The sequence below is a fragment of the Poecilia reticulata genome, linkage group LG19 (assembly GCF_000633615.1).
Source record: "Poecilia reticulata strain Guanapo linkage group LG19, Guppy_female_1.0+MT, whole genome shotgun sequence".
Classification (NCBI taxonomy): Eukaryota; Metazoa; Chordata; class Actinopteri; order Cyprinodontiformes; family Poeciliidae; genus Poecilia; species Poecilia reticulata.
This window is the reverse complement of record NC_024349.1, coordinates 13,740,704-13,812,792: the sequence shown is the minus strand read 5'-3', so window position 1 is coordinate 13,812,792 and position 72,089 is coordinate 13,740,704. Positions and strand designations below refer to the sequence as shown.

The window sequence follows — 72,089 nt, the reverse complement described above, 5'->3', positions numbered from 1 at the left end:
TTGTACCTTAACATTAGCAACTATCTCATAAGGCGTAATGCTTTGACAATAATAATACAAGGTGCAAAATAAATGTATACAAAGTCCTCAAGATATAGCAGATTTTGAGCTGGTTTATGAAGAATAATAAATATTCACAGTTATCATTGTTACATACTGAAAGATTCCTCACTCTAACCAGAATCCTTCCCAGTAATAATGATTATAAAGATTACATTAAAATATCCCTAATAAAAATATTATCAGAGGACTTGAACCGCCAGCTACATGTGTCGTTTTTAAAATTGTCTCATTGGATGCTTTTCAAGTCACCACTAATGTCACCAACTGTTTGCATTAACCTCCTGCACAATGCTTAGGAGGAAGTTGAGGTCGATGGCAGCATTCCTTTGAGCAATTTTTTTCTTCTGGGAATTCATTTAGAAGAAAAGACGTTGCAGACGTTATTTTTATCAGCATTGCTTTCATTCATTCACTCTATAGTTTCAGTTTCCTTCACTGTTTATCCAAAGGTTTCATTCAAACGGTTATGCAGGTAGCTTGGATTTCTTGGATTTCCAGTTAGGCCTGTTAAGTTTGAGATCAAAACAAGTTCAAGGTAAGAAAGAGCTGACAATTAAGACTAAAATACATACAATTTATTAAAAATTATTTAGTTTTATGAAATCATGCTATTATATGGTCTAAAGTGACTAATACATTCCCTAATGCCATTGAAATGATCTACATGTAAAAGTTTTGTAAACTTGACTGTATTACATTTATTTAATCTACATTAAAAAAGGATGTAAAATTATAAAATTATGAAGTTGTCGAAGTCTCTCTTCAATAGCTTAGCTGTATCAGGAAGCTTCCATCCATAGAGTATTTTTAAACACAAATGTAACTTTACAATAACATTTACAATCAGAATTTTTAAATCCGAAATCCCAGTTTGAAGTATTCACACAAAGTCAAAAATGCCACAAGTCATCAATGCTGGGAAAGCAGAGCAAAAAGCGTGAAGCAAATCTAATTTCCTACCTTTAATCAAATGCTCGTCCTGCTGCAGAGTGGTGTTTATGTCTGCCTGTTGCTGTCACTGCTGACCATTCGGGGCTTTGGGTTTGTTTTCTGCGAGTTCTTTGTTTCTTTGCTGTATATGTACATTAAAACCACTGGGCCTGTATGAGCACTTAGATGTGAGCTGGTTGTACTTTTCCACTCATCCCACACCTCAGTGGTACTTGTGATACATTGCGAATGTGTGCTCAAACCAAATTAGTAATTAGACTGTAATAAAACAAAAGCAGAAAAACGCCAGTGGGCTCCATCAAATATATACGGAGAGTAAACCTACAGGACTAAAAATAAAACTACAAATATTATTTAAAAAAGCAGAGTGCTGAGATTTTTTAAAGCTTTGAGGGGAAATGACCATTTTTTGTCTGCACAATCTCACCTAATGAATCTATGATTCAGATCTTATGAAAATTGGCTACATTACATTTTTGGCTATAACTTTCATGACGAGTTTTAAAAAGTGCACATTATTGGTAAGCAAAAAGTTACAAAGACCTTTGAATAATACTGCACTTAATTCACTTAAGAACTATGAACAATAATGTTTTGCTTATGTCAGAGGCAGAACTGAGGTTGTACAATGATGCCATGCTACCTATCGTTTGTCATTTTCATTTTCTGAAAAGTAAACTCAAGCTGGAAAAGATTGTTTCACTGCTACATATGTGATACATGCTTTATAAGACTTCTGGGAAATGTCAACCAACTATTGAAAAGCGTCAGATCAAAAGACAGGCAGATTGCATTACTTGCGGTTTGTCAGGATTTGAAGAGGTCTGTTAAGCAAAACGCCCATTCTGGAATGTACTAGAAAAACCTGTTTTTACAATTACTTATGAGTTACGTTATCACTCCAATGACAACTTCCCAAACGTCATCTTGTTTGATCAGTCCGGTCGGTGCCTGCACAGGTTTATAGTTTTGTTTTACTTCTGAGTTTTTTTTACGAGCATTTCAGTGTCTAGTAGATGGCCCTTTTTTTTTTTTTGACTAACCTTACGGTTAAGCAGCAGTCTTCACTTCTTCATCATTATGCAAACATTGCAACTTGAGACTTACTCTGACAGCTTTGTGTGTAATTCACAGTGACAGCAGCAGTTGTCTTTCCATTCCCATCTTCTTCATGGATCCCAAGCTCTTCACAGCATCCAGTCAGGCGGAATATGCTGAACTCAAATGGAAAAAGATCATCAACTTATCAATCCACTGTTAAACATTTATATGCTTTTGTTTTATTGCATATAGAGTCATTAGCCTTCCATTTTTCTATCAACTCTGAGTACTTAATCTTGTTGCCTTTATGTTTTTTAGTTAGTTTTTTTTTTTTCATTTAAAAGTTAAATTGTTTAATATAGATCATTTACACACGGTAATAGTCAAACAGTTTAAAAAAATACTGTTAATATAATACACATGGTATTTGTGATATTGATGATAATGTTGCACAAACTACTGCATAAATAGAGGTTATTGCACTGTCTAGAACTTGACAAAGGCATGTCAAGTGTCTCTGCCTTGGGAAGATGCACAAACGAATAAAATAGCCCACAAATCTGCTAATAGATTTTCTGGTTATTTTCCATAAGTTGTAAGGTGATCTGCACCTTTCCTGARCCAGATGCCAATGCAGACACACACTCTGGTGGTGATTTAAGCTCCTCTGAACTTGTACAGGCCAGCTGACATTTGACCTTGTGATTCTACACCCATCTCAAGCTCTCAGATAGAGTTTGTAGCTTTGACAAACAGGGTTTTTTTTCCATTTTGTTGCAGGAGGTTTCTCAGTTTGCTTCTTTGGATCTTTCAGACTCTTCCTTATAAAAAGCCTGAAGAAATTTGCAGATGAAAATGTCTCCTACAGGGAACAGATTCGTCTTTTTTGACCGTCTTGCTCTAAAATGTGTGAATATGTCAAGAATTATTTATGACAAGGAATTTTTTGGATGAAGTCTGAGTTTCCTTTGGCATTTTGGATTCGTTTCAAAACGTTCTGCACAGTCATGGAAAGAGAAGCATGGCCCAGACAATTCCAGGAAGACTGCAGCATGCAGCCTCGCTAGCCACACACACGGAAACGCCTTTACTGAAGGATAAAATATATATTTTCAGGAGCTATCTGAAGTATCAAGTAGCTGCACAGTTGTCCAGCCCTTCCTGTAACAGTAGTGCAAACTCTCCCAGCCCAAGTGGAATCTTTGGATGACACCGAAAACGGGCCATCGGAGTCTAAAAACGGACGTCGGTCCTCCAGAAGTCATTGTCTGTTGTCCGTCACACCCTTTTTCCCTTTCGCACACAGCTGTTTTTACACGAGCGAGATGACAGCTGGCTGCGGGGAACGTGCACAATACCAAGCTCATGATTGTGTGGAACCACAAAGAACTGTGGGAAATTCCAGGCGGGAGTTTTCTGAAGTGATGATGAGCGGTTGATGAACACTCGGTATCTGTCAGTTATTAAAACAATGAAGATTACTGATAATTCCCTTTCTGTTCATATCCCTAAAAGTCCCTGATTTTTTTAGCATTTTCCATCTTCCTACTCCTTGCTTTTTAATTTTATAGACTGGTAATTATGAAAGATGCAAAAGCAACACCTGGAAACCATTCTTGCTGATAAAACAAGATTATTCTAAAATGCCTTGAAAAAGTAGCATGATTCCTTGATCACATTTTATGTACAATCAAACATTTCATTGTATTCCACTGGGATATTGTGTGATGGACCACCATAACGTAGAGCACAATTGTGAAAAAAAAGTAATTAGATATGATTTTCAAAATCCTCATCAAATAAGAATCTCTACCATGTGGTGTGTACTAGTATCAAAGATTTAAGATTTTGCAAGAGCAGAAGTAGAATCGAAATTCACATTGAGAAATAACCAGTTCGACTTTTTCCTGGTTTAGGTGCAAGACCTAAACCAGGAAAAAGGAAAGACAAAGTCATTCTAGAACCTGTGAATCTTTTAACGTCAAAAATATAAACAACAAAGAAATGCTGCAGGAAACCAGAGCTGCTGGATGTTGGTTCGTTAAAAGGATTCATGTGATTAGTCTTCCCACGTTAACACTCGTAACAATTCATAACTTCCTTCTGTGAGATGATCTTGGGGGCCTTGAATATTCCCATAATGGAAAGCTGTGGTCTAATTATACATATATTTACTAACTTCAGGAAAAAAGACAGAAGGAATGGCCGGATTCAGATCCTCTTGCTAATTTCCTCTTAAATGGTCCCTCGGTGGCCAAAACTAAACAGATGGCAAACAAAGTGGCAACATACAATATGGCCACATAAGGTCAGTTGAGGTGGAGTTTTTTTTTTTTGGGGGGGGGGGGGGGGATTATCTCCATGGTCACAGCCTAAAGCCACACGGGGCTCCTGTTATAAAACTGTAACATGCTGTAGGCGTGTTCATCACGCCTCTGGCAGAGATCTGTCCACCTGTTTGAGATTTATTCACTCTCGGTTGGCAAGGATCCAAGTCGCTGCAGGTACAACGCATAGCTTCACAAACATACAACGTATATGAAGGGACTTAATCAAAAGTAGTTCCTGGTTCCTGCAACTTACTTAACATCTGTCCTGATGTTAAGTAAGTTTGACCTCCATCAAAGTGCATTGGTAGCAATGTTTCCAGTTTTGCTATAGTCAGTCAGTAAAAGCAATTTRCATAAAACGTGTAAAAGGCCCAATAAAACCAAGCTAAATAGATAAATATTAAGCTAGTTGCATATAAGTGGTATATAAAGAGAACTGCTTTGATGAATTAGTTAATTTTTGAAGAAGTGCAGATGTTAATATAGTTTATAGCCAGAAAAAAACCTAATAATCTTTTCATTATACATGTAAATAACTATTAGCCTTTATATTGTTTTTCACAGCAAATGAGGAATTTTGGTTGTAAAATACCTGCTCATCTCAACGTGAGAATATGTCATCGTAGCTGCAGTCTGAGTTTTCTAATTTACTTTTAAGTGACTTTCTAGAGCCAAGATTTCATCTGCTGCTGATGGACTAGTAGATTTTGAATGACATGATCAGAATATCTTAGTAATAGCATTTTTACTGCTCCATTACTGTGGTGCAGCTTTACTAATATAAAATATTCTGGTGCTAGTCATTTAGAAAACTGTAACTGAAGTACTACATGCTCATCAGAGTAAAAGTGCTTTTTAGAACCAGGGGACATATTATGTCTAAGCAGTCTTAATTCTTGTGTTTCAAATTACAGTTTTCATTGTGAGTAATCACTTTCCTTTGTGTTAAAGACTGGTCACATGTGGTCAGACTGGGCTCACAAGAGAGTGCTTTTAAATTATTTTGTAGGGTTCCAGTTTAATAATTCTCCAAGACAATGCACTCACATAGAGTTTCTTCCGACTTTCTCCACTTCACTGGATTTGTCTTTAGATCTTTTTCGATGCATGTTGAAATTGTAGGATGCACTAAATGTCCATTTCTAAATTAGTTAAAACCGATGATAAAAGAGGATCACTAATTATTAGAAAAAACTTTCAAACATTTTTCACATTGACCTGTAACAACAGCGTTTGTGTCTAGTTCCTCCCTCTAACATCAATAGCCGTCTACAGACCTTTCTGACTGACAGGTTTCTGATTGATATCTTCTGTTTTTTTACATTTCATCGCCTCGGTATCTTTGACTTCTCCATTACCAGCTCAGCATCCATTTTCCTGACATAAATTGAGATGAATTGTGTGAAAAAGGCGCTCCGGGTCGCTCTGAGGACACCCTTGAGAGGTGTTGCTGTTCAGCTCATGACGCTTTCTTCTGCAGCAGGGAACAATGGAAGGAACCAGCTGCTGTGGGAGTTGGTGTGACACAGTAGAAAAGCTGTTTACATGCAGTAGGCCACTCAAATCAGGCCGGACGTTGGCCTATATAAGGACTCTGAAAGTTTATTGCTGTTTGGTCCTGCATAGCTGAGTGTGATGCAGAGAAGTTCAACCTTCTTCACATGTTCTTTACATTCTTTTTTAAGCTTATCAGTATGAATGACAGCTGTAGATCATGACCCCTGTATGTGACCCCACAGTTTCTATGGTACGTTTAGTTTTGGATTCAGGAAGGGCAGCTCAGAAGCTTCTAAATCTTCTCCAAGAACACACAGACAACTTATCCAGAAGGTCAAAACAATCCATAGACACCATCTACACACTCCAAGCCTCACTTGCATTAAGGTAAGTGTTCGTGTTTCAAAAAAGAGGAGGAGACTTCGAAAAAAACATTGCAACAATATTTGGCTTCAGAAGCTAAAACAATTTCTACAAAAAGATCCATCTGCCCAAAAAGTTGGTCTTGAAGACTTTTTAAAATGTGCCTTGATCCCGCAAGAGTAAAACTTTTTGAAAGGCGTGTATCCCATTACATCTGGAAAAAAGCTAAAGGAAAATTCCTGAAAAGATCATAACAGGTGTCAAAACTGCTGTCTAGGCTGCTCTCTGCTTCAGGAAATGGAGGTAGTGGTGTAATTAATGTAACTGTGAATCATGCTCTCTACCAGAAAATACTAATAGCTCTTTAGTTCAAGCACACTTTGGTCATGCAGCAGRTTCAAGGTCCTGAGAACGTCAGAAAGCCTCTGAATTGCTCGAAAAATACATAACTAAATGATTCAAGGTTTCTGACAGTCTATTGAGATGCAATATTACTGAATAAAACAATTCCGCAAAAAAGAGTTTTGCATAATTTCTCAGCAGAGATGGAAAAGATGTTTTTCATAAATTCTTGATGGTTGTTGTTGCCAACAAGGGCTTCAAAACCAGTTATTAGGTGCTGAAGGAATGGCATTGTCAATAAACACAAAACTGAAGCTGAGCCAAACATGTGATGCAGTTCAAGACGCAACAACATTTGAATAATAAAAGATCTTCCTCTCTGGTAATTTTTCTATAATAATGTTATGTCTTTCAAAAACACTCATCTTGCTCAATTTTGGTAAAACCAAACGACAATTGACCAGTGACTAATTTATCCGCTTCCTCCCAGAAGAACATGCAGCAGCCCTCTTCTTTGCTGCCCTCGGTGTTTGTTTACAGTTTGTTGTTTGTCGGCAGGCAACCGTCCCGCTTTATAGTAGGTAAATATTGTTTGTCACCTTCCTCTTCAAGGTTCAATTTAAAAATAGTTCCCTTTAAATTGGTCTCACTTTAAGCCCAGAGTTAAGAGCACAAGCCAGAGATACCCAGGCTTCAAATGCTCTAGCCGGTGTTTCCTAACCGCCTATTTAAAGACTGATTGGCATTAGGAATCTCTGAGATTGCAGGCCTCCCCGAAAATGTCCCATCTTTACAATAACAAACATGTGTGTGGTCTCCTCTGTTTTCCAATCATCACTCTGTCAGGGGAGAATTTTGGAGAAAGATCAGAGTTTGGCTATTAGGATTACAAATCAATAAAGGCACTTGTAGCGATCACACAGAGGGTCGTTACTATGAATAAGCAGGATGCTGGGTTCACATGCAGAACAAAGCAGCCTGGAGAAGAGAATAGAACAGAACAGAAATATCTTGTTTCACAGTGGGGAAATCCAAGTGTCACAACAGCAATTAATTTAAGTTTAAGGAACATGCATACTCACACATAGGTAAAAATAAATAAATAAATAAAATGAGAATGTGCACTAGTGGCAAATTCACATCATAATAAAAAAAATAATAACACTCAGATTATAAAAAAAATGTGCAACTGAGTATGATGAGTTAAAGAAAGAAACATACTGTATATAAAACATACCCAGAGCTCAGAGACCTCCAGTTGATGTAGACCTCCAACGTTTGCGAAGTGCACAGTCACATTGGCATTTGGATTTAAGTTTACAGACACTTTACACTCTTGAATCCTGATTTCAAATTAAAAAATACTTTTTTGAATGAAAGGGAAATTAAATGTTGTTGTAGCTCATTTTGATTAAAATTCAAAGACTTATTGTAGGTAGTGATGTCCGTTGGCATGAATGATCTCTTGTAGAGGTCTGGTACAGAAAACTGAAATATTCCTCTGGGTGTTTCAGGAACCAACCAGTTTGACTAGCGATGTCTGTTCAGCAGTAGAAACCTTGAAGAGTGATACCCAAAAAAACCATAAGTGGAAACGGTGGTGAACCTTCTCTGGAGCGTCCGACCTACCGGAATTACTCCAAGAACACATCAATAACTCATCCACCAGGTTATAAATTATGGCTGATAGTTAAACATGGTGGTGGCAGAGTGATTGTCTGGGGCTAATTTGTTTCTTCAGAAACTAGGTGTGTTACAGTTATTAGCTATAAAATGAATTATACATGTTAGCAGAAAGTCCTAAAGTAAGATTTGTGGTTTGCAACCTTAAAGTGAAGCACACCTAGGGTGTGCAGCAGGACAATGATCCAAACCACGCCAAAAACATGCATAACATTTTTTGTTTCTGTGCAAGTGTATATTTGGTATCTACATACAACCTGCATGTGTGACATGCACATGGTTTTTTAATCCATATGGTACAGCATGGCTTATAACGCAATATGCTAATATCATTATAGACCTGTAAGTACTCATGATTCCTTTTAGTGATGGGTTGCTACATTGTTATCCTTTTCCCTTTCATTCACTGACAACCTCTAAGTCACCCGCTGATATGGTGAGTTGTTTTAAAGCCTCATCAGCTGAACTCTGTGTGATGATGTTGATGAAAGCTGCCTCTTAATATTGTGTCAAACTCATTCATCAAAAAAATATCATTCCATCTGTCTTTAATGCCATTTGCAAGACATTAAATAAAAAAAAGAAAAAGAAATACTCCAGCGGATTCAAAAGAGCAGTGTCAGATTCAGTAAATCCAAATTTAACTTTATTTTGCCTTTCACAAGTAGGAAACAAAGTGTAAACAGGGAATATGATCAGCCCCGGYTTTGCAGATGGAAAAAATGTGATGAGTCAAAGCAACACAAGTGTGTGGGGGGGAGGGAAGAAATCATCTCTAGTCCCTTTTTATCCACTCAGCAACTCCAGTTCGATGTTTCAATTTAGCCCTGAGTCGCAGCCAGTTGTGCTGTGTGGTCCCGAATAAAACAGAGGAAGCCTGAGTGGAAACAAAGCACGGCAGCAGACATACGATACTGTGGAGGGACAATGGGGAAAACCGTGGGAGGCTTCCAACACTTTCCCCCAATTCACTCGTTCCACAACTAAAATATCAATGTGGATTCTCTGCATTAAACTTAGAATTGAAATTTCATTTTGCTTTCAGCCACTGTGAAGTTCTCATTGAGATGATGAATTTTAGCTTCTTTTTAGGCCTTTGCACCAGGAAAATTTCCACGTCTGGGATTTTGCATAGTAAGTATGCAAACACAGTATAGTAGTATTGTAGTATGGTAAGAATAACAGCATGCATTTTTAACTTGAATTTTAATTTAAAACTTTTTTTGTATATTGCAGTTTGACAACCTTCCATTGTCTTATGTAGACGTTAGAGCTTAAAGCGACGGCGCAACATTTTCATTGAGACAAAATTGTTGATTGTCTGAGAAGACCCCCAAAAAACTTAGTTTAGTAAATTTCTGGCCTGTTGGCAAAAACTTCCTTCTTAATTTTTTCCCCTGATAATTCATTTATGATTTATTGCACTTTTGAACTGAAGGAGGGCCTATGCCTAGTGTCCTATCATCATTAATAGCAGCAGAAGCTAAACAGATATTAAGTATGTTTTCAGGAATTGCAGTTTCAATTTTAGGAGAAAATGAAAGCGCTTTGGAGAAACTATTTGGCTACTAAACAAGAAAGTATTGAGCTTTGTATAAGTTACAACTGACACATTGTCATAGCAAGATTCTTGGCTGAGATACAAGGAAGCAGTGATTTTTGATTTTTGATGCTTCTTAGAGATCTGTCACCGTCAAAAAACATAAGACGTTTTCAAGAAGCAGACCAGGAAGTTCATAATGGTTACGGGACGAGGAGGAATTGGTAGAAAAAGATAAATTAGCTAACTTGTCACAGTGAGAAATTCAAAGAGAAGTAGTTCTAAAATATCTGTCTTTTTGAAGACAAAATGTAATATTTTCAAGCAGATTCAAAGCGCATTAGTAACTCCCTCATCAGAACTAATATTTTTGACTTCGAACTTTTCACTTTGTCCAATCCTTATATTGTATTCGAGTTAAGAGATGGCAACAATATCAAGGGGACATTTATTAGCAAAGCTGTTTCCATGGTAACAGAAATGAGAAAACAACCCAGGGCACCCGGTTTTAACCGCTGCACCTACGTATAACAAGGTGAGCTGGCCAGCAAGGGAACGGTTACAGTACCTGTCAAAACAATGATGGCAGTTTGACACTGAGAACGGTATGTTGAAAAAACGCACAGGGAAATAAGAATGGAAAGAAATGGAAAGAAAAGTAGAGACACAAGGATGGATACTGTTCTGGTATAGTTACAGCGAATGGTAAGAACAAAAAGGCCTGGTATTTATTTTAAAAAACTGGTTGAATTATGTTTCTGAGGAGTCATTTTAACCCTTATGTCCAGAAATGGGGTCCAACTGACCCCACACATGTAAAATTTGTATCATTTGCCACAGTCCTCTACGTTTGCCTCAGTCCTCGCACACACAAGGGTTACGGGTAAGACATTGAATTTTAATTAAGTTATTGTGTTCATTAGCACAAAATGATTTAATGTCTTAAAATATAACCTGTTTGGTTTTACTCTTGTTTTTGAGCAAGTCGAGACTGCTGGTCACTATTCTGCTTAGATTAGAAATGTACATTTTGTCATGTTTGGTAGTAAACGAGGACCCAAGTGCAGACGGCTTGCCAATGAAAGTGACTTTCATTGATGATGAACAAAAGGAAACTTACAATTATCAACGCTGGAGGTCAAGGAGCTAAAGCACAGAGAACAAAGACGATAAACTTCAACGGAAGCAGCCAGAGGAAAACAACGAAACCAAAAAATAAGTTATAAATACACTGATCAAGGAGTGGAAAATGACAGGGGAACCAGTAAAGCTTATCAGAAAAGAATATGGGAAAGCTGAGGGGGAGTGCATGGGGACGGAAATTAGTAAATTAGTAGATGGATGTCTACTAATGGAGTTTCAAGCTCTGAAAACTAAATGTGCAAATATCTGCTTTTCCATCACCAAAAACAAAAATGACAGCTTTTCCAGCGCTTATAAAAGTTACTATTTTAAACACTTAAGCTTCTGTTAAACTACATAATGCCATCCTCATCCTCATCCTCATCATCATCATCATCACACTGGCTGTCATACTCCATTTTATAGACAGCAGAGAATGTGGAAGTACCAGAACGACTTGTTTAGCTTGCGATCAGCTGTTTGCATCAGTAAGTCAACGGCTGGATTTGGGTGAAAGGTCTCTGTAGTGAGCTGGACTAAATGGTGTGCAGGTGAGAGGCGAGAGTCAGACTGACAGGAGATATAATTGTACATTATGATATTAAAATATGAGAACCTTCTTTCACATGCAGCACTACTCAAGCATAGTGTAAGGAACTAGTGAAAGACCTTCTTAACGTTGAAGTATTTTGGGAACACAACTGTGCTTTATGTTCCGATGTTAAAAGCAGTTCTGACCAACCTTGTCTTTTACTCCATCAAACAGCAGTTTCACAAGCCTGCCAACAATGGTCCTGTGTCATTTGATTGACCTCCTGTTTACATAATCCAAGGAAATCTGACTTGATATGTCCTCATTGGTGGACACAGAAACAACGTACATCATTTCCTCTTTGCTGAGCCATCAAAGAGAGTACTACAAAATTATCCTGTCAAAACTGACATTTTTCTCTGTATGATGCACTAGATGATGCACATTCCACCTTCTCGAAAATATGTTTTCCTGACGTTAACTCAAAATCTTTTCATTAGCAGAATATCTTCCTCGTATAATCACGTAGGATGTCCATATTTTGCTTGTGAAAGACTAAAAAGAAAAACATTACTCTGTCAGGGCTTGATGTTCTTCCTTTTAGTTCCTCTGTCCATTTGTTGTGTGGACCACTAGGTCCTCCGGTCCTGGCTGCATATGTTTTCATTATCAATTGCTTGCACTACTCCCTGATGCTATTGGTTTGCTAATAAAAACCTGGATGACTGACGTTTTTAGTGCCTGCATAACAGGCACTGTTTTTCTCCGCCAGAGCGGGATTGTCACGGTATATTCTGCACCACATCTCTGCGTTCATCAGTTATTTGAAACCAGCTGACCTCCAGCAACCACTTTCCTGAGAACGCTGACTTCTTTTGTGGCTCAGGCTCAGTCTAAGCCTTTCTTTGGAGGTGGAGGAAAACTAAATTAATTGCTTAATGGAGCTTGCTTTGTTGACATTTTGATGAAGCTCTAAAACAATGGCTCGTGGGTTTGTCCTGCACCCATCTGTCCTCAAATTTTAGGTATCCCATTCCATCTGGTACCTTTTTTATGTTTGTTTGTTTTCTATTTTTTTGAATGGCACATGAGCACCTCCACTTATTTGCATCTCTGGGTACAATTTTTGTCAGTTCTGAGTAGAGATATCTCTATACTTTCTCTCTTTTGCTCTGCCTGTCTGTGATGTTTTGAACTAAAAACATGCCAAACAATCCATCACACCTTTGCAGACTGCATCAAACTGTTAAACAGTTCGCATCCTGTTCATCTGCAGGGCAACGAGAGACTAAATATATTGACCTGTTAATACTGATGTTATTGTGAACTAACAGCTAGTTTAATTTTAATAGAGCCTTATCTTAGCCATTTATGTTTTACCCGTGGTATCTATGAGTTGATGAATCAGTGTTTCCTTTAAACCTGCTTGCACTCACTTTCTTAACAAGTAGGAAAAAAAAGAAAAGCAGTGTTTGTGCTCCACGTGCAAGTCTACTTACATTTCTATGCTTCCATAATGAAATGCAGCCTATAGGATACCCCCAAACCCCCATCACTCCCCGCCCATCAGGGGATGCCAGCCTAGATCTATAAGTTGTTTACATTTCACAGCTAATAGGGGGGTTATTCAGGTCATTGACCTGCAGTGACACCGCACACGTAGCGTCCGGTAGGTCATTCAAAGACACTTTCATGTTGTCCCTTAAAACACTGAGACGACCTCTTGTTACCGGGTAGGGTTTCTGGTGCATCTGCATTGTTGGACAGTGGAGCTAATCCTCAGTTCCTACACCGATGACCCTGAGAGTCCCCAGCGTCAAAGCAGCCCCTTTAAGCCAGCTCATAGTAGTGGATCAGGTTTTCAGCACGTACCGAGTCGCCTGCGTGAAGGTCAGCACGGACAGCCGGTGTTTACCAAATGCAACGTCGCACGGGTCATTTTATGCAAAAGAAATGCCAAACCACACCAAAACATTGACACATTTAGAAGTCATCCTGAATGTGTTGATGTTTGGATTGTTCTTGTAATTTAGTCAGCTAAAATGAATTCTTTGAACAACAATTCCTATGCTAATACAAACGAATAAAATAATTATTTTATTAACACTCAAATGAGAAGATTCAAGCTCTTGTTTTTAACAAATCCTACATTTACCTAATGCAGTGGTATCCTAAAATTGCGAAAACTAAACATTAGCAACGGTGTTAAACATCTGTGCAATAGCTGAGCTGATTAAGCCATGTTTTGAGATCCAAAAGTGGGGGGGTGGAAAGCCTCAAAGGGAGCATAATTAATAATTAAAACACTTCCTCAAGCAGTTGCATCTGTTTTTATCAAACAGATGCAGTAAGACTACAAACTTATCATCAGGCTTAATGAGCCTGATGATAGTTCTTTGTGCTTTACATAAAATTGATATTCGAATGTTAAGATGGCTTTCTGTGCTCAAACCAAAACCAGTTGAGCCGTTTGTGTGTATTTTAAACTTCTGTATAGTTTTGTCACGACTGTTCAGCTTTACATGTAACTTGGAGAGATATGACTGCACCTCGAAAACAGACTGCGAAAAGGTTTCTAACAAAATTCTAGGTGTACTTGGCCAGTTTTTACATTTTGCTGTCAGTGTCACAGCATTTTGGATTCAAATCCCACAATTTCAGGTAAAAAAAAATATTTGCTAACCAGAGTATGCTAACTAGGGTGCAAGATTATTTTGCAAATATTTCTTTAATATGTTTTAGAGAAAACTATACCTGCATTATCATAGCAATGTTATATTTTAAGAAACATGTCTCTAATCTCCTAATGCTCAGCTTCAATTGAATATTATTTTGTCATCTTTATCAATTTGCCATTGATGTTTCATTCTTTCATTTTGTGGTTTTATTTTTTTTAATCAGTATTATTTGATCCCAACACAATGAGGAATGTTGTCTGTGTGCAAATTTTTCAGATAAAAATTGTTTTTATTTGTATTTTCTTTGTTCCATATGTCAGTGGAAATGTCTACTGATGTCTGCAGATTATGTAATTATGTAAATCATTAACTTTATAGAACTAAATGTTCCTCCTACTCAAAATATTTAGCTGTAGCAACATTTCCCCCTTTTTTTGAGTGTTTGAGCCAAATGAGGGTCAGCAGCTAAGATATCTTACATGTAGCCCAACTTATCAACAGAGCATTTGTAGTATATATATATGGTTTTTTTTTCTTCTTTTTTAACCATATAAAATAAAAACATAACAGGACATATTGTAATCACTTTCTTCTAGATGGGTCATTGTGTGGTGCATTGATGTCTGATTTACATCTTCCTTATGTAATGGTTTCATTTTTTTTTCTCAATTTCAGGATTTCTGCTTGGCTGCCTTTTCTTTTTAAGGCATTTCTCAGACATACAAGTTAATATAATTGCAGTGAGCTACAAGTTGGAAAAGTTCGCATATTTTAAAAGTGCTTTAAAGATATTATGCATATGCATTTTTTTTAAAAGAGCAAGTGCCATGCATTTATTATATATTTACCATGAATTGTAAACCAGTTCAATCATGTGTAGCATTCAGTGACATGAAATCATTTTTGCTGCAACTGTGATTTCAGGTAGCTGCAGGATCCAGCTACAAGCTGACTATTACTTACACGAGTGTGAAGAAATGACTGGTCAGAAGGAGGCGGGGTAGCAGAGGCTGGACATGTCATGTGCAGGCCAGAAGACGGCAAACAACAGCTGAACTTGCGGGTGCCAGATTCAGACACAATAGCAAGGAGGCTGGATATAGGGGATGTGGCCTTTTATCAGGGTGGGGCATCTGTTTGGTAATGGGGCAGATCACGTAGGCACAACAGGAGCATCAACAACTTTGGAGCAAGCAAACAGGTCTGGACACGTTTGGGGGCATGCAGAGTTAGTTTCTAATATAGGCTTTTTGAAGGTGTGTGGTGCCAGAGCTCTCCGTAACATTAGAAAAAAATAAATAAACCTGAAAAAGTAATTGAACATTTAGCCAACTTAACCTAGCCTATTCCAGAGAGAGGGGAAAAAAACCCAATAGATCTTAAGTACCTAAAGATATGGTGAGGTAAAGAGGCAGAGTCTAGGCCAAGCAAAATTAAAAAATGGAAGAAGTAGGCCCATGATTATAGTTTTTAAAGTTTGCATTGTCATGGGCTGACTCTGAAGATGCTCAATTGAAACAGTGTCGTCTCCAAAACTCTGGAGGTTTGTTTCACAGGAGACTAAACTGAACTGCTGCCACATCAGAAAGTGGCTCAGACCTTTCGTAGTTTGAGCCACTACTACAAGTACCTTCTCAGACTACTATTGCACTGGAGTAAAGAGCAGCCATTTACTTCCGTTACACATGTTAACAATTTCAACTTTAAAATTGTGGTAAACCAGAAAACCAACAGCAAGAGAGAGGTGTGTTTGTGCAAATCCAGGGATTAAAACTTCTAACTCTGATCATCCTGATTTCGATGAGCCTCATCAGATCACTGTCGAGTTCAGGTCCAGAGCCGCTCATCCCTACGGCGGGCGCTCAGCCAGGAATCCGGCTTTAGTTGGCTCTGCCGCTGTTGCATCACACATTGTTTTAGTCATTTCATAATAATCTGCAGATCTTTTAAGTTTAAAACGCCTTCCAAGCTGTGTGTCAGGAGTGGGCCTTTGGTGGGTGTATCTGTGTGTGAAGGAATGTGGCAACTAAAGTGAAAGGAATACAATTTTCTACTTAGGAGTTTGATAGGGTCTACAGTAGCTGGCTGAATGATAAAGAATCTGGGTTTTCCTGCAAGTGTTGCAGTTTTTTCCACTCATATTTAGTTATTAGCAGATCTAGGAGGCTTCAATTCTTTGTTTTCCTCCAGGCTTCATCAAGCACCCTCTTTCTGGCCGTCGGCGACGGGAGCAGGAAGCATTTTGTTGTGCACAGGATGCTTCCTGAATGCGACCCTCCCACTCGGCTCGTAACTTTAACACTTCGTCTTCCGCTCACAGTCACTTCCGTTTTTGTAGTCACTTCCTGCGTGGACTCCCTTCCTGCGTGGACTGGGGGAACAGCGTGCCCTCTGACAACGTGGCAAGATTAAACATGTAAAGCAGCACGACCTTCTGCAAGTTACAGGTCACCAGAAGCTTTTACATTCAAGCTTTTGTTGAAATTGTCAAAAAGTAATCACAGGACGAATTATTTAATCTTAATTTTTATGTTTATCTCCTAGCAAAGAGTTCATAATCTGAGTTCAAGGTTTACTTTAACAGAAACTATCATCAAAAGGTCTGGGACAAAAAACAAAACAAAACAAAAAACAACAAAACAATTCTGATTAAGTAAAATGCAGAAAAAAAAGTCTGAGCTGCATTTTTTTAAGTGCCACAGTAAGAATAACAACTATGAAAGTGTATACAAAGAGTTGCTTAGAGTATGAACAATAGTCAGTCTAAAAATTTGGGCAAGAACCCCAGAGATATCCAATCATATTGTTTATATTCTATTATATATATATATGAATATTTCACATTAGGCTATGAGGAACATTTAAATTGTACTGTTTATTTTTTGTGAATACATAAAATGACCAGATTACGCTACATTTTTCAGATGTCGCGTAATCTGGTAAATCTGTGCACTTCTCTGGAAATATATGGTGCAGGACGGTCAGATTTCAAGAACAAAAGAAATTGTCAAACTTTTCAGTGGTGCTCACAATGGAACACACCAGAAAAACCAGCCCCTGATTTAGGCCAAATGTGGGAAAAGGAAGCTCCGTGAAATGGCTAAATAAAACAATTCCCAATGATATTTTGGGGTTTATTTTGGGGAATTCCCTCTATTTCTAAACTTCCTGACCGGAAGCCGGTTCTCAATACAAGAAAAGGAGTCACGTTTGTCGCTACATTTAAAGATGAAAGGAAGCGGGCGATTAGTCATCATTCTTTGATTCAAGTCCATCAAGAACTGATGAGCTGTTGTTGAGCAGAGAGACGACTGAATGGCACGTTTGAATGCGGACGAGCAGGAAGTGGCTCCTCTTCCACCTTAGCCTGACTCATCTGTCCTGTTTCTGCAGACGGGAGCAGGAAAAGCTACATAAACACTTCTGGGATGAGATGAGGGAGGGCGGAAACAGGATGTTTTCTCTAAGTTTTAGATCCTGTTTTTTTTACCCTTCCCCCCACCACTCATCCCCCAATAATCCGGACTGTCACAGGTGTACGGGCAGGTTCCGCCTCCATGCTTCTCCTCCTCCTCTGGACACAAATCCAGGACTTCCCCCTCATGAAGCCTTTATTTCGTTTGGTCTTCTTGGCACGGTGGATTTATTGGCCACCTGAAGAGATTTACAAAGACAGGGCAGATCAGAGATCTTCGTGAGGAGTTTTTTTTTGGCTTATATAACAAATTTTCCCCCCATTATCAGGAAAGAAAGTCCATCCATCTGCATGTCAGGCTGTAGAGCTGGCGGCTTGAACCGACTGCTATTTTCTGGAGGGGTGAAACAAAGGGTCAGGTGAGATTTTATGGAGTTGCAGTCGCCATTGGAAGCTGCGGAGGTAAAATAATCCCTCGTTTCTGCAGGCCGGACCTGACTAGATGGAAGGGCTGCTTATTGTCACAAAGAGGCATAATTCTTCCCCCCCAACCCCCACATCCAGCAAAGAACCTGAAACTCACATCCCCTCCTTAGAAGAAAGCACTAAAGAGTGGTGGAGCTGCCTTTCATTATAAATCATTCTCTAGTTTTTAAGTGCACTGCTCAGAAGAGTTTCCATTACATCATCAGCTGTCGGTATGGAAAAGCCAGTCGCTTATAGAAAGAAATTCAAACCAGCACAGCAGCAGGGTGGCAGGCTTGCAAGTGAGGAATCTCGTGCTCTTGTTTGATAAGACCCCCCCAAATCCTCCAACGTCACCGAGCTTTGTAAGAAGTTTAACCCCGGGTCGGTGGTTTTTAGCTTTTATAAATGTGGGCAACAACACATCGTTTTTTTTTTGGTTTTTTTACGTATAGTTTCAGTCGTACATTTATATTTAATAGAGTCATTCGTGTGGAAGTTAAAACTTAGCATCATCCAGCTGTTTGTGTGAAAGTTTCAGATGTTTGTTAGAGAACAGCATAGAGAACAAACGGCACCGTTTGTACCTGGGTACCTGTCAGACACATCAGGGATAAAGGTGTGGAGAAGGTGAAGCAAGCTGCAAATTTAACACAATAAAAAAACAAGACATTATCTTTGCTTCCTGTACACCACATGCGCTCAATGGCACCGAAGCTCAATTTACAGTTAATTGTACGTTTAGTGCGATCAGACCCAGCAGTAGTTTCCGACATGGATCCCTTGCCCCAGACGCCAAACAGGCTAGAACCGCTCATGGTCAGGCCTAAACTGGATTACAGAGCTCATTTAAAACACATTTTGAGATTCATAAAACTGTAATTCTAAATCTGGAAAAACAAAAAAAATTTATCTAAGTGTTAAATTATTTTTATTTCTTTTGTCTACTAACTTGCGTAATTCTGCAGAATTGGCTTTGCTGGGGAAGTGGCTGCATTTGGTGGTTTGTGGGGGCATCAAAACGATGAGATCAAGGCGAGAAACACGTCTAAATGCAGCAGCCTGACTATTGTGATCGTTCAAGCGCACTCGGAAAACCTACTGTAACTTTATTAACCGTGGTGGAAAATTCATCCATTCACCAATGATCAATCATTAATTGATTGGGACAAAAACACGGTAAAAGTACAACAAAAGATAAACACAAACAAACTAAGCAAACATTGTCTCTGATGGAATACCTGGAGCAATCAGTGATCAAACATGTGACTAAGCTTGATTATTAAGGCTCTGTCTGTGAGAAGGAGGATTGGCCTAGTCAAAGTCAAAGTCTAAATCTAATAGAGAGTACATTGAAAGAATTGAAAATGAATGTATAAAGTTGCTCTTCATCCAATGTGCCTGAGCTTGAGCTTTTCTGCAAGACAGAGACGATGTTTGTTTTTAGATGCATTTAAATTGTCACCATGGTTTTGGTTCTTCATCAACCAAACCAGTCGGGCAGCTCTTCTTGGAAAATATAAAGAATGATTTCTTGGGTGAGCTGTGGATCAAAAATAGACATGTCTAAGTTAATACATATTCGTGTTTGGTTTTGGAACATAATCGTTATGAAAAACTTCAACCTTCTGCCTGTTTTTATTATCTTAAAGCCACAGAAGTTGTGGAATGAAAATCCTTTTTTACCATCTTTTTTCCAATTCTATAAATTTTTTATGATTCGTTCACATTTTTTTTTTCAGCTTTCTTGTATTTGTTCGTTTTCTCTTTATGTTCCACAGTTTTTCCTCGTCATCTTGGAGTTGTCTTTACGAACATTTATATTTCTTGTCACGTTCTCTCCTCTCAAATCATAATTGGAAAAATATTTTTTCCTTTAACGTTAAGTCATTGTTTTTCTTTCTCATACTTTTTTTGTTTTCTGAACATCCTATTAAAACCACAGCAGGGAGTGAGTTCTGAGAAGACCAACAAAGGCTGGGAATTTGAAGAAGCACGGCTTTCTGGTTCCTCCTCCTCGCCCTCTGCTGCGCTGCAGCTCCCCCGTGACTCAGCAGAACCTGTTGAGAATTTGAAAAATTTTTATTTACATTAGGCTGTTTCTTCGCCATTAGCTGCAGCACGACTGCATACTCTGTGTGGGGGAAGGGTGTGAGCAGCACGTGTACGAGCCTGATTGACATGTTCAGAAATTCCTCCCGGCTTTAGTGTCGCATTTATGCAAATTGCAGTAGATCTGCAGGGAAGTTCCAGAGAAGCTTGATGTTTTCACAAGGTGTCCATCTTATATTCCACTTTTAGGACTTAGTGACATTTTTGACAAATATCTAAAAAAAAAAAAAAAAAAAAAACTTTTTAATCAACTCTACCGACTGTATTTTGAATTTTTTCCCATTCTCTTTCCAATTCCTATTTTTTTTCTTATATTTTCCTAAATTTACTTTTCGGCTTTATTTTTGTTTCATTTCATTCGGCTTTCTATACAGTCACTTCCACCTTACTTTCCATTGATTTAAAAAAAAAAAAAAAAAGAACATTTCTGTGACACGTTTTTCTTCTGTTTATTTTTGTATCTGCTCATACTCTCGTTCCTTTCCCCTCTTTCCCCTGTGAAAAAGAAAATCTGATTCATCATTTACCTTAATGAGAGCTGAAGTTTGTGAACATTTTCTGAACACCTTATCTCTACATCAGATCCTGTCATCTGCCGTTCCTTCAATGCCCACGTGGCATCTCGCTTTGCTCTGCAGAAAGTCACGTAGTGCCGCAGTTTGAAGGAAGCTTCAGACCTGGGAAACGGACCCGCTGAACTCGTACAGTACAAGGCTGTCGYGTGCTAAAGAAAAGCAAACAGCAGAATCTGCTGCAAACCCTAGAAATCACTGAGCGGGGAGAGAGCGGAGCAAAGCCAAACAAACAAAAAAAAAGGTTCAGAACAACAAAAGCAAACTACCTGCGACTTTTTTTTAGTTAGTTTCTCACACACCACCTGCTCCTGCTTACAGTCTGATCTGACGCACATCCACCCTGCTGCACTTCAATGTGGGGGAAGATGTGGGTATTTTTGGCTCCCTGTTGCATCTTCCTWCCACCAACAATCATCTCTCAGACATCTGTGAGCAAAGTTTAGCCCCGACTTTAGAAAACTCCGGCATTCATAGAAAGTCAGAACCYGTGACGCTTTTGATCAGGTTGGAGGGAAATCCTTTACTCTTCTTTTGTGAATTTAGGCCAGAGGAGCTGGGGGGAAAGTTCACCGTTTTCCTTTCTTTCAACCATTGTCCACTAACTAACCRTAAAAACAACATTTTTGCTCCAACAGTTCGACTCTGTAAATACAGAAGATTAAAGCTTTAAATTCCCTCCATTCTTAAATCATTAGTGTCGTGTAGTGTGAAGGACAGTCGCTCTAAAAAAGCCATCCAATCCCTGGTTAATTTGCAAGTTCCYGAGGCTGCAGTAATTGAGAGCACAATAATTCCCTTTCAAAACATCTGAACACTTTTAACTGCAAAACATATCAGTGTTAATTAAAAAAAAAGAGGGAAGTAGCCTGTTTAACACGTTTGTGCAATACCTTTCAAAATGTACCTTTCTTGAGCTGCAATAGGATTTCCCTGACATTGTTAATTTCCATCATCTAGCAGAAGGATGCAAGTGAAGGAGTTGTGGCAGTTCCCAACACATACTGATTGCTTTCCACATATAACAACAATCTTCTATCTTCTCCACATTCTAAGATATAGAGTTGCAAGATATGTTTTTTTCTTCCAAAGAGAACGACCAGGCCTGGCTAAAATCGCCCAAAACTTTGTGAAGGGATGTGTTGTTGTCTGCAGGAAGCAAACTGGAACTTTTCTTCCACAGAWGCAAAAATGTATGTTTGATACAAAAACAGTACTGAGCATCACCAAAAGAAACAACAAAAAAAACTCTCTGAAACATGGAAGAGGCAGCATCATGCTATGGGTTACTTTTCTTCAAATGTTGGGGGATAAACTCTTAAGCAGTCCAGTTTTGACCTAGAATCTCTCCCCTAATCGTTTTCTAAATYTTTGTTCCTTCCATAAATATCCCAGCTGGTGTTCAAAGTTTTGTTTGTTAGCTTCTACAGAAACATGACGCAAAACACAAAAAACAGAAGCAGAACGTATTGTGTAAAAATACCTCTTGTTTTTTATTGAATTTCCATCATTACAATTGCACACAATCATTTTGAGCAATCTAAATTATTCATAGAAATTCATTGAGCTCTAAGTGAACAGTCATCAGTCTTTAGCGGAGGCTTAAGAGACGTGGAAATATACTGAGAACTTCACTTCCCATGGAGCTGCAAAAACCCAAAGTAAACCTCCCCAAAAACCCACTCGACAGCAACAGAAACATCCCTCTTCCACGTACAGTAGCATCCCTGCATCACTTCCCTCCCGATCGCAGATTAAAGAACACAACACCGCAACATCAGAAGTCACATACAGCCGTGTGTACCAGCAGTTTACCAACAGAAAGCTCCACGGTGTCACAAGTCATGTCGCAGCATGAGAAATGTGCGGACGCACAGACGACAAATTTACACCTGAAATAATCCAAACAAAAAGTCTGTAAAGGGCTTAAAGTTTCCCCTCATCCGCAGGCTTTCTGGTAATTCTTTAGATAGACTTTGAATATGTGGAAGGTGAGCAAAAAAAAAAAAAAAAAAAGAAAAAAAAATTTCTTCCAATTCTCTCAGAGCCTCTTTATGACCTTCAATGACAAAATAAATAAACCGTTACAGCAAAAGCTGCATCATCCACACATACGTGCCTGCTGCTGGTCGAAGACATATCATCATGGGATGTTCCCACGCGGACGTCCTGACCCCGGTGAGCAAAGGTCACCCGGCAGGTGACAGCAGGATGGAAATAGACTTCCTACATGCATGTCGAGCAGACAAACGCTCGCAGACAAAGACAAAGACGCAGAAAGAAAGACGTTGCAGATTTTTTTAGACGGACGGTGATTTACCGTTTTCTCCAAAAACGGGAAGCTCTACTCGTTAGCAAGTTACTGGTCTGGGACAGACTTTGAAGCAACAAGGTGTGATGTGGTGTGTGTGACTGGATTTTCCTCTTAGCCTTTCAAAATCTCCCTGTAGCTTAACCCTGGCTGGAAGAGAGTGTAGATTTTAAAAAATAAACAATTGATCCCAAACAGCACAAATTAATATTTACTTAGCAAAAAAAGAAAAAAAGAAAAATAAAAAAAAAGAAAATGTCTGTTTGATCCATTAATTCTTTGTTTTAGCGCTTCTTGGCAATAAATGTTTTAGTGTAGTATTTGTAGGTTGAGTGTGTGGGATAAGGACACAGCCTCTCTCCACAATAGGATTGTCTCTTATTTATGACACATCTTGCTGTTTTTCTATCTCTCTTCCTCTGCCAAAAACCTGTTGACCAAAAACATAAATTTCCTTACATTTTGTGTCAAGTTTGTTTTTGAATGAGCTGCATAACTAACACGCAGCTCCTCCTGCGCATTATGTGGCTGTCAATAATTCCAGTCTGAGGGATTCAGTTGAATTACTTTGCTCAATACAGCTGTGCTCATCCAATCACTATTTTAAGCTTCTTCTTTTTCTTTTTTTTTAGCTAATGAAGGAAGCAGTTTGCGTTCAGATATGAAAAATTTAAGTATTACTCCAAATAAACTTAGGTACAAGCAAAAAGCTCCAGGGAAGAATCAAAATGAGGTCAAATATAATTGGGAGATTTACATTTATCTTGAGTGACACAATGTTGAAGTTGCAGTGTGTAAACCTGGGGCAACAAAGTTGGAATAAAAACATATGCATTTTAATTTGGAAAGATTACCGTTTTTTCAATCCAATTTTTTGTGTCAAAATCTCCACAACAGAATTACGCTGCTCATGTATTTTGAAGACGTTAAGCTGAAATCCCTCTTCATGATTTCTGCTTTTTTTGGCTTTTTTATTTTATTTGTCCCACAAGTTTGGCTCTACACTTGGTAACTGAAGAATTTTTGCCCACAATTTTGTGCAGAACTGATTTAATTCAGTCACATCGAAAAGTTTTTGATCATGAATAGGCTGTTTAAAGTCATAATATAGCATCTGCGCAGTTGGTAGAGCTGTTGCCTTGCAGCAAAAGGTTCTGGGTTCGATTCCCGGCCCCGGTCTTTCTGCATGGAGTTTGCATGTTCTCCCTGTGCAGGGTTCTCTCTGGGTACTCCGGCTTCCTCCCACAGTCCAAAAACATGACTCGGGTTAATTGGTTTCTCTAAATTCTCCCTAGGTGTGAGTGTGTAGTTGTTTGTCCCGTCTGTCTCCGTGTTGCCCTGCGACCTGTCCAGGGTGAACCCCGCCTCTCGCCCGAAACGTTCGCTGGAGATAGGCACCAGCACCCTTCCCGACCCCACTGAGGGACAAGGGCGTAAAGAAAATGGATGGATTTAGCATATCAGTGACATTTAACACCCGACTTTGACTAGGCCACTCCGAAACATTAAGTTTTAGAGGGGTGCGGGGGGTTAGCTACTCAGAGGTGGACTTCAAAATCTTCCAGCTGCACAACCCAAGCCAATTTGATCTTTATTCAAACAAGTAAAAATTAAATTGTATAGGGGACAGAACCTGCTGATTTTAATGAGGACAGTTGGGTAAAAAAAAAAAAAAGAGTTCCTGAGATTTTTTTTTGTAATGGCAATTTAGCTCAATTGGTGTCCTTACACTCCAAATATGGCATCTTTAAAACCAGGTAGATAAATAAAAAAAATAATATTTTTGCAATTAATTACATTCCTTTGACAAACTTTAATATTTGCAGACTTGAAGCCTTAAGAACAAAAATATTTTTTTCTTATAAGATTTTTTTTATATTTAAATAATTTAGTAAGTCTTAACTGTAACAGTAAAAGCTGTGTTTTTTCACTTTAATTGTAAAGTCACCATGTGAAGATTCTGACATCTAGTGGTGTATTTGAGTAATTTCGAAACATGTGATTGAAGAAGTGAAGGGAAGATATTCCAGTAGAATTTAACTAGCAGAACTAAAAAAAAAAAAAGCTAGACTTTAAAATTTCCAACTCTCTAGTCCACTGTGTACACACAGCAACTTCAACAACTGAATGTTGTTTTATGTATGTATATATATATATATATATATATATATATATATATATAGATTGTGTGTCCTCAGTACAGTGCAAAAAATCCCAGCAACATGCAGTGTCAGGGGATTCAGCGGAGGATCTGAAGGACCAAGATGGTGTTCAGCGATCATGCCTGAACACAGAGAAGTGTTTAAGTATAAATCTGTGACAAAAAAGCATCATTAGGCACTTAAGACACCCACAAACACCACATATACATGATGATGAATAAAAGGATCCTGGTAGGCCTCTCTTTGGTCATACTTAGAAAATTTCTTTTTGTATACAATTTGACACAAAGAATCTTTGAATTTTGCTAATTTTGTCATGGAAATGTGGTAATCAGGGAGCACCTTGGTGCGCTCACCCACAAACTGATTCATCTCGATTGGCAGCTGTACAGACGTAAAAACATCAACGAGCAGCCAACGCGTCGTAGCCGGAACAAACAGAGGAGGGTGACGGTTTGTTTGACTTTTAACACCTCCAGAGGTTCTCTGGGCTAACGGTCACGAGGCCCGCGCCAAGCTAGGGCCGGCTTATGGGGTGAAAGGAGAGAGGATTTTTAACCTGCAACAAAACAGGAAACCTCAAAACAAAAAAAAAGACGGAAGCAGACTGACAGAAAGTTGGTTCTGAAGGCCAAAAAAAATTTAAAAAAATCTGCATTTGTACAGTGCATAAACTCACATCATTAGATCCCAGAAAGAGCTCCAAAACAAGTCAAAATCAACAACAACAAAACAAAGTGACTAAAAAATAAAAAAAGAGAGTTTTAAGGTTAAAGACAAAGCGAGAGCATTGTTAAAAATTTCACTCACCATCTTCAAGCTTTCTGCCCTCAGAAACCACCGAGGCGACAACAGGCACAGGTACAAACACCCCCAAGCTTCAGCAAGAGTAACATCACAACGAAACACAAAAGTCCTCAAAGCTGGCAGGTTGCTGGGGATATGATGCCATGCAGCGTGTGAAGAGGGAGGGAGCCCAACCCTGCATCATCCTTATTTTCTTAGACATTTCTTTTTTTTACATTATAGAGGCACATAGAAGGCATAAAAGTTACATTGTAAAAGCATTTACCTGTTTGAGCCAAAAAAAAAAAAAACACGACAAAAGACACACACAGCCGCAGAGGCAAGCGAAGAAGAGTCTCTGATGGATCGCTCAAGTCTTCAGAAGGACACAGCAGTTGTAATAAATAAGAATAACTGCAGTTAATATGTCTGTAAGATGGATTAGGGAGTGAGGGTAAACCTAAATAATAACATTAATATAGTATTAACAACAACAACAACAATAGCAACAATGTCCAGTTCCTTTTATGTTGAGCATGGAGTGGAGAGGGTTGTGATTGGCTCAGTACAGAAAACAAGGAGGATATATGGGACAAAGTTCCCCATGTAACACACAAACACACACTGAAAGTAAAAGCATGTGGAGGTCTGCACAGCTAGCCGCATCCAGCATTACCAAGACCGCGAGTTGCAACAAATCAAACTGCAGGACAAGACTCACTGCTCACTGGTTCAGGCTTTGCAAAAGGGACAGAAAATAAAACGTTTAAGCACCGTTGCTTCAAAGGAGTACTTCGAATTCGTACGGCCATTCTGTACCAGAATTAATACAGTTTTATCATTTGTGCAAACATAAGACGATGCTTTGGTTTCCCTTTGCTCAAACTGTCATGGCAAATTACTTTGAGCTTGAAGATGCGAATCAAAAAAAAAAAAAAACCTTAACTAGGAAAATAATATACTAAAAGTGCAAAATAGCGGGACAATTGTAACAAATTATTGGGCACTATCCTGTAAGAGGGGGCACTATCCTGTAAGAGGGGAGATCGGTTCTTTGAAAGGTTACCTTACACTCAAAGAAATATGTGCAAAAACCAACTAGGCAAACAAATATTTGACAAATATTTACAGTTTCTGGCTAAAAGTAAGTCCTAGAGGCTCATCTGACTTCTAATTCTTTAGTGTCGGCCCCTTCCTGCGATATAAACCAACATTTTACATTTTCGTCAGGAACTTCTGAACGAAATAAGCAGCAGCTGTTGCATAATTACCGTTTTGTGCGAGACAGTTATATTTTCTGACAACACTCAAGCAAGAATAAGGTAAATCACAAACTTTGGAAATAAATGGGTAAATTGTTGATTTTGAAGCATCATTGGAAAGATGATCTCAGTGATTCTACAAAAGATCAGGAGCTGGAGCCAAGAAATCGAATGGTGACTTGAGTTTGACAATTATTAGCTTGATCAGGAATGACCAGTGATGAGGGAGTTGGGAACTTAAATAACAGATTGCGCTATCACTCTTCAGAGCGGATGCTGTTCGCGCAAAGATTCAAAGTTAACCGTTTTCAGTATCAGCAAGATTTTTACGAATTGAAACAGAGTGGAAAAGATGTAAGGAGCTATTTAGACTGTAAACTGCATTTTCTGATAGGCTTGTTTACTTTTCATTCAAGCTGTGTCTTTTAAAACGAGAGACGCTATTTTAAAGCAATATCTTCTCTCTCAAAACAACATGAAGTCGCCTACCCTCTGAGTTAGTGACATATTTCCATAGATTCCTGTTCTTGTACTTAAAGAAAAGCTGGAATCGGCAGCTTGAAGCTTAGAAAAAAAAAAAAAAATCTAACAATAATTTCAAGATTTCTTGAAATGATGCCCCTTCCACATAAAGCAAGTGTATGATAGGTATTTAGGGCTCAACTTATACTATAAAATGCACATTAAAATCAGGGGCAATCCTCTTCTGAAAACCACTCAAAATGTTTCTGGCCAAAAAAAATAAAATAAAATAACCCAGACATTTTGGTAAAAGACAGTTCATTATATTCACAGCTTTTCTGATGACTAAATCTGATTAATTTGCTGCAGCTCGACGGCCTGAAATGCTGAACAGCGGCTTCATCAGAGCATCAGCCGACCTCTCGCCGTGTTTGCAAACTAACCGGACAGCATTCTGGCTCTGCCTCCACCTGCAGCCGTTTGAACACATCCCTCAGCTCACACTCACACACACACACACACACACGCACGCAATCACGCACACTCACAGGCAGCCAAGAGCCTAAAACACATAGGTAGATGGCATTGGCGAGGAAAGCAGTTGCACTGCAGTACCTATTAAAGACCACTAGGGGAGGCTCTTAAGTCTACAATCAGGTTCTACAGCTGCTCATCATTGGCCATCTGTGGCTGCCAGAGATATATTCTGTACATGCAGTCAGTTAATCTGATGCGAGACTTTTGCTTCGAGTAGGCAAACATTTAGATTATACACAGAAAGCGTTACATCATCCATCTTTTTTTTTGTTTGTTTGTTTTATACGATCTTGCACATCTTCCACTGCTTTTCAGTGAGAAAACAAGAGTTTGACCACGACGGTGGATGGCGTGGCCAGGCTCGTTAATAATATTGGGAGTAGTGGGTGAAGCTAAATCTGATCACAGAGGGAGGTTTTGCATACAGACACCTTGAATTATTCCACATTATACTCGAGGTCTCCCCCRCCCCTCCCGCCACCTCACAGGGGAGACGCGGAGGCCGCCTCCTCGCTCTACTTCGTCCGCTGGTCTTCCTCGTTCTGACTCTGGAGGCGTGGGGGAGGGGGGGMGAGAGGGAGACCTGCTTTATTTTATTTTWTTTTTTTTTGTAGGATGGGTTTTTAGGTTTTCCCTCCCTCCGTGCCGTGCGCATGTAGAGCTCAGTCCCCCAGGATGACTTTCACAAAGCTAGCCACGTCAGTTTCTTTGGCCTCGTGGGAGGTGAAGAAGGGATGTTGCTGTGGAGGAGACGGAGGTCAGCTTAGTCTGAATGAAATCAGGAGTCTTTCATGAGGGCAGACTTACATCCCTAGCAGGACTGAAGATATAAAGATATATTAGCTTTCTGTACTTTGTAGTTTCTTATAATCCTTACTTTGATGTCAAGTTTTTTTATTATTGTCTTTCTTAGTTGCTTTGTCATTTTGAAATGACTCCCTTGTTTTTGTTTTGAATAAAGATGATCAGTTATGATGGGCATTTTTAAGCCTTTTTTTTCTTATTTAATATGCTCCATCTAATTGTTTTTCACTTCATGTTTTATCTTTAGAAGCAACTTTCTGTCTTTTGTATCTTAATTGTTCTTAAGGCTTAAGATTTATTTATTAATGCACTTGTTATTTAGTAAAACAATTTAGGGGCTTTCATGTCAAATTTCACCTCAAAGTTGTTTTGTTTATCTAAAGTGCCAACATGGGCTTATTTAGTCCATTTTTTGTTTGATTTTTTACTTTAACTTTATTTGTTTTAGAGGATTTTTATTTCATCCCTCAGATGTTTTAATTAGGACCTTTCTTGTGTGAATCTACTCTTTAAACTCGTGTCTTTTCCCTCCCTGCTTTATTATTTTTTTTACAACTTGTGGAAATCATTTTGCATCTTTCWATAATGCCGTGGCAGCCTCTAGTGGCCATCATTTCTGAAAATTCTTTGCAGAAATGACAATGCTAARTCTATCTGCATGTACAAAATTATATATAAAGTTTTCTAATTTTAGCTACATTGTGGTGCYATCTACCACAGCTGTCTGACATTTTGCGAGATTCTTTTACATGATTTGTTGTCTTATTTAATACGCCATCGTTCAATTTGTCCTTCTGATCATATGTAGAATTTATTTCTTCCTTCTGTGGATTTATATTTCTACAGGTGTGGCTATTATAAATGTGTGTTCTCACTGTACATCTCTTATTTTTTTTAGCTCAACATCTATAGGCTACGACAATCTCTCTGTTTATTTTTTCAGAAGATTTCTTTATGCATGTCATTATTGTAAATGTTCTTTGGTTATTTTGTCATCTCTTTGTGACTATGATTCGTCTCTCTGCAGAGGTTTGGTATCTATATGTATTCATTGTAACGTAATCGACCGCTACACTGTGCAAAATAACCACTTTGGTCTAGTGTGGTTTGGTTTGGTTTTGTTGGGTGTGTGTGTGTTTTGTTACTTCAGTCTCTGCTCTTTGTTTGACTGACTTTCTTGTGCGTATACATCCCTTTTTTTTCCAAAATTGGGTCATTTAGGATAATTTTGCAGTCATGTGTATACATACGTTATAGATTTTATCAGCTCCGTAGTGTGTAATTATAGCCGTGAGAAGTAGACAATAAACAATAAGAAAACTAGAAATTAACAGAAGGACAAGGTGAACATAAAAGAGGAAACTCACCATGAGTTCTGTGTATGTTGGCCGCTCTTTGGCGTTTTTCTTTAAGCTGTGGTCAAAAAAAAAAAAAGAAAAAAAACAAGACCAAAATACAGAATTACTCTAAAACAAATTGCAACAAGTTGTTTCTGTACTTTCACATTCAGTTTTGCAGTTCACAGGAAACGAGCAAGACTGATTTGAGTCAATTAGTGTGATGGCGGATGGAACATGAACAGCTGCATGGCTCTGCCGGTAAAAATCAGCTGACTCCATTTTCTGAGAAATCATTTGCCCATCATTCGAGGACAGAAGAGTGAGAAGAAACGTCCATTCTGCAGGGAAAGCTGGAGTCGCAGCAGAATATCACAGACAGTTTATGCTACTTTGGGCTCAGAACACCAACAGATTGGTACAAGATCATCCTGCAGCAGAACAAAGAGCCCACACATGCAGACAGAACTGCGATGGTCTGGATTCTACAGAGGGCAGGATTCTGGAAATAAAACAATCTTCATCAACAGGGTGCAAACCTGCTTCACAGGCCTCGAGCACCTGCTGCTCTTTATTCATCTAAATATTCAATTATGCTGGAGGTAACTATGCAAACKTCTCTGAGTTTGAATGAGTTTAAATATTAGCACACAAAACACATCGGAATACACCTGCAGGATTTGGATGTTTCATAAATCAATGGAAACTGTCAAAAGGACGTTGGGTTAACCGACATCTCTCTGAATCATWTTGTACATTTTAGGCTGAAGATCAAATGTCAAAATTTACTGCCCCTCATTAATGCTGTCACAGCAAAAAAAAAAAAAAAAGACACTCGAAAGCTTAATTCAAGCAAAMACTAGAGCTGCCAAGTTTCCTGTAAATTCTCAACATAGCTTTGATATGTACAAAATGACAAATAAGAAATACTCTTCAGCTGATGGGAGTCAGATGGGAAAACACTCTGTCTACTGTGATCACTGAGGAAACTGGCTTAATTAAATGATCTAAAACAAAGACTCTGGACCACTGAGCAACGSTCCAGATCTTATCCTCATGGTTTCTGTTCAGGAGAGGCTTAACACAAGGAATGYAGTCCACATACTGGATGCATCAATGTTTGGAGGTTCTGCACTTCCCCGGATTTTCTTCAACATTTCAAGGTCGTAGTTATCGCTGCAGTTTGTGCACTTATTACTATCACACTGTTCCTTCCACTCACAACTCACAACTGGCTAAAAAAAGAATTTTTGCCAGGTCAAGGTTTTCCAAAAACCTGATTAGAAACCAGCCGCAAAGCAACAAGACCAACCGTTTTGGTAAGCCCGTATCTTCGGATATCGACAACTGGAACACCACTTCTGCTGTTACTTTATTTGTCAGAAGAGTAAACCCGAAGGTCAGCTTAAAACATCAACAAGAAATGTGACTGATCTTATTAGATTAACGAAAAGGCAGAAACTAGGCTTTTCACACCTTTCTTTATATTAAAGAGATCCCTCCGCAACTCACGCAGTCACTGGCTGYATCTTCCTGTTACCATAATGCTTGCATCTGTAACTAAGCAACTGAGAAAGGAGGAAACAAAACCAGCGGCAGGAAATAAGAGGCAACAAGTTTAAAAATGAACATCAGGTGGACACAGAGACAGATCCAAATCAGAGCTCAGAATYGATGCGTTGTAGTGAATGCGTTGAATGGCTGCTAGTGCTAACAGGTTGGATCAGTCAGGTAAAAACTTTCCTCTGCTCTTATGGGAAAGGAAGAAGAAAATAAAGTTTTTTGACAGCTGTTACATCGTAGGCCTGTCAGGATAATACATTTTGCCCGACRATTAATTGCCCCAGAACTTATTGCGATAAACGATAATATTGTTGTTTGAGACAATCTTCAAGAAATAGAACGGTAGTAATGGAAGAATATTATAAGAACACTTAGACCAATAAACATTCAATTCGGATGAACATTTAAATATTGGAACTGGCAGACATGGTAAATATGCAAAATAAATAAACAAAACAACAGAAACAAGTAAAATTAATTCTGAAGTCTCTATAAACAAAATTGTCTTTAAAAAAAAAGGGATAGTTGGGACCAAAGCACCCGACTGAACACCAGTTTTGGTAGAAAGAGAGAAAAGAAAAACAATAAATCAAGCAAGTGAAAATTTTTGCATTTTAGTTTATCGTGTGACATGAAGCCTCATTCAATGAAACAATTAAAATGGAATCAGTGACTGAAAATTTTTTGGGTTGCTTTTTTAGACCTCTTAACAWTTTTTACTCGGTATCTTCCAAAAAGATGATTCAACTTTATCAGATGTAAACAAGTAACTTGTAGAGGAAACAATAACATACTAATTAATGATTTCCTGTCTAATCTGTGGAAGTTTTCATATGCTTCTAGAGCAGTGGATCAACATAGAGTGACCCAAAGACGTACCACTGAGAGGTGAAATCCACAAAGTCAGGGGAGAACCGGTCGGCAGGAAGCTGGGGCGAAGGTTCTTCCACCACCTGCTTCAGCTGCTGAAAGGGCGTTCCCCACGAGTCGTACGGGAAGCGCAGGATGGCGAGCTCGATCTGTGAACACACACAAACTCGTTTCTTACACTTGAAATAAAGGCGACGGTGAGACAAACGACTACACAGAGCTGTGGTGAACACAGACAATAAATAGCTGTGGATTCCCACAAATTCCTGTTAGTCTCAGTGAAAAGTGAAAGCAAAATGGAAGTTTTCAGCTTTAAGAATTACTGAAACACTGTAACCCCTCTTGCCAGTAAGTGTGGGGACCAGTGATCTAACAACAGTTTTTTTAATGAAATACAAGATGTGTATATTTTAAGATTTTTTTTTTTTCAACAACTTTAACTGGTGTGGCAACAAGTGTGGACAGTGCTGTATTCTCCCAACAGTTCAGATGTTACTTATTTTTACTTAATTGCCCTACCATTGTGATTCCTAAACTCCAGATGTCAGATTTGACGTTGTAGCCTTTCTGGTTCGTCTCCGGGTTGATCCTCTCGGGCTGAGGTTGAAGAGATGAGACACAAATTTTACATTTGAACGACTACAGTTCATTATTAGAAAAAGATGCTGCTTACCGCCATGTAGGGCTTGCAGCCGGCGTCCATAGTTTTAGCCACAGAGTCCACCAGGTAGCCGCTGATGCCGAAGTCGCACATCTTCACTTGACCCTGAGTGTTGATGAGCACATTGGAGGGCTTCACATCTGGAGAGACAACAGAGGAAACAGCAGTTTTTGTTTGATTAGGGAACATTTTTTTTGCTGGTTTTAAAAATGAGAAGCTGTCTTCTTACGTTTCACATGCTAAAAGAATAAGTAAGGTTGTAGAATAAATATAAAATAGATATTATAATTGGTGTATCAGTACGCATGGCAGTTGGTATGTTACTAGAACTTAAAATATGAAACAAAAACAAAGAATAATAGCCGACACTATTTTTGATGGTGCAGCACAATGTTTCCTAGTTGAGAGAAAAATATGATTAGTTACAATATGACAATCTTATAAACTTTATTATTGAAAAACACAAGACATTTTAGCCCTCTTTTGGAAAATTATATAATTTAAAAGTGTCACTGCTCTGCTTTGCGAGACAGTAGACGGTATAAGAATATTCATCTTAATATTCAATCTACTGAAACTGCATTTTTTTAAATATTGAGGCAACAATTTAACTTATTACTTTAGAGCACAAAAAATAAAATTCCAAATTGTTATTCAGGCACCTTTTATTTAATTAAAAGTTAATTAGAAATGTGTGTTTGCACAGCATACTACTTTGCACCAGTTCAGACCTGGTACAAAGTAGCTGCACTTAACTTCTCCTTTCATGCATCTGCATGAACATCTGTCTGCATCTTCCACCAAATGCTAACGCCTCCTCAGAAAGAATGCTCAGGCTCCTCTTGAAGGCCATATTCTAGCATTTTATATTTGAACGCATGCATCAAAGTACGCAAGACATGTATACAGTTTCCCTTTTCAGTTACTGACTGAAATTGCATCAAAAAGATCCTAACTGACGTTTAAGAAGGCAGGAAACCCAAGACATTTAACCTGTAGAGTGCTCTTCACCAGAGACAGCTTCACATTTCAGAACTTTTCTCGAGTATCGAGTAATAAAGACGCTGTTATGATCCTTTAATAGGATCTGGAAATAGTCTAAAGGAAGGAAGGAAGCAGCTGACTGGATATTGACAACATCTCCGAGAGTTAAATGGGTTTCCACTCAGGCTCTTACCTCTGTGGATGACTTGCAGATTGCTGTGCAGATGCTCCAGAGCCTTTACTATCTGTWWTAACAGAAGTCATTAGTAAACAACTGAGAGTTGCATAGCAAATATCTAAAGCACGCATTCATGTGACGCTGCTAGTGAAGTAACCCACAGAGACAGCGATTTTTCCCAGGATGTCCTCGGGAATGGTCAGGTCCTTCTCGATCACCTGCTTGTAGAACTTGTCCAGGGAAGTGTCCATCAGCTCCATGCAGATCCACACGTCACCCTGGCAACAGATGGGGGTAGGATTTGGAAAGAGATCAAGACACAAAGCAGCCAGACGGATTCCCATCAGACAGGAAGTTTAAAAAAAAAAAACACCTAAACGAGGAAATCCTGGTCATTCATTCACTGATGCAGGAAGTTTTCTCCATCCGTTAAAATCCTCAGAAGAGGTTTTACTCACAAGAATGTTAGCAAGGAATAAAACAAAGGTTTAGCCCTGCTGTACATGTTATACATGTACWGCATGTAATATGATAATCTTTCGTCATAAAATAAGAGCTGGGAAGCGATTTCAAATGATCTTGACCTGCTTGTATTCAAGTACATCCAGTGAGTTACAGTCTAATGAAATGGTTGAACAAACAAGTTATCTGCTTCATTTCACTCTTTATTTATATAAACCGACAGCACTGATGATGCGGTTTTCTTAAATTACATTTTTTCAGCAGCCATTTAAAGTCTCTGACACAACTCATGTTTCCAATTTTATTCTTGAATTATCTTCCTTTTTCTAATCTCTGCCTTATACATGCTTTAAAATCGTCATTGAAACAGAGAGGACACCTAATAAACACCGTGATGCACATTAGGGTCCATGCAAAATAGCATACCTCTCTGAACAACGCTCCATAGAAAGTGACAGTGTAAAAACAATCCACTGTCCTCATGGAGATGTCCAGATCCATCAGCAGCCTCTTCTGCTCCTGAGTGTTAACAGTGGCCCGAATCCGCTGGAAGGGAACGACAGGAAATCTAATTAATTAATACACTGACAGTTGGTGTTGATTACGCAAGGAAAAGCCAGAATCTAACAAAGGCAACTCATGGGGAACTGTAGCACTGTAGCAGCAGCTGTTGAGGAGAAACTTTAGTCTACTCTTCTTCACAGCTCACTGAGGTCTGTAGGAATCGTAGCTCTCACAGCAGCTTGATTCTGCTTTTACTCTGTCATTCTGTTGCCCATTTACTGCTGTGTTTAGCATCTTCAACCTTGTTGATGACTTTGATTGGTAAAAACTTCAGCAGTCAATTAGATGGCCTCACGTCTCTCTCTAGAGTACTTTGGTATGCAGAGGAGGTCACGGCATACTCATTCATTTGCAAAGTGTTCTGGTTCTGTGACTACAGCACAAACTCWGACCATCAATCCACCATCACCACAACTTACGGTTGGTTCAAGGTGTTTGGTTTTCTCCAGACGTGGTCCAGAGACGTTGCTGCGGAAGTCATGCAGATGCAACTTTACAAGTCTAAGTTGTCTAAATTCCAGTTTTGTATATTCTTTCTGACTGTAGAATGATGAGTTTCGAATGGATGCACAGTAAGAGTTGCTTCTCTAAGGCCATAAGCAAACATCTTCTCACTCCAACATTGTGTCAACACACACATCTATCTTTTAAAACCTCTTGGATTTACAGAGGTGGGCACACCAGTTACGACCAGGTAGGTGGTGTTCGTCGCGCGGGTCCAAAGTCCTACTCTAGTTAGCTATTGGTTTCAGTCTCATGAGAATTCCTCCACAGTTGTCCAAACTGACATAGAGACTACAGTCTTCTGATTGCRCCCGCTCACAGCTGCTCTACACAACCCAATGAGAAATAAAAACATTCCTGTAACATTTGATTAGATATTGACTTGCATGCMACGATCAGTCGTTTTTGCAGAGTTCAGTTTTCAACCACAGTGATGATTGCCAACTGGCCAATGACAATGAGTTTAAAAGGTACACTGATATATTTGAAGTGGACGTTTGGCAATAGTAAGCAGAGGGTATCTGATCTTCTGGGCGACAATAACAAAGACTTTGATTTGCTCACCTTAACAGCCATGATAAGATCACTGGGCACATGCCTCATCTTGTCCACCACACCGTACGCTCCTCGTCCCAGTTCGCAGATCTGCTCCAGATCATCTGCTTTCACCTCACATTTCTGCTCCAAACACAGCAAGAGGACAGCGTCAAAGGGGTGAAACTTTTTGCAATGGATGTGTTTCATGTCTGCAAAGCTGCAAGTTGGCTTCCAGCATTTATTAATGCATGAAGAGGACAAAAAAAAAAGATTTTTAAGGAAAAATAAATAAATTAAGCACTTCTGCCAACGGAACATTCCTATTATTTGAGGAGTTTAAAATAAATATTTTTACAGCATGATGAGCATTAAAGAGCATTCCTGTCTCCCCACAATCAGAAGAGGTAGAGACAGCTGTAATGTCCAACGAAGCGTTCTTTACAGCTAGCAGATGCTACTCTGAGCCCACTGGGGTTTATAAACAGTWAATGCACCAAGGGGAAGGAATAAAAGTCCCCAGCGAGACGCTACAGCACAAATAAAAATTTGACGGGGTCAGAAGTGGTGGAGCAACTGAAAAAGTATTACCTTTTCTCCAATTGTTACACAAGCCTTTGAATCCAAATCTCTGGGGGGTCTAAAAAAACACAAAAGGTAGCATTATTACACATATATCGGTTAAATTGGACAGCAAGAAACATTAAACATGAAAATTGGCAAGCAGCAAAAAAAAGCCTCTGATAAATTTAAATTAAATCCAGACCCAAAATGAACACTTAACATATAAATAAAAAAATATATTTTCAAGTGTATGTAATGGTTTGTTTTCTTCCACGCTGCCACCATTTACTGCACACATCAGGGCTGGTAGAGGCCAAGAAACCGTTCAATATTTTCTTATTTCTTGATTATATCAAAACATATATTTTTATTTAGTACATAATTATTACTCTCATAAAAATAAAATGAAATGTTAAACATAGATTTAACAAGCTAGAAAGGAAATAATGTGTTTTTTTTTTTTTTTTTTTTTTTAGAAAAATGATTTAAAATCAGCACGTCAAAAAAAAAGAATGTATAAAACGTATTGCCACTACCTGCAATGAAAATAAAAATGAAAAAATTACATATTACATCATACATTTTGTATGGAATTTAAGAATGCAAAAAAGGATTTTTTATATAAAAACATGTCTCTATATGTTTTTTATGTAAGAAAATACATGAAAAACAATTAATGACTTAAAACTAACAGCAGTGCTACTGAAAAAAACATAGAAATGTTACTAAAGTCTTTCTGCAGATGTCTGCATCTTAAAAACAAATGACTTGAGATTTAAAAAAATAAAAAAACAGGACTGAAATGTGAGGGTGCAARTATTTGTGATCAAAAAGTTGAGAGCAGAAATGTGCTCATTTTGCTGGAACACGGTTTCTTCCTGTTGTTCTGTGGATTTGTATTTCCCACGTTCAGCAGTCTGACGAGGTTCAGATAAGATCAGGTATGTGCYGAGCAGGAAGTGAGGATCAATAAAGCGCAGGATTTACGGGTGTATGTTGAAGGTAAAGAGCCTTACACGGCAGCAGGTGTGGGCTGCTCAAACACCTCTTTCGAGAGCTTCAACACCGGCTTCTTCTTACCTGCAAAACAAACAAAACAGTGTTAGAAATTTGCTTTCACAACGTTGGCTTCTCTAAAATGTGAACATTTTGTTAAACGTTTTCAGACTTTCGAACATCAAAAAGGTTGCAGTTTCGCGGGCGTTTACTGACATATTTCATTTTCAGTATMTTTTTTCTTTAAAGCTCAGCCTTAATATTTGCACACAGACATCTGACACTCTGCATTAAGCTAATTCCATTCCAAAACCACAAAGAACCTCTTTTTATGCCTTTTTTTTTTATTAATAACAGCAGGGCTATGGAAAGAAAAAAACAACAAAAACAGAGAAAACGTCTGCAACTAAGACTGAGAATAGTTAAACATGAACTATTTATCACTGACTCTGGTGTGTGTAATGTCATTCTGAATGACAAGGCCAAGAGGCCTCTCACAACCTCTTCTATTAATGTAAYACTTTCCTGCAGCCAGAGATGGCATTATATCTGTCAAATATGTAATAAGTTCACATTTGCAAAATTTTCAATATAGCTCGCATATTGAAAAATTACTTTCTTGCATTATTCTGAATTAAAATAAAACCTAAAAATGCGTAACGCACAGATATTTGTTTTAGAATTAAACCAAAACATAAGGGCATCAAACAGAAATCGGGCTATCAATGTATTTATCTAGACTGCTGCAACTGCCTTCAGTAGCTTTTATTAGAGAACAAAACTTTGCACCGTGATGGTCAAATGATCTTAAATATTATAGATATGCATTCGCATTACATTAGAATACACAAGGGCATCTTTATGTGACTGTGTGACGGCTCAGCTCTCCAACAGCACTTACAGAACTTAAGATACAAGCAACAAGTATACCTGGAATCACAAACTGACATATTTCTCTTAAAATGTTAACTTGTATCTAGTAACCCGTTCTGTAACTTTCTGTGCACTAGTTTGTGCAAGCTTGTGTAATCCTGGAGTCTGTGTGAGGAAGGAAAGCAGACGGGTGAGACGCCAGAGGATGGCTGCACTGGCAGCGGAGCATACCACAAGATGAAAGCATACTTAGCTTCTTAACATAGCCCAGGATGAAAGAACAGTTGATCATCCTGCTCAACTTTCTGTTTTGTTTTCTTTCTGTTTGCAGTCACAACAAAGAGAGCTAATTATATGCAATTTTAAAAATGAACAAACTGACATGGAGTTCCAAAAGAAACAACAAAAGCTGCATATTTGCGCAAAAATACGCAGCTAATTTTTAAACAGCAGCTGTAAAAATCCACATGTGATCATTTCTTTCACAGCTACAAACAGTTAAAAACAAATAATACAATGCCCGAGTGTTTCTGCCTGGGTAGATGAAGTCACTTAAATTATGAACTGATTCATCTGGATTAGAGTCAATCTACAATGTACCATCGTCACCATTAGTACTCACGGTTAAATGCAGTGTCTGGCTCCAGATCCTAGCTAAATGTTAGAGGTAAGAGGAAGTAGACGTCTGGCAGCCTGGGTGTTTTTGCCTCATATGAAGCTGCTGTACTGACAGTTTAATAGCAGTACGCTTTGTTAACCATAACTGCTTTCTGTGAGTCGTTGGCTTGCAGACTGTGTCTGGCTCAAACCTCCTCAGACTGGGTTGTAGAAGAGCAACCTGGTCAGTATTTACATATGATAGGATTAAAGTCTCAAGAGGGTTCTCTAGTTGGATGAAAGTTAAGCACTAAAAACCTGCATTTACTACATGTTCACATATTACATTTGAGGGTTCACGCTGAATAAAAGTTAATTTCAAACACACAGCTATACTAATTTCAAAAGAATGTAGCAAAACCACAGATGGTGTTGTGTCAAAAGCTAAATACACGAATCAGTTTTTGTTCTGCAGAAAGAGAAAGTAACTCAGCTAAGGACACTTTCAATGTTATTCCACAGAAAGTTGACCGTAAAGCTAAAATTATAAGAAAAACAGCAACAACAAACCTAGCATTGCAACAATCAGCAAAGCAAAAATAATTTCCCCCCCCAAAAAATTGTAGCAACACACGTTAAGACTTAAAAACTAAATAAATACAATAAAGAGTAACATAGTTAACATCACATTGTAAGTTAAATACATGGCTTGTGGTGTCCAACTTTTTTGCAACTAGAGCCAAAATTGTCAAGTAAAAAAAAAAAAAAAAAAACATTTGAGGGCCATAGAAAAATATATATTTTTAATAAAAACAGATTTATTGTGACTTTTTTTAAATTTTTGGTCAATAATAAACTAAACAGGCAAGATTTTATTGAGTCGAATTAAAATGTACATTTTCAATTAAATTATATTTAGTGCTATCAATCAGTTCTACTACGTAATCTCGCTTTAAAAAGAACTGTAATATCCAAAATTACGTGGAAAAGAAAGTTGACCACTCATAACAGGTGACGCGCCTGGTAAAATTCACTGATAGTTCCTATTTAACAGGAACCTCTAAAATCTTTGAGATGATGTTTTATCTGGTTGTGAAATCACCACATATAAAATAAAAGATCATTGTATCCTCCGACCAACAGGAGGCAATGATGATTTCTTACAATAAATGGCTATGAAGAAGATGACAGAATATTACAGATTTCTCTTGAGATTGTTTATTCGGATTGAGACACAGAAAAGCTGATAATCAAATTTTGCCTTTACAGCAATGGATATTTGACAGTGTGCTGTTTTATCCTGAAAATGTTTGGAAATCTCTGTAAGTAACTGATGTCATTTGATACTATTTAAAGCAACGCTGAAGGCGTCTCTCTTCAGAGAGCATGGAGCAGAGCCAAAAGAATAACTGGAATTTCTGACATTGTTGTCTTGAGGGAAAATACAAACACAAGTATCTGCAGATGAACCTGTCCTTCAGAGTTTTCCTGAAGCTTTCCAACACACACACGCACGGTGCTGTGTGTCCTGGTTTTTATCCAACTGTGCAGGGTGTGACGCTGCCGTGCTATGCAGTTCTCCACTGGTGGCCTCATGCTGCCAGCCTCCTGGTCTCCCCTTTCCAAAGCAGCTTTGTTGCAAAATGTCATTTTGAGCCCCTCCTACATGCATTTACACAGACAACAATAGTAACTGGAAACTGGCAATGCTGTGACAACTCACTGTAAACCAGAAAACAGGCGGAGAGTCAACACCTGCATCAAATCTGCACATTACCTGGGAATTAAAGTAATCTCCATCTATAAATTCTACACTAATCCCACTGAAATATTGTTCTGAGGTACACATCCTTCCGGTCAAAACTCTATAACTTCAAAAATGGATGGAGGAAAAAAAACACACACAAAAAAAAAAAATGAAAGCAATTTAACTATACATTTTAAGTTGTAAAACAACAACAACAAAAAAAAGCCCAGTGCCATTTCAGATGGCAAAAAAGGTCAAATGCTTTTCAACTTTTCCAAATTTGGTTACTTTACAGCCAACATTTTCATAATATCTTGGTATGATTTTATGTAACAAACCAGCACAAAGTACTGTATATCCAACTATGAAACAGTTATGCATTTTTACCCAAACTCTTACTGTGGAAACAAAACATTGGAAATGTAAAATTCAACCTTTTAAATATAATAATATCCTTAAATAAAATGGAAAAAAAAAACACTGCAAACAAATGCTTTCATAAGTCAAGTAGAGCAAACCTGTGTGTGACTTTATCGCAGCACAAATAAACAACACTAAATGTAATCACAGAGCACTGTTCAATCCATCATCTGAAGATGGAAAGACTGTAAACATGACAGTCCACCTAAACTGACAAGCTGGGAGAGGAAAACATTAATCAGAGAAGCAGCCAAGAGGTCCATGATAACTCTTAGAGAGCTACAGAGATGCATAGTTCAGGTGATAGAGCCACTATTGGTCAGGAACGCCACAGCCCTCTGTAGAGGATTCGGCGAAATGAAGGTCCACATCCAAATCCAGTGAATCTCTGGTGAGACTTAGAAAATGATATTTGCAGATGTTTTCCATTAAATGGGAATGAGATTAAACCAGTTAGTTAAGAAAGGGCAAAGTTTCAGTTTGAAGACGCAAAGATGTCGGATTTTTTGAAAAATACAAGAAAAGTCTGACGGGTCCTTATTAAAAATCACAAACCCGAGTTTCTAGATTTTTATCCGTAAGAAAAAAAATTTGGAAAACAATAAATCCTTCTCTTTCCACTTCACAAGAATACACCAGTTTGTAATGATCTATCACAAAAATCTACCCCCAGAAATTGCATGCAATTCTGTGGTTGCAAAGTTACAAAGCGTGACAAAGTTCATGATGTTTGAACACGTCCACAAGGCACCGTTTGGTTTTAAGGTGCGTATACACACATATAAAAATAGATTGTACTGTAGATATTTATAGACACAAACACATACATACCCATTCAGCCTCTGAGGTTGTTCCTGCTGTTAACGTGACACCAAGTACAAAATAAACATAGAAAGTTGACACGCCACGGACCATTTACAGTTCATGAGCAGCTTCTGTTTGCCGTTTATTAACAAAACACATTAAAAAAAAACATGACTCGTATTGCTCTTTTTTTTTTTTTACATAAGGATTCAGAGTGTTAAAGAAACATCAAATACAAGTGAAGAAAAAACATCATGCCCACAATACTGGAAATTATTAACTAAATGTGAGCTATAAGTGGCAGATTAACTGAGTTATGACGACTACATGAGTTCCTCACCAAATTCAATTTGAGTCTGCCTAAAAAAAGGTGCAAGTACCTGAATCATGTAAAAAAAAAAAAAAATTCCTGCAGAAGTCTGACAACTTCCACATTTAGAGAAAGAAGGATCAACATTGTCTGCATCAACCTGAACTTCTCCACATCACTGACCTAAAACAATGCATTAACCGAAGGCCAGCTGTATGGTTACAACAGAGCAACAACATAGTTTTTCCTTCTTCATGAAATGGACTGGAAAATGCTTCAGCTGTACTCAGATCAAGAGGCAAGAAGCAGCATGTTCCTCGCAGCTAAAGAGCAGAAGCCTACTTCAAACCTCTGCAGAGATATTACCATGCAAAGCCATGAAAAACACTGACAATGCAAAGGTTTCCCAAAACAAACATCCACCCCAGTAAGGGCAGATGCATATGCAAAGTGCGCAATGACATGTCTACACTAACAACAGAAACGCAGGGCTTGCGGAGCGTCGGCTGAGACTGCAGCTATGTGAAGCAGAAATGACAGGAGGAGCGCCGAGGTGTAGAAAAGCAAGCGAGAAGAGGTGGTGGGGGTCGGAGGGGCAGAGGATTATGTAATGTGTGTGGCTGGAAGGAATAAGCAGCAGCTCTGTTGTGTTTCGGAATACATGAAGCAACGATGGAACACAAATTCAGCCATAACTTAGAGTTAGAGACAAGATGTCAGAATAACAGAAACCGGGTAAATGCAAAAGTCCACGAATGCTTAAATGGTGCACATGAAGGTATCTCAATGAAATCGTTTAAAACAAGCTCCACACAAATGACAACCAACCAGTGTAATCCTGTCTAATACTGACTGAACGTTGGAGTCACCAAATGAACATTGATTCATCAGCGTCAGACATTCAGCTAGCAGTAGACTTTAAAAAAAATATATATATATATATATATAGATATATATATATGTTATTACGATTTTCTGCCACCATGGCAGGTTCTACATCTGCATCTTCTAAAACAACTCAGTAGACTGAGGATATGCAGTCCTATAATCAAGTGAAAAAATAAGGTGACACAAGAAAGATTCAATTATTTTCATACTTGTATAATCCCCCCCCCCCCCAATCTATGGAAAATAAAGTAATAGAATTGCATTTTTTTAAACCAATAATTTCTGCTCATTCCCTGTGAACTAAAATAAAAATGTATTTTCAAGCTGAGGGAAAAGTAAACGTACTTTAAAGGAGATGCTACTTATAGCCATGTACAACTCTCTGACATTGGTCAGAGGAATGTTTGCTCCACTCCTGCCTTCCAGCTCTGAAATGACCGAGGGGTTTCTTGCACAGACAGCCCAGGTAAGCAGAAGGGATATCAATAAGGTCAGGGTCTGGGCTTTGACTAGATTCCATTTGTAATTCCCACGTCTGAGGTCCTCGTCATTTTGTAGTGCCCAGTTCTGCTTCCGTTTTAATTTCTTTATTTTCCTTAAGCTTCTTCTAATGCACAGTAGAATTCGCAGATCTGATGTGATAAGCCTGTATGGGATTTTAGAGATTTTACATAAGAACAGAACACTAAAATTAAGTAAAGTGTCTTAATTAGATTGCCATATGAAACTGCATTACAATTACAATTTTATAAAAATTGATTTGCTTCAGTTTCATTGTTTTGGCCTGCTAAAATTCACATTAAATCTCTAAACTTCTAATTAAGGCTTCAGAGAGGTGTCCTAATCTTCTTTTCGTACATATTTCCATTTCATTTGAAAATATATTGTTCCTTTGCAGCAGTTTCTGCTGTGTGTAGTTTTCTTTGTAGTAACACCTACTGTTGAGTAAGGTTAATGTAATGACTGTTCCAGCTCTCTAGTGCCCGGATAAATGACAGCTCCACTCTGTCAACATCACACCCGCTTGCACAACAACATTATGCTGCGGTATAGTCAATGTTCATCTACGGTCCAGTAAAAATTATGTAATGATAGGATTGTGCAGTTTATGACGGGATTTAATCAAGTTTATGTGCATTTCAGTGTAAATGTTCATAATAAACAAAACATTTAATATTAGAATTTAATGCTTGTTTAAAGGTGTAATGCATACGTTTTCCATTATCAATGGGTAATCATATTAAATGAAGATTTTGCCTAAATCGATCAAAAATAATTGCAATCTTGGTTTCTACTGTTATCAAGCGCAAACATGTAAATGATTCAAGCCAAAACCACACCATCATCAAAACCTGAAGCTTCCCAAAATAAGCTCAGAAAAGCAAAATTCCCCAAAAAGGAAATGTAACAGTGGGTAAAGTGCCATGACGGCAGCATCGGCTCACACCACCAAAGTCTAAACAGAAGCAGAGCAGATAGCTATGCTAGAGAACATGTCATTCACAGACATGATAATCTATAATATTATGTCAAACAAAAAAAAAGATTTTACCTGCTTTCATTATTATATTAAAATCAAACCAAAATAAGTACAAACTGTCAAACTGGGTTGAGGGTGTTTAGAAAATATCAGAAGCCCTTCAAAAACACAGTTACAGTATACAACATAAAATAAAGTCCTGTGACAAACCACAATATTACATTATGCCACAAATCACTTTAAGGATGTCAATCCGATGAAAACCATACATCTCTACAGTATGCAACTGTAAATACAAACGTGTTAGCCACATCACAATAATTTGACATCTGAACAAAAACAGCAAGCCTTAAAAAGCAATCTCAACAACCAGGCAGTCAGCACAGGGAAACCCCACAGATCAGGACATTCAATAGGCAATTGATTAATCAAACTATTTAAATGCTCAGTAGGTACAACCTTTGGCTTTGCAGAAAATTAAAGGTATGTTACCGATAATCAATAATCTTAAAATAATAAAGTTAAAATGCATAAAAATCTGAATGTTACATGAGTTAGGCAAATAACAGAACAGATATAATGGATAACTGAATAAAACTGATTTTGGATAAAATTGTGCATACATTATTCCTGCACCAATCAATGAGCTCAAAGTAAAGGTCGACTGAGTTGGTATCAAAAACTTGCTTAAGTTCAATGTTTAGAAAAAAAATCATTAAGGGGGGGTTCCATCCTAAGGACCTGTCAAATATTGTATTCTACAGGTTGAATAAAGTATGGTTTATTTAACCGTACTTGAATGAATGAATTCAATTTGATTTGTTAAAATCAAATTGAATTAAGGTCGATTTCAACCTTAATTCAATTTAGGTTGAATTTGTAAACAAAAAGAAAATGTCTGGTGTGTGGTAGTGTTAGGAATATTTAACATTTACACCGATTATTTCCCATTTTTTACATTTCAACTTAAAAATGTCCCCATTCATCCTTTCTTCAGATTGTAACGCATAATTGGTACGCACAACTCTTCCCTTGTTCTTGGTCATTCTGCTGCACTCGGTATCAAAGTAGTAAACCATGGCAGAGAGGGTGGGTTAGTTAAAAGCAGCAGTACACATAATTCCAAGTAATTTCCAGCACATGAGCTCAAGTATGCAGGGAAATGCCGGAGGGAGGCCACAGGAGATGTCTGTGCTGAGACACTCCTTGTTCCCAACAAAACCAGCACAGACGAGGAAGGTGAGAAGCCGGCTTTCCTGCAAAGAACGCACCTATCGTTTCTCAAGAAGTGACAGCGAGAAGGTAACAACTAAGAGAGGCAATGCTCCTCGTCACCGCCAAGCATGCATGCATGCATGCTTGCAATCAATCGGCGTCGTCATGCATACATGTCGGCTTCTTAGTCTGCTGAAGGCGGAAGCTGGCACTGACAAATAAAGGCTTGCACTGGGATTTGTGCTGCAGAAAGAGGCAGAGTGCAGGCAGAAAGCCTCGAACTGTGAGGGCAGACAATGTCCTGGCTGGATAACGAGCCCAGATGACTGGGGACGCACAGTGCCAGCTGCTAACCCACACATGCACCCCAGCTGGAATTCAAAAAATCCCAAAGCTTCTCAATGGAATTCCACAGAGCAGGAGGAAGATGGATCAATCACAGAGGGAGGGAGGCAGTAAATCGCAAACACGGACTCAAGAAGGGACGGGGGGGAAAAAGACGGGAACAGAGAGGGGAGGGAGGCTATTGGCAGAGCAGGATTTGAAAATAACTACAGCCAGCGCCCTCGGCCGTTTGACCCCCTCCGACTGGCAGTTTGTGAGATACTCTACACTTCCAAAGATGGCAGCTCCTTTAGGTTACAGCTGCTGGATGCTCTTTTGGGAATCATGTCGTCATTGGCTCATGCTACAGTTCCTTTGCAGTCAGATCAAAATGACTAGCACAGAAGGTTCTGTTGATTACCAGGAAGAACATCTGAAGGAGTTGCCGGGATCTGATTTCAAATCCAAACCGGCTGTTTTAGAAAAACTAAACGTGTGAGTAAAATACAACAAGGAGGAACCTACAACATTTCGGTTCTCTGCTAGAATCAAAACTTGGATACACTTTCAACTAAATGAGCCTTTTATTCTGCATCTGCACCAATCATGCCCATGCAAAAGTGTTTTTTGATGGAAGATAAACTGAATTGGTTGAGAAAGTGAATCTTCACAAGCCCCACATTTGCATTTCTGTGTGTGAAACTTTAAAAGAGTGTGTTTACTTGAAAGCCCTCTTTGTCCAAAAGTACCGTGGCTTCATAAACAGACCATGTACTGCACCACACATTCAGATGCATTCAGATGTGAACTTAACACCATAAAGCTAAAAGCAAACTAATGTGGTTAGCCTCCTATCAGATCTAGTAGCTGAAAACTAATGTTGTGATACATTGAATGTGAAATACGACTTCAGTTAAATAAAACTAAACTACTGGTAAAAGAGCAATCTTGACCCGACCACAGGTCAGTCAGATGTTGCTTTCTCAAGTCACAACTGAGTGCATTTAAAAAAAAAACAACTATTTTTATTCAACTCACCTTTTATTAAAAATACTAAAGCCCATTTCATTGATTACTTTATGCAGGCGTGAGGAACACAGAGCGTCTTCACTTCCATGATGATCAACAATCCGGCCTTCGCATGAAAAACACTTTACAGACTGAGTCACTTCACTGCAGCCTGAAATTATGGCTTATTCACTCATTCAGACGACTGCTTTGAAATCAACAGATGCTCACGTTTGTGGCTGGTTTAGGTTACATCTTTTTCCGTAACACTAGAACACTGTCTTTGCTTTATGGAGAAAACACAGACGTCTCACAGTTGGTTATCATTTAACACTTTGGGTCACCTTAAGCTGGGGCCATGCAACACTTTTCTTTTTTTCCTGAATTTACCCCAGATTCCCATTTGGGGAAGGTTGAGCCAATCTATACTAGTTGTGGTCAGTCGGAAGGACGAGTCAGCATAAAAAGCTGTTAGTCTGAGATTGGAAGAAGACTGGAGTCTGCAAGTGCAGAAAGGAAAAACGATCTGACTCAGACTCAGCTGCAGTCAAACAAGCATGTCTGATTTTTTTTTTTTTAAGCAGATCTGGACGCAGCCAGGAAGTAGGACTTTATCTCCAACCCAACTGCAAATGCTTTCTGCTGACAGAAAGCATTTGCAAAACACATACATGTACTCGAATATTTAAGCCTGAAATACAGTCAGTTCTGAAGGGTCTTACTGAAATAAACCAAACAGTTGCATACTGACCACAAACTGTATTGGGACTTAATTGACACATCTCAATGAAAAACATTTCCAAATAGAAAAATACCATCCGTCATATAACCCTAATGTTTATTTGCACAGCCCCAAATGTCTGACTTCAGACATTTGGAAGAAATTCAAGGATTTCTTAAATATGCATGAAAGAATCAAAACAACACTCCAAGTATGTTTTTGATGAGAGAATAAGATTATAACATGATGTAAAGCTTAAAAGAGTCAGTTTTACATAATACCCTGTGTAAGATAGAAATAATATGCCTCTTTTCTAAATATGTCAAGACTGGGAGAGTGTGTCCTCAGCTTTTTGGATCTTGTCTCTACCATTTTTAGCTTTTAACCTACAAATTGCATTATAAAATTATACTAACATTCTTTTATAGCCTGCTTTTGAAGGTTTGTCTACCTAAACCAGCTACTGATTCCTTGAGAAAACAAGACGGTGTTTCTTTTTTATTGTGCATCTGATTTTTGGTTTTTACTGAGGTGCTAATTGGAGAGGAAAAAAAGAGATGTTAAGAGTGAAGAACTGCAGATTGCAAATTTCAGTCCAAGGCAGAGGAGCTTAAGAATGTATGTGTTTTCCTCACACATATGTAGGACAGCACAATTAATTAGCAGAGGACTAGATGGATCAAGGTGAATCTGCAGAAATGACCAATCTGTCAAGGAGAAGAAGGCTCTTAGCCAAAAGAGAAAGACTCTCTAGATGTACTTAATTCACAATGTACAAGATAGATGTAGAGGAGATAAAGATCTAAATGTAAAGATAAAATTTCAGCTGGATGAAAGCAGCTGAAATTAGCTTCTTTCACAGAGTAACCAGGGTATATATATCGCATGGCAGCTCCACAAACTTATTGGAGGGACTATACATCACTTCTTGCCTGGCAGCACATTAAGATCCACCAGGAGGAGCTGGAGAGAGTTTCTGCATATACGGATGTCTAGGTGTTGGAGAGGGTCAGGGAAGATCGGGGAAGCGGGTGGCTTGATGGACGGAAGTCAGGAACCTGAATTTCTACTATTTTTTTACGTGCGAATCATGTAGAAGAAAAACTTATGCTCAAAAAAAATGTACAGCTTTGAGTTGAAAGAAAGAAAACCAACACAAAGAAGCATCATTCATTCCGGTCTCAATTTAGCAGCACAGATGCAGCAGCTACATTCATCACTCAATTTGCATCTCTTAACTTGCACTCTTTTGGCCTAGTAAGGTGTAACACTCCACCTCCCCTGATCTTCACCCTCCGTCTCATCTCAGCAACAAGAATCTGAAACCTGCTGCCAACCTCGACAACACCTGAATTTATGCCTCTCTCTCCCTTTCAGCCTTGCACACACAGTCACAGCACCTTTTTGTTCCCTGCTACAATAAGAAGCAATTATTCCTTGTCTGGATGCGGTTGATCATTTGAACTACACTCCAACTAAACAACAGTCATCATCAACGGCCATCAAAACAGCAAATTTGGTGAAAACAGCTGAAATAGCCAGACAAACACGGTGATTGTGCAAGACTGGGGCTGCAGGAGGAGGCAGCTGTTGTGCACAGAGCTCAAGGTAAAACTAAACTGTTAAAGAGGCAATGCAGCACACAGTTTTTACCAGATATTTAACAGGTACAACTAAAGATGATGCAAGCACGCAGTTTTGATGTTTCATGTCCTGATGTGTTTTGTTAAAATCAGTCCAGAAATAAAAGTTATCACACAACATAATAGTGCCAGGGAGAATATTTGGTTTTGCAGTGCATTCATTCCTCATGAGAGCCAATCCGATTGAGAGCCACATTTCTGTAGTTAAAAACAAAAACAGATGGCACCCAAAGCTTGATTGAGTCTCGCTTTTAAGTGACCAGTTTTCAAGACATGAGAAATACATCACAGATGCGCCAAAAGGACACACTTAAACTTACCATCACTAGGCAATGCATAATTGTGAAGTGGAAGGTAAGAAGTGAAACTGAAATCTCAAAAACATACAAATGAAGTCAAAATTATTCATAGCTCTGAAATATTCATTTAATATTACCAACTGACTTTTTTCTCTTTTTTTTAATGAATGAAAATAAATGCTGAAACTGAAACTACCAGGGGTGTGAATAGTTTTGGAGTGAACTGTACGTAAAATTGTTTATCAAGTTTTACATCTGCCACCTATAAATCTGTTCTGTGGGTAGCAAACAATAATTTTGTTTCTACGATTAGGTTTTAAAGATTAAAACTTGACAAGTCTCTTACAAAGAAAGAGTTAACATTTTCTTGATTGGGGAAAAAGCATACTAAATGGAGAAAAAAAAATGCCTTGTCCTATTAAAGTTGTTTTGTGTGGACCTTTCAGCAAAAATACATAGTACACCTGCTATAATCAGCCTTTTTATTACTTGCCCATTTAAAAACACTAGTCAGCTCTGTATCAGTGTTAGACAAAGTCATTAAGAGGCTCTTTGGAGAGATTAAAGAGCTCAGTGAGGCTCTGGTGCAGCAGGTTACGGACCCCTAGATTCGATCAAAGCATATTCATGTGTTTGAATGGGTCAGTAAAAGTTGAGACACAAAATGAACTAAGATTCTGTTGGGAGTTGAAGTTGATACTCTACACAAAAAAGTGTGTCTCTTAATGAGATCTGAAGCTGTAACTGTGGCAAAAAAAAAAAAATTTACAAAGCATTTCAGAATGGCTACAACATTTTTGTATTTTAGATCATAAAAACTTTTGAAAACCCTGAAAGAGTTTCCTTCCACTTTACAATTAGGTACTACTTTATCCTGCTCCAAAACATTAAGTTCCAGTCAAATACATCGAAATATGTAGTTGCAATGTGACATGTAAAAAAAAATTTAAGGGATATGCAAAGGCACAGCAATCCCCGGTAGCGATTGTATGAAACCTACAGGCTTCTGCTCTCCATTTTTCTGAGGCATTACTTTTAAGTACGGCACTCAAGCTGCACAATTTATCAACATTTTCTTAACAAACTTGTAGCTTCATTTGCCTTCTATGACAGATGAGATGAAGCGGTCAAATGATACTACTGAATCCTAAAATTAGTCTCCATGAGTGATGAGCACAAGCATGAGGAGGAAGCTTAAAAAGATATGCTACCCCTTCATTAAGTCTAAAACGACTGAAAAAAGCCATAGAGCTGTCATACAGGTGAGCCATCTGGTGACTCATGAATCTGCTGAGCACAAATCAGCCATTCAGCCATGGAGGCTTTAGTTTGATGAGCAAATTTTTCTTATGAGGTACTAAAAGGCATGTTGGCTGCCCAACATTCAAGGCTTTCTGTGCTCACAAAACCTTGAATGCACAAAGACAATCCCCCGATTCTTGAGACTTCAGTCTCTCAAAAATAGAAGATGACAAAAGCAGAACTAAGCGGCGGCATGTAAAGGTGGAGCAAAACTACTGTAGGAATACCACAAACAATCCCAGAGAGACTCGACCGTTAGCATCTCTAATTCAGCTCGGTCTTTAGGCTTCCTTCACATTTTCTAGACTCAAATTCCTCACTTTTTACAACGTTTAAGGCCTTCAACTACAAAACATTAATCTTTAACTGGATGAATAGTCATCGGGTTTTATTACCTGTAGGTTCTACAAATCATGAAGCCAAACGATGACTTCTGCAGTGTGGATATGGAGACATGTTACTGCCGTTTTGGCATAAGGACTATGAATCAGCTCTATTTCAAGCAAAATATCCAACACTACATAGATTTCTTTTTTTTTTACTCCAATTTATCAAGTCCCCAAAGGGCAATTCATTTGTAACAAGTAGTGGCAATTATCACACGTTCCCACAACAGCAAAATAAAAGATTTAAAAAAATAAAATTAAATAAATAATAATAAAAATAAAAAAAATTAAAAAATATCCTCCCTTCTGCAAAGGGAGGATATTCAACTGTAGTGTATGGGATGGGTGGAATACACCAAGATTTTTTTGGCTTTGGATACTGATCTGGACAAGAATAGGTCCATAATGTCACTCAGTTGTATATTTTTATTTTTTTTTTTGCATTCTTTGATAATGCACCGCAAGTAGTTACGACAGCACCCTTGGTGATCTTTTTACCTTTATAAAATACTAATTTGGTGATTTAATTCATATTTGGACCTGGTTTAAAACCAGAGCTCCAGTTCACTTTGATTTTAAACTTGTCAAGAGTCAAGGAAAGTAGCAAAATAGTTCATTTTTATTTCTTTTTAATGATGGTATATTTTATAAGTCAAAAAGTAATTGGTCAAATTTCATTTTAAACACAAATCAGTGTAAAAAATCGTAGCTATTATTTCTGTAAGCATCTTTAAATTAGCATCCTAATAAAAATAATTCTTTGATGCAGGATTCTCTATATCTTACAATTAATAAACTTAAAAAAAAAAACATTGAACAAAGGATCTAGTAAACTAAGGTCAGACTGCCTCTAAATAATAACAATGCTATCGAAAGACTTTTTAGATAGCATCACAAGATGATAGGTCAAATTATGAAATAATGAAAAACTGCCTTAACATGGCAAAAAAGAAGCTAAAAAAAAAACAATTTATTTCTTAATCCAGCTAATTCTGATATTTTGCCTGAATGTTTGACCAGGACTTTACATTTAGCTTCAATCAGAATTTGATGACAATCTGCAACACAGTAACAGCTCAGTCAAAACTGCTTCCACTGAAATTAAAGCTATGAACCTGCAAGAAAACCCACCATTTGTCAAGTATGAAGCATTTAAAGTTACTCAAACGGAGAAAAGCAAGAAATTCCTCACACTGAAGGGGCTGCAGACTGCAAATCTTTCAGCGTATTTTGCTCAGACCAACTCTTTTCATCGCTGGGAACCGTTAATGTCTCACATCTGCAGCCGTTTGGCCTAAAGGTGACCAGTGGAAGCAATTTTCATTCAGCGCAAGCACCATTTTGTTGTTTCAGAAACCTGCAAATGAAATCTGAAATAAAAGAAAAATCTCAAGTGAAAGATTAGGCGGCTGCACGACAGCGGCCTCGTGCACCAAGCGACGTCAGCGAGTGACAACCGAAACCCACTTCTGCTCTCAGGAAAGCCCCTGACCGACTCATTCATGTACCGAACATAAATAAAACATGTGCATTATTCATCACAGGATGAACCGGATGCAACAAGACAGTTCCTCTGTGTAGGTGGGTGGACACTTGACTGTAGCCGATAAACAGGCCCTGACCATCCGGGACTTTCTCCCTTCTACCTGTAAAACCACCCTCCCTCCCACCCAGCCTGTTGCAGTTGGAGTGTGTGATCTGTGTGTGCTCTGCCTGTTGTGCAATAAACCAGCCTCACTTTGGACTTCTGGGAAACACGGAGAGGGGAGGAAGAGCAAAAAAAAAGAAGACCTGAGCTGCATTTACTGCAGCTGTTCCCCCCCCCGCCACCAAGAGCTACATGCAGACTGCCTGCACCGTAGATCTTGAAGAGCTGGGCGGCTGCAGGGCCCAGGCGTTACTGCATGCTGCCTGAGCTCGGGTTCAAAGTGTGCTGAGCATGCTGCACATCAGTGGACACCCAGGTGTTTCACTCATATCCAGTTTCTGGACAAAAGCATCAGCTGACTCTCTTTCCCTGCAGACTTTTAAAAGACTATGCAGCTCTTCAGCTCTCCACCTCCTTGAAGCTCGTTTTTCTATTTATAGATTTTTTTTTTTTTAATTATTATTATTTTGTCTCCAAGAAGCAGAGACAGATCTGAGCACTGACAGCTGCAGAGTGTGCCGCTCTCCTGCACCAAAGCTGCACACTTTTTGGCCCTGGACGTGACATGGCACTTAGGATTTACCTTGAGCAGCGTGCATCAACTCGTGCAGAGTTGATTATAAAGAGTTCAAGTGTCCTTGTCATTTCTCGTGACTGTGCCCAACATCCCCAGCCTGTGCGCTGCTATTAGCGTCAGTATGAGAACACACAGCATCGTCTTACCAGGAACTGTGCAAAGGGGAAGATCTCAAACAGGAAATGCAACTGACCCTTCTAAGCCTTGTAACTTTAAAATGCACCGACCGTGCTCGGGCTGCAGCCGTGCACGTTGCGAACCTTGCAGCTGTGATTGCATGTGGCTAGTTTTGCACAGATCGGCTTCATTTTCTTACCTCCCTTTGGCTGAGGCATTTCCCCTCTGCTTTGATGAGGGGGAGGGGAAGCACAAAAGACTTTGCCTTCTTTCTCGCTCCCTCCCTCCATCGCCCTCGTACTGGAGCTTCGGCGGCTTGCTTTGCAACAAAGATGCAAAATACAAGCCTCGATCTTCATGCACCTGGAGCCTTCTTGGGTCCGAGCCGTGCGTGTCCGTGCACGGGGCGCGGGTACGGATGCACAGCCCTCGCAGGCGTCGGGAAAGCGGGTAATTTTGCAAATGCGCTGCAAAGAATTCTCCGCAGCACTTACATGATGGGCCAAGGCTGGCAGCTGAAAGCTCCTAACTTGGATCAGAGTGAGCCCCTGCGAGACAACGTTCTTCCTGCTTGGACCGCAGAGGATTGTGGGAAACTGAGTCGCGGGATTTAAACGGCGCGAAGCTTTCACTGGCTGCGTTTCACAACAATCACGTTTTCTCAATTGTAGTTCACTTTACAAGTCTAATCTTCTTGGGAAACAAAAACGGATTAAAAAACGGATTATTTAATTTTAAATTAAACACATTGAATAAAAAGGGAGGGAGCGAAAAAAAATCACCTAAAAATAAAAAAATTAGGTGGTTTTATAAATTCTCTTGAAACTAGCAAATAGATATTATTCACAGTATTAAACTTATATCATTATTATCAGAATATATTTTTGACAGACTCAGACGTGAACAAGTATTTGAAAGAAATAAATCCTTTCAGAAATATTCTTGCTTAATTTCTCCCCTCTTACCATTTATGGGCATTGATGTCATGGGTGAAACACTTTTTTTCTTGGCGTGTATTTTACTTGACCCCGGTCTTTAGGTACTATAAGAAGCTAATAAAGATTACAGCCTAAAAACGTTTTATTTTCAAAACAGAAATGCCGCATGATGCTAGCTAGCTAATAAATTTGTTAGCTAAAAGATAAACTGTTAGCTGGCTAACCATTTATGTTAGCTAGCTAACATAATAGCAATTAACGGCAAGACAAAAATACATACCTTCATAGTAAAACAAGGTATGTTTGACTACCTTCTGTTTGTAGCCTTTGTTCGGTTTCGATCAAAGAAAATTTGTGCGCAAATCATATTTGTTTTAGAGACTAAACAAACTTCATAGTCAAACAGGTGTAGTCAGTGAAGAATTTGTAGCCTTTGTTTGGTTTCGATCAAAGAAAATTTGTGCTCAAATCATATTTGTTTTAGAGACTAAAAAAAACTTCGTCCTCCGGAAGTAGGGTTACGCTGTATGGAATCCAAAAGGAAGTTGTGTGACGTCATTTGAAAAGGGCCTGTTGAGTTGTGGAGGCCAATTTATCAATGAAGGTGTTTGCCAGTGAATTTTCATTATCCTAACATGAAAAAGATCAAAACAAACAAAATGCTTTGCTCATTTGTTTTAATCTAGCAGAACAAAAATATTCTACCAAGATATTTCTTTAACCTTAATTTCCTACATCATGTTGTTATAATCTATTATGTTTGTTTGTTTTTTTCTTTTAAAACACACTGCTTGTAATATAATATTTTACATTTTCATTTGTTAGTACAAATTAATTTTTCTTCCACTTCACAGTAATAGTAATTGACTAGTTTATTTGGTCAGGTACGAATACTTTTGCAAAGTACTGTATTTTTGTGAATCACAAAGACACACAAAACTGTAAAAGTCTTTATTAGTAGGTAACATGAATCATATATAAGCAACAATAAATTTAATGAACTAAGTAAACAGGTGTTGGGACATCAACAGATTCATACAGGAAAGAAATAAAGATTGAAAAGTCACAATCTAATTGTTAGGATAGGGATTTGGTGCCCAGAGAGCAATTATTTAATCATCTATTGATCAGAAATGTATTTTCTAATACAACCTAGTTATGACCCATTAACATAAAAAGCAAATATTTTTTTCTCTGGGCTCATAAATTTACTGAAAATAGCACCTGAAAAAATAACATTTAGATGGAAGAAAACTGCTGAATGTTCCTTGTTCTTCTTATTGTCAAATACACTGTCAATAATTTACAAAAAAATTGTGAAAAAATTATTATATTTTTTTAAGTTTTTAATCCACATATGTGTCTTTTTTAAGGCTTTTAAGCAGTTTGGATGGATTTGTTGATGTGATTTGTTTTGACAGTACAAGAACTGAGAATAGCACCAAGCTACCACATGTGTTCATGATTTCCCTCATGACCTTGCCACAAGACGGAACACTGAAAATCTTAGTTGCCAGTAAACAGTAATTTTATGTGAAAAGACAAACAAGAGACAAAGCTAGGAGGATTCAGATATGAGTGAGGGCTGGTAGTCAGTTCTTGGTGGTTATGAGGGTTTGGTAAAGTGGTTTCACCACAACATGGAGAAAGAGGGAGCTGTCGATGAGGTATTCAGAGGTGCGCCTGTACAGATTGGCTTCGGCCAAGAAGTCACCGTTTTCCTCGGTGCTCTGGTGGAAGTTGTAGACATGCTTCACGACTAGCTTACCGTGCTGCTGAGCCATCACAAGAACTGTCTTTTGGAAGTTCACTCCTGCAAAATCCGCGCTGGATGTTGCTGGCGTGATGATGATGCGAGGGCGCCCTCCTTCCACACGTGTCGGCTGCATGGCGCCGCTTTCTGTGTACATGGGCCTCATGCTGAGAGGTAACCAGCGTGGTGAGAACAGGGCATTCCAGGTAACTCGTTTGCTGGCATCATGGCTGCTGGGCCCCAGTTGAGTTTGGAAGCTGGTGCTGCGGTCGTCCCGGGTCGGATTGTTGATTATCCAAGGTGAACCCCACACTGCAGACAAATAGTTTCTTGGGACAAAGAGGCTACAATTCACGTCAAAGTATTTTGCCATCTGCAGTGGCGAGGCTGAGTGAAACTGGTAGGACATGTACAGCAGGTCACGGACTGACTCCTGATAACGAGCCAGGACTGTTGACTGGGTCTGCAGGCGGAAGAGCTCCCTAGGAGGCATCATAGCATAACGCACGGCTCTTAATGTGTTCTCTGCCGTCAAACCATCAGGCTCATTCTGGATAATCCAGGCCTCTAGAGCTGCAAAGAGCTCCATCTCACTCTGCAGGATGAGATCAGAGCGCTGGAGCAGGGTCATAAGCAGCTGACTGCTGATAGACACCCACTCCCCGCTCTGCAACACAGATGACAGGTTCCAAGCCAGGTACTGCAGACAGCTATCCCTCAGAACAACGTCCCCTGCCTGCAGGGCATATTCATACCAGCCTGCCACATGACCTGAAGGCGAGTCTCTGGCCAAATTCTGGGTCATGTAGTTGGTGACACCCTGCTGGAGGCTCTGCACTTTGTACTTGGTGGCCAACTTGTGCAGAGGTGTGGCCTGGTCAAGACGAAGAGAAATCTCTCCACAATACAGATACCTGCACAAAGAAAAGGGGATAACAGGTTTACATCTTCAAATGTTACCCAGAAAACAACCAAATCTTACTCGCATATTTAAATATTTCTTTCAAAATTTATTGAAGGACAGGTAATGAATAGTCTGTTCAGAAAAACGTTCAACAGAACTGTGAGCTGAAGATGCAAAGTCCTGCTAATGACGTTGCTATTTAAGGTATTTCAGTTACTATTAATTCAAATAATTTCTTAGTACATATTTAAACCCTTTGAACCTTTTGAACAGCTTACCTTTGCTTACTTAATCAGCTATAATTGTGTCTTACAGTGTAAAATCATGTAGTTTTCAATAAAGGAGAGACATCTATCAACTTTACACTGTTGTCTGATTTTGCAGAGAACAAAATGTAGAGGATACCTAAAACTTCTGGAGCTTTTTTTTTTTTTGACTGAGTAACAGAAACTTTTGGCTCTGTTTTTGACATTTTTATTGATGTACGGGACATTATGCGTAATACTGCACCAGAACAATCAAATTCAAAAAAGTAACTTAAGAGCTTTGGGAAAGTAGCTTGTACATTCTGGAAGGTAATGTGTATGTTCTTGAAAATACTATCTATGTGATGCTCACACCCTCCTCCTTGCTCTCTGCTAGGCTACAGCTCCTTCCCAATAACAGAGCCTGACATGAATGCTAAGACTAGTTAGCAGTTTTCCTGTAATGGTTGTTTCCATTTAGCAAAGTAAAAAAGATTGATTTACAGCACTAATACCTTCCTCCTGGCACTGATTGGTTGTTTTTGATGGAAACAGTACATCACATTATAATACAACCTGGTTACTAATAGTAACCTGTAAGATCTGAAAAATAGTAACGTGAAATGCACTCCAAGTTCTGAAAATGTGCAAGTTTAACAACCTTTATTTTGTTGTTGTTGTTTGTTTTTTGACAGTGATTATCATGTCTTTATCAAACCTTAAACAATACCGGCAGCAACAAATATTGTCAGGTTAATGAAAAGAACTGTCAAAAACATCTCAATTTCTGTTGGCATGCTGTGCACCAAGTAATGCTCAGTATCTGCGATGTGGTATTCTACGTAACTGTTTCCCAGAATCTCAGTTTCCATTAAAATACCAAAACAGCAGGTCAGAAAATTATGCTATGTTCATCTTAACTAAGTGATGTTTGCTTGTGGATAAGAGATGCAAACACAGATAAAAGGGCTTGGTTTGCTAAAGGTGTTTTCTTTTTCGGTCCAGAATAAACAAAGATTAAGGTGTTCAAGAACCTCATTAGCTCATGAGAAATAGAGAGTTGTTTTTCTGTATTGATTATATTGACTGTCTTTGTCCGGACTCCTTCTACCTGCAACACAGAGGTTTTCTATTGCCAGCTCAACAGTTTCCCTCACACGTCAATTTTCTGCTTGACTGACCTCAGGTTTTGATTTGTCTTAGGTGTAGGGCATGGAACAACCCTCTAGGTGGCAAGATAGCTCAGTCTGACTTTAATGGTGGGGATTCACAACTCCAGCCTCACCTGATGAACTTGTCAAACACAGCGGCGCAGTCGGAGTTCTCTCTCAGCACCATAGTGCTGCTGTTGCGGCTCAGCAGCATCGCCTCGAACACCGAGCTCTGCAGGGAGAGCACCAGGGAGTGAGCCTGGATCACCTTCACCTCGTCAGCATTGGGCGTCTCCACACGGAGAGAGACGTCACTTCCGTTCCCCTGAAGCAGCAGGGCCTCCAGCCGCTGCAACAGGGTTTGGGAGTGGCTGATGGTGTTGCCATCACTGCCTCCTTCCTGGGCAAAGTCAGCTTTCAGCAGACCTGCTTCCAGAGAGAGAAGACAAAAAAAAAAAAAGAAATGGAGGAACTGGAGAAGTTAGTGCATGTCACACTCAGAATACAGCTCTCATTCAGAGCTTGCCAACAAGTTGTCTGTGACTATTTACTGGGGCAGATAGTGGGACAGTATCATGAAAATCCATGGCATTGATCAGCCCAGCTGCACTTGCTGTGTGGATAATGAAGGATTGTGGGTCATGTTTAATTAAATCTTTGTCTCAGTGCACCACCTCCTGCAGCCTTTTATCTGTTGGACTGCGCTGTTTCTGTAGCTGCCGGGATTTCAGAATAGATTTTTGTCAAGAAAAACCGAGTTTCCTCTTTCTGATTCTCATACATGTTTGACACTTCCTTCCCCAAGCGTCATGCAGACACAACTTATTGTGAACTCACCCACCGGCTGTGAGGTTCCGGTGAGTCAACTCACAGACTGCAGAAATTCTTTTATAAATAGAGTAAAAGAAAAAAAAATCACAGAAATCAGAGTTACTTTTTCAGGTCTCCTTGTAGATGATTTCCTTAACATCTTTTTCTAAATGTATTTAATACAATTGCCATTATAGGATCTCTTGTGTTGGACTGTAAAGACCCAAAGTCCAATTACTCTACTTTCAGTTGAAAAAATAGGTAAAATTCCTAATTTCCCTCCACCTCTGTCGCCATTTCATTTTATTTCTTACATCTCATGACATTCCCACTTGCGATATTACCCAGTTTTTTCCAGTCAAACTCTGCTGATAGTATTTTTTTAGTTGTGGCTTACCTGCAGCAGCCACCTCCACCTGCAGCCACATGGTCAGAAGCAACATCCCAGCATGAATGAGATCAGCCAGTTGAGCCATCATCTTCTGTCTTGCCTGTCCTCACCGCAGTTGGACTTCTGACTCCTGGAGCCCGGCTGTGTGAAGAACTGCACAGACATTGCTACAATAATTGATTAGTGGGTGGAAACATGCTAGAACTGATGCTATGATCACCACTATGACTAACTTTTCTCTCCTCATCAATACTGGTTGAATGACATTGATTGTTTGATCTGATGAGGTTGATGGCTCCCAAAGAGATTTAATTCTCTAAAAGGGAGAGCAGGGAAGTTGAACTAATTCCAAATAAAATTCAACATCTTGAAAAAAATCATCTTTAACAGCAATGACTATGAGGAATTCAGTTTCTGTCTGACATTAGACAAAGATTTTGGCCCATCGCTTCAATGTTGCTTCAGCTCATTGATATTTGCAGACAACCATTTCCACGCTGTTCTTGTAAGATCCTGAAAAGCAAAGTTAAGGTTTGGACTTCCACTGGGTCATTGAAATCTTGATTCTTTTCTTTTTTTGAGCCATTTTGCTGCACATTTGCTGCTAATTTTGGAGTCATTATCCCATTGATGACCCAGTTCGGTCGAAACATCAGTTGTCAGATTGCCTCACATTTCAATCTAGATTGCTTTTATGTCAAGAGGAGTTTGTGGTTGATTGAATGACTGCAGGGCAGTTTGTTCCTGTGGCTTCAAAACAGCCCTCAATCATCAATTGTAACCTACTACTTGCTTGATTAAGAATTTTAAAAACAATAGCAAGGCTTACCAATGTATCGTACAATGAAACCCAAAATAAAAGGCAAACACAAGTCAGAAGAAAAAAATTAAAATAAACATTTCAAATTTGGTTCAAGGCCAAATGAGCACAAGTGTGTCTTAAAATGACATTACAATGACAATAAAGGTTTGCCATTGTTTAGGTGCTGCAAAAGGAAAAGCTTTTTCTCCATTCAGTTTTCATATTGTCTTTGAAACCGCAAAAAGCAGCCGGTCTACTGGTCTGAGTCAACCAGACACAACATATGGGTGCTGCAGTTCAGACAGATTAAAAGAAGCAACGTTATTAAGAGACATAAAAAAACAAATAAAAGAATTTGCTCCCATACTGGAAGCCAGTGGGGGAAACTCAAAGTTGGAGAAATGTGCTCAGGTTTACTTGAGTTTAAACATCAAGAGGTGTTTTCCACTACTTGACTTTGAGCTTCTGAAGCCTGATTCTTTAAAAAAAAAAAAAAAAGTGCATTACATAAATTGAGGGATAAGGCCATAAAAGAAACTATGACAGCCTGCACAATATTCTCATTTTTTGACAAAGCAACTGGAAAAAATAGAGGTTTACCAATGAGATTAATTCTTTACTGTCAGGTTTTATGGTAGGATTCCTCTAATTTCCCAAGTTTGTGATCCATACTTTCTCACCATGTTGCAGGGGACTAACTGTATATACAGCAGTTCCTGCTGGTGCCTTTAAATATGAACAACATTTCTGTGCTGTTCTCATTAAAGTCGAGAAAAAAAATCAGTCTTATCCATATCCTGATTTCAACAATAAACTGTAACAGAGGCTGGACAGAGCACCCAGCTGGATGCGCGTGCCTTATGCAGTTATTTGTGTCAGTGTGTTCACCCAGTTCCACCGATGAGCGTGACACTTCTGTCAAATGCAATTTACTCCCAGCTTCAGGCTACAAAATGCTTTATTAGAAAGGGCAGTGAGATATACGATCAATATTGTCTCAATGTCATTTTCATTCAACTCGACTCTTTTCAACAGGATGTTTATGCCCACAAACGCAGTGTCTGAGTCATTTCTGTTGATGTTTGTCAGTGTTGAACCCTTAACTTTGATGTAAAGTGTGTCTGAGTTCGTACAGCTGTTCACTGATCGCTTAAATCAGTGAACAGCTAAATAGACGCATTTGATATCAGCGTCCAATGCGTGCAGTTCATGTGCTACTTTTAAACTGTGATGAGATGTAAGGTATAGGAGAAGATCTTAACACTGATCCAAACCATTCATCCTCAGGTAAACTCATGCCATTATCATTAACACAGGCAAAACTCTTGCCTCAGAAGTTGCCATGAGGACCCATTTTGGTCCTGGGGTCCCCAGGTGGTGAATTCATAATAAGTTTAATCTTTATTTTAAAAAATCTCTTTAATGTTGTCTGATAATTTAATGAGAGAACAGTCACAGTCAGCGTGCATCAGCAATCCCCCCTTCTGATATTCTGCAAATTGCCTTTACATATTTATTCCAGTAGAGGGCAGCCTGATTGTGACTGGACAAGAACAACAAAACAAGCAATTGCTCAGTGTCTTATTCTTATTAATAGACAATTATGCTACATTTAAAAGTCAGCTGATAATCAGAATGCAGTCTTTTTGTGGCATGTAAAAATGCAGGAAAAATGAGATCACCACAAAATTATAAAAGTTTACAGAATGGATGTTTGTGTCATGATTGTTTCCATAACAGCTTCTGCTTTCTGATATTTTTTTTACTCTCAGCACTCTTTCTCCTCTTTCAGAAGTTCCTGTTTTGAAGTACGTTCCTCTATCAGTGCACATGGTTTAGTCAGTTCCCCATTGATTTAGTCAGCCAGTCTTAGCAACTTCTTAGAACGTTTATGAAGTATTGTTTTGTTGTTGTTTCTAAATTATCAATTTTCTCAAGAGGAAAAAAGGACAATTATATAAATAGAGATAGACACTGTATAAAGAATGTGAAGAACAAAGTGTGTAAACTTTGAGTTTCCACTGTAAAGCACCAAGTGCAAGATCACCTACAAGTTTTATGAACAGGTTAATGAAATAAACAGGAAATCCAAGCTGGATATGCACATGGAAGTTTGGAGATTCCAAAACATATGAACTCTACAAGCTATGTGAAAAGCTTTGTAGATCTTTAAAATCATGATACAAAATAAAGTTGCAGCTCTTCTTTTTATGTATGTTATGCTTTAAAAAGGGTGTAGCTAAAGTGAGTGATTAACATTTGCCTTAGTGTCACAACTTTCTGCCATGATTTATGATGCTCCTATACCCGGTTCTTACTACTGATTAACTAATTACTCTCACCTGTGGCTCTGCCCCTGCTGGGTTCTGATTGTTCTCACCTGTCCTGCTGTCTATATAAACTCCAGCTGCTCTCACTCTGTGTGAGTTTGGCTGTTGTTACCCTGTTATCAAATGAGCACGGTCCTTATTGTATACCTGACTTGTTATTTCCTGATCATTGCCTGTTCCTTGTCCACAAAGTGAGTCACTCTGACTTTGGCTCTGACCTGTGCCTGGACTGTTATTGGTTTTGGATTTGTTCTTCACCTTTTGTTCCTCAAATCATAGGCTCATGACCCCATCATTTAACTCAGCTGTGTTGATACAGAAACGTATCTAAAAGTTGCAGGAGACTGTCACATAAGGACCCTGGATTCAAGATCCTAGTCTCGTGGATGATCTCCAGGGAAACCACATTGCAGTCTGACCTGAAAACCGCTCCTGCAGCTGTTGCAGATCTGCTTACGCTATTGTAATTATCTCGTTAAAGTCTGTTTAACCTTTTTTGGACTGACTGTGGCATACATTTTGGATTTAAAAAATAGAAAATTCATTACATTTGGGATATCTGGCAGTAGTCCTAGACACACTACACAAATGTAGGAAATTGTAAACAAAGAGGCTATTTGTTACCACATGCATATTAATCTGTCTGCTATTACTCTGCAGTCGTGTCTCATTATTAATGGAGTTCCTGAGCTTAATTGTTTTATCCACATTGTTGTTTAAATCCGTCTGTAATTACATGGACTGCAGTCACAGTGTCAACAGTGAGGTCTTGTTTGCTTTACAGCAAAAAGTTAACGGCATATTTAAATTAAAGAAATAATGTGAAAGTCTGATGGAGTCACTGCTCTGGTATGATTCCTGAAAAAAATGCAGAAATGTGCCTCTCTTTAAAAAAAATTAAAATCCGATAAGTTGAAATTAGAAAACTACATTCATATATTCTTTAGAAAATCATATATAGTGTAAAAACTCTCTACAGATGGTTTTCCAGTACTTACAGGTTTCTTCTGTTTTTGCATTTTTGTCAGCTTAGATGTTTTAACATCAAAAAGTATCTGAGTTTCTAAGTTAGGAGAAACAACTGATGAAAACCAGATCCAATGACAAAGTATTTTCCCCATAATCAATCATTAACTCTGATTAACAAAAGAGAATTTGGAAAGTCTAAGAGAAAACTAAAGTCAAGATTTTGAAGTGGCCTAGTCGAAGTCCAATGGGCTGAATTAAAAGGGAGGAGGAAGAATGTGCCAAAATTCTTTGGGGTGAATATTTTTAGAGAAAAATTACTTTCCTTTTGTTGTTTTCTCTTAGCAAATTGAATCATTATTTGAAAACCGCACTTTTTATTTGATTCATGTTGTCTTTGTTTGCTGCAAACAAAGACAACATGCTGTAAATTGTTTGATAAGCTAAAAAATTGTTAAAATCTAAAAGGTTTTACAGCATAAGATTATAGCTGCACCAATCAAGTGATTCTGATGGACGATCAGACTCTAAAATTCTACAACAAAAAGAAAAATTAATTTTCTCATTAATCAAATGTTTTAACGCCATAACTCAAACTATTCTCAGTGTATACACAAGTCAACAGAGAAGCAAAAAGAAAAGAAACCCCTAAGGCTGCTCACAGTTTTTCTACTGGACTGTGAAGATAAATCAAAACCAGGAGTAAAGCATAAATATACGCAAGAAATTTTCACTGCAATTGGTGTGCCAAACACAGAGCATGCAGTCAAAGTGAGTGTCTGATTGGAGATAATTAGTTTGTCTGTAATGCTGTTCAGGTTACAGACCAAGTGTCTCGTTGCAGGATGGCTGCACACAGGGACAGTTTAGAGATGAGGCTGTGGCAGACGCCCAGACTCAGGGTGACCTGTGAGACGAGCTCGGCTACAGCATCACTTCATCTCACTCAGTCGCTTCTTTAAGCTCTGCTTTCTCTGGGGGTTTTTTTCCAGTCCTCTAACAGCTGCATCGCTTTCACAGCTTAATGCCGGTAAAGGCTTGAAATAAAATTAGCTGCAGACAGACAGAGGAAGGTAATTCTGACGGTACACATCTTACACCCTTGAACACAGCCTCCTGATGATTTAATATCTAAAAGAAATTAGACTCTGATCTTCCCCTGAAAATGGTTTGGTATTTAAGGATTAATCAAAGCATCTGTGTACCTTGAATCATGGTTAAATAAGAAGCCATCAATCAGACAAATTTAAAAAAATGTAATTACAGAAGCACTATATGGAAAAGCTACATTTAAAGCTCCATAATTTCCTTATATTTTGCTTCTAAAGATCCAGATTTTCTGATATTTAAACTTTTTTTTTTCAATGGCTCTGCTGGCTTTCTAAAGCTCAAGATGTTTTTTTTCTTCAAACTTTGGTTTTTTTTTTCACCTAGATGAAACCATATATAGATCTAATGGGTTTTGTTGTCTTCTAAGCTTTTCTGAGCTATTTGTAGAGATTAATTTTTGCACGTGTTTAAAGCAGACAGAGCAACTGAGAGCTGAGTTAGCACCTCAGCGGTTTAGACGCAGCAGTGAAACGAAGCGTAGAAGCAGAGATCTGGGACTGCACTTGGAGGAAAAATAGAGCTTAGGATTAACTTTGGGGAAAAATAAGACTCAAGGACAGAAAATGGTGAAAACCAAAAAAGCACTAGTGAGAATAATGACTGAAGCAGAAGCTAGAATTTGACTGAATCCAGCTCATCTGTCTCTAGGGCAACTGTAAAATATCAGATTCTGCTACTTTAATTAGGACCTACACTCTGGAGCCTACGTTATACACGTAAACAACATAGAAAGTGTTTTTGTTGGTCTAAAAGCAGAACCTACACAGCAGTGTTTACAAGACATTCTCAACCCAAATGTATTCATTTGGTCACAAATGAATAAGAAGTTGTTTCTGTGAGGTTAGAGGGAGCCTCTCTCTCCTCTTTGAGTAATCTAACACTTGGCTTTAACTGAAACAGATTTTCACTGAACTTGTCTACTAACGTCTGACAAACTTTCAAAAGCAGTTTGATTTGCAGCAACTAAATACTACCCAACACTTAATTTTTCTGGCATCTAGAAAATATGAATAATTTTGGTTATTCTAACTGCGCAACAACCAGAAAGGTTTATGGCACAAAGTGAGAATGTATAGTTATGAGTTTGTTTGTCTTTTGTACTACATTATACAAAAACAGCCCAAATTATTCAGATTTAAAATTACTTTTCAATTAATTTTATTTCATAATAGGATATATAGATATATAGATATATCCCCTTTTTTTGTTGATTATCTGAGAAGGGTTATGTTGTCAATGCAAATGACTTTTTTTTGCAGATTAAAAATAATTCCCAGCATCCTTAAAGCACTTGCCCTACAGTGAATTGGTGGTAATAGCATTATGCCGGGCAGCTGTAAAATGAACCACCATTGGTCAAACTTTACAAATACATTATACAGAGGAAAACCTATAGGATCAACAATAAGATGTTGCATTTTTTTTGTTGTTATTCCTACCTATAGAAGAAGAGGAGCATGTATTCCTTTTCCTTCTTCTGGTTGGCAAAGACTAATGTCTGTGCATTATCGTCAGCTGATCGACCCCTGCTGCACGGCAAGATCAGGGCTATAATACTGTATGTCAGATAAACACACATTGATATGCGACTGCAGGGCGAGGGTCAGCCATGTTGGCTCAAAGCGAGTTCACATAGAGATCAGGTTTTCAAATGGTTTCTCAGCACACTTTGGATGAATTAGACGGTCAGATCTGCTTGTTTGACGCCTTGTTTGCTTTGGAGCTCTGCTATCGTCAACAATTTGCAGCCCTGAGACGTGCTTCCTTAAAGGGTTTAGTTAAATTAAGGAGACATTTGTCTTGCTCAGAACAACAAGTCAGCTCCCAGATCTACTGATGGTGCCGATTTCCTTCCATGTAATTGTGTTAGCTTCAAATGCTGCAAAGAATACGTGAGAGAAATTAGAAAGCTGCTGCAGGCTGTCGCTCCCAGAGGACATTACACACCACTGTGTCCCAATTTCAGGGTAAATAACACGTTTTTATGTTTGCGCACGTTGCATTTCAGATATGAATTCATTTACCTCATTTATATACACACATTAATATGACGGAGCTTAAATCCAAATGTATCTGATTTTCATTTATTGCAGGTATTCATCATTCTGTTTCAGGGTTTTACATTTTCGATGTCTGATTACTTTTATTACATCCCTATCTGATTTACTGAAATCATTTGTTCTGCATCTGTAACATTTTCATTTACTTTTACCTCCATCTTTTGCCTATTTTTATTTCATTTAATAAATGCATCAAAGCCAGAAAAAACAACTCCAAGCTCAGACCTCCTCTGATTTAATGCAGATCCTCACTGAGCGTCAAACTTGAATACCCCAGGAGCTTTAGGTGTTAGGATCCCCGGGTTGTTAGATTGTTTTGTTGTTTGATTTCATTCTAGTTTCGTTATTATTTTATGTTACTTTCTCATGATGGTGAAATCTGTCTTGTTCCTGTTCTGTTTTATTTCAGTTCTTCTTAGTGTTTCTAGTTATGTTGATTTCTTGTAGTTATTCTTTGTTACTCTAGTTTTTTTAGTTCAGTTATTCTTTAATGTTATTTAATATTCCTCTTTGTCCTCTTCCTYGACCCTGTGCCACTTTCTCTCTCCCTCTCCTCCGTCTGCCTCCTGCTCCCTCCATTCTTGTTCAGCATTCAACCTTTCCAGTATCTAAGCCTCTCATTCTCACGCACTCCCTGCCGTATCCTCACGTCTACTCCCATCTTTTCTCTGCTTATTCTCCACAGTAAATCTGTAGTTTTCATGACTTCCCCGCATTCTCATTGTGTCTCCTAGCTGACTTTTGTTATGGTTTATTTTTGTTTGGCTTTGGATTTCCGTATTTTTGTAAGTTCGCCTTTTCAGTATTTTTTCATTAAATATCTCAAAATCACCTGCTGCCTTCCTTCCACTCTGCTTTTGGGCCCACTTTAAAAAYATACAACATGACGTTATTCTCACACTAAAATAACAGAAAGTCTCATTGCATCTTCTTGGCAAAATAGCATTATGTTAGATCACTTTTTTCTGTGTTATTGCCCTCCCATTCATGTTATAAGACAGCAGAAAACACCACCAAAGACTCATTTTATTTCTTTAATATGCATGCTGTGTATGTATTATGTACTATCACATCATTAAAAGCCTCTATATTTCCATGTTTATCTCTTCAGCTGAAATATTTCTAAAACCTCAGCTTTCCATTGACAGTCAACATTAGCGACTCAATGTGATGTATTTAATGTGTTCCAGGTTTTGATGAAATATAAACCTGAGCTGGAGGAGCTGTCTCCTGTTTGGTTCCTGTCTCCTGACACAAGACAGGAAACCATGTCCCCATAACTTTTTACAGTTAGGAGAACTATCTGGGTCATTTACTGTAGATATCCTAATTCTTTTCTCTGAAAAGTTCAAAATATCTTTTTCCTCTGACATCTTTGATTCTGCCTTTCTTGAAAAGCCACCAAAATGTGTGATTTCATTGGAAAACTAAAATGAGATTTTCTAAAGATTGTGTACATTTTAATTACGAAGTACAACTGAATTATGTATTGTCAGAAACATAGATATCAAAATTTTACATCATTTTTTTCTGATTGTAAGGCTTCTAAGTCGTACAGTTCTAACTGATTGTAAGTAAATTGTATAGATTGGATGAAACAATGGTGAGGTCCAACATGCAATAAACTAAAATATACTAAAAATATCAGGGGACTTATTTATTTACTGGATAATATTTTCCTATCATGATGGAATAGCCTCTCCAGGTAATGATAAATTTATTTTGAGGTATSGGACAGTTTACCTTTTTTTCTTTCTTTCTATTAGCGTAACTTTTAGTTCATAGAATTTTTTCAGATTTAAAGATTTCTCTGATATTTTTTTTGCAGCAAATGTAACAGAATCCTTTCTATTATTTTGCCCAAAATAAACCTTTTTGTGCTTGTGATAATTATATCAATTTTATATAAAGCAGGATGAGGAGGACAGAGGAAGAAKTTCTCTATTAAATTGATGCTGTGCAAAAACAAACAAAACAAAATAAACAAAAACTTTTTAAAAGGTGACAAAAATCCTAAATAAAACAGCAACACTGACTGCAAACATCAGAAAAAAAGAGACGACATAATAAATAAACCTCTTTTTGCTCTGCTCAGAGAAAAAGATGGGCCCCCAGCTCTGCTCGTCATCCTGATACACCCAGATTATTTTAATGCTGCCAAATGAATTCAATTACTTTATTGTGCATTTAACATTTATTTTAGCAAACAGACCTTTCTATGTTTGTATACTAAGCTGCTGGGTTTTTTTTTTTTTCCTGTCACTTAATGAAGTTTTCTAAAGGTCACCATTTCATTTTGAAGTTTTGAATTTGTGTGGCTCCCGTAACTAATCACTTCTGCCTTAGAAACAAAAACAGATTTACTGACTGATTAAATAAGTGAGCAAATAAATAAATGCGGAGAAGGACACTGATGACTCAGCTCAGTCGGATCGGTGATACACAGCTGGTGCAAATGATGACACTGAACTCATCTAATAGCCTCCTACACATCTGACTGCAGGGAGGAAAATGTGTGGAGGTGGAGAGGAACTGACCTTGAGAAATGTATGGTAATATTAAGAGCTGTGTAAAATAGCCTGCTCTTGAAAATATCAGTTCCCACAGAGCGAAATGTAAAGATCCAAAAMAAAGAAGTAAGACTGAACTGAGATTTTCTTTCTCCCTCTGACATCAATAATGCAATTGTTCAACTTAACTTGACTCTGACAAGTTAAGTTGTCAGAGTCAAGGCATGAGTCAGAATATCTTAAAATAAGTCAACTTGAATAGAAAAGAATAATCTGATATTAGAAGAAAYGAGTAAGAGCAGGAAAAGTGTTTTGAAATTAGAGAGAAAAGACATCTGGACATATGGATATTTAATGTCASCTTTAACAATGCTGAAAAATAAAAAAGTCTACATTTTTTCTGTAAAATGTAATTAGAAGGTTTACGKGAGGAACAAATTAGGACAYTCCCAWATGTATTCTCCCTTTAAGACACCTAGCATTACACATATACATCATTTTGAAGGAGGTTTGCCTTGTTTATACCTCAGACATTTAACTTGGTCTGCTCCTGACTGTTGATGTGGTGAATGAACACTGTGGTAAGATTGACGAAGTTGTTTGAGGCCCTGAGAAAGAATTTTGCAGCAGACTAGAAGTTTATGAGGGTTTTAAAAAACAATTAGAAATTTGCAATTTCAGTACACGGWAGAGATTGATTCAAAACAGCCAACCTGCCCAGGTCAAACTGTCCAGCAAGTTCACCCACAGACCACAGGATCCAAGAAAAAAAAAAAAAAGTCTCCATAAATCCTAAAAAGTCATATTGCAGGGTAAGATATAAGAAATGCACAAGTGGGAAAATGGCTCATTTGTATTGCTTCTTCTTTTTTWTTCTTTCTTAAGAATCATGATTAATCAGAATTCAAATAAGAAAAAAAAAAAAGAAATGGAATGAATACCATCTCAAATTACTGCTGGTCAGACCTCCAGATTTTCTCAGCAGTGTTGTATAATTCAGCTGAATGAGGTTGGTATATAATTTAGAATTTGGCTGCAGAGTTGGTCTGAAAGCTCTGACTTTATTTATTTTGTCGCTTTTCCAGCATGAAAACACTTCAGTCTAAATCCCCATTAGATCCATGAGCATGAAAAATGACCACTTTATATCCCCTGTCAGGCTCAGTGTGGTTTCCCTTCATTTTCTCCACTTCATCAGATCCGTTCCCTCCTTCTTCACACATCAGTCTCCTCCTCCCACCCTCGCTCCTCTTTTGCCTCATTTCTCCCCTCTCCCTCAGTTTTAGTTGTTGCCGCGATGTACCAGCTGCCTGGACTCCTCTGCTCCTCCTCCTCGTCCTCAGCTTCCTCCTTGTCTCCTTACTGGTCCTCCAGCAGGGACTCTGAAGGAGCGTTTGGGGGGGAGCGACGYTAAAGTGGACCTGCTGTGATCCAGGAGGAGAGAAAAACCCTGAAAACTGGATCTGAAGGTAAGACAGCAGATCGGAAACTCATGCTAATAAATGTTTAAAAT

At 38.5% G+C, this 72,089-nt stretch overlaps 3 protein-coding genes across 6 annotated transcripts in view; 1 reads left to right on the top strand and 2 right to left on the bottom strand.

Annotated features, from left to right (window-relative positions):
- Positions 1-25,191: 25,191 nt before the first annotated feature.
- Positions 25,192-55,210, bottom strand: map2k6 (mitogen-activated protein kinase kinase 6). 2 transcript variants are annotated; one of them, XM_008437166.2, is made up of 12 exons: positions 54,806-55,210; positions 38,268-38,331; positions 37,279-37,327; positions 36,718-36,831; positions 35,512-35,631; positions 34,785-34,901; positions 34,639-34,690; positions 33,474-33,601; positions 33,320-33,397; positions 32,810-32,949; positions 30,398-30,443; positions 25,192-28,966 (listed from the first exon to the last, which is right to left on the bottom strand). In XM_008437166.2, exons 1-12 carry the CDS (start codon positions 54,963-54,965, stop codon positions 28,889-28,891), a joined length of 1,146 nt encoding a protein of 381 aa, XP_008435388.1. In that variant the 5' UTR covers positions 54,966-55,210; the 3' UTR covers positions 25,192-28,888. The 2 variants fall into 2 exon arrangements, with proteins under 2 accessions (XP_008435388.1, XP_008435389.1); XM_008437167.2 differs by lacking the exon at positions 54,806-55,210 and adding an exon at positions 39,743-39,761.
- Positions 55,211-56,398: 1,188 nt separating this feature from the next.
- Positions 56,399-60,919, bottom strand: btbd17a (BTB (POZ) domain containing 17a). Of its 2 annotated transcripts, none has more exons than XM_008437164.1 (3): positions 60,805-60,919; positions 59,732-60,026; positions 56,399-58,211 (listed from the first exon to the last, which is right to left on the bottom strand). In XM_008437164.1, exons 1-3 carry the CDS (start codon positions 60,884-60,886, stop codon positions 57,137-57,139), a joined length of 1,452 nt encoding a protein of 483 aa, XP_008435386.1. In that variant the 5' UTR covers positions 60,887-60,919; the 3' UTR covers positions 56,399-57,136. The 2 variants fall into 2 exon arrangements, with proteins under 2 accessions (XP_008435386.1, XP_008435387.1); XM_008437165.1 differs by having other exon boundaries at positions 59,732-60,023.
- A 10,955-nt stretch (positions 60,920-71,874) lies between these two features.
- The window catches only part of gpr142 (G protein-coupled receptor 142), an 8,500-nt gene continuing 8,285 nt past the window's right edge, over positions 71,875-72,089 (top strand). Inside the window, exon 1 of one of the 2 annotated variants that reach the window (XM_008437163.2) lies at positions 71,875-72,045. The gene's annotated coding sequence lies outside the window, so the exon portion shown is untranslated. The other variant, XM_017310638.1, reaches the window with a different exon arrangement.

Bases quoted from the DNA above. Each gene is read 5' to 3' on its own strand.
- map2k6 (XM_008437166.2), bottom strand. From the start codon at position 54,965: ATGAAGATCGAGGCTTGTATTTTGCATCTTTGTTGCAAAGCAAGCCGC. The intron at 38,332-54,805 runs GTAAGAAAATGA...TTTGTTTTGCAG, and splicing joins AATGCCTCAGCCAAAGGGAG to GTAAGAAGAAGCCGGTGTTG. The intron at 37,328-38,267 runs GTAAGGCTCTTT...GTGTTTTTTTAG, and splicing joins CAGCCCACACCTGCTGCCGT to ACCCCCCAGAGATTTGGATT.
- btbd17a (XM_008437164.1), bottom strand. From the start codon at position 60,886: ATGATGGCTCAACTGGCTGATCTCATTCATGCTGGGATGTTGCTTCTG. The intron at 60,027-60,804 runs GTAAGCCACAAC...TCTCTCTGGAAG, and splicing joins GGTGGAGGTGGCTGCTGCAG to CAGGTCTGCTGAAAGCTGAC. The intron at 58,212-59,731 runs GTGAGGCTGGAG...TTCTTTGTGCAG, and splicing joins GTGTTTGACAAGTTCATCAG to GTATCTGTATTGTGGAGAGA.